The 67885-nt window shown below is 41.0% G+C and overlaps 1 protein-coding gene and 1 long non-coding RNA gene across 3 annotated transcripts; one reads left to right on the top strand and one right to left on the bottom strand.

Moving 5' to 3' along the window:
* The first annotated feature begins 7477 nt into the window (after positions 1–7477).
* Positions 7478–63914, top strand: LOC110493901 (N-terminal EF-hand calcium-binding protein 1-like). Of its 2 annotated transcripts, XM_090205022.1 has the most exons (14): positions 7478–7757; positions 13281–13305; positions 32669–32777; positions 40094–40119; positions 42538–42635; positions 49527–49663; positions 51923–52018; positions 53787–53908; positions 54233–54312; positions 54988–55041; positions 55824–55933; positions 56596–56673; positions 57066–57157; positions 60448–63914. In XM_090205022.1, exons 1-14 carry the CDS (start codon positions 7632–7634, stop codon positions 60471–60473), a joined length of 1179 nt encoding a protein of 392 aa, XP_090061148.1. In that variant the 5' UTR covers positions 7478–7631; the 3' UTR covers positions 60474–63914. The 2 variants fall into 2 exon arrangements, with proteins under 2 accessions (XP_090061148.1, XP_036805786.1); XM_036949891.2 differs by lacking the exon at positions 51923–52018 and having other exon boundaries at positions 7489–7757.
* Positions 20155–22520, bottom strand: LOC149975855 (uncharacterized). The gene is made up of 3 exons (XR_016488135.1): positions 21000–22520; positions 20782–20849; positions 20155–20409 (listed from the first exon to the last, which is right to left on the bottom strand). It is a non-coding gene; the product is annotated as an uncharacterized LOC149975855 (long non-coding RNA).
* Positions 63915–67885: the final 3971 nt, after the last annotated feature.

Genomic DNA, 67885 nt, shown 5'->3' with positions numbered 1-67885 from the left:
AGCTCTAAGGACAAGTTGATTTTGTCTCTCTGTGACCAAGAGAAGGTGATCTTGTTTCAATACTGCAAAATTATTTTGTATTTTTTCATATTGAAAGCTCTAAATCCACCAGAGAATATTACAGCGAGATGAGACTGCGTTTGCTGCCATTGCTAGTCTCCCGTCCCATATGTTGTATTTTAAGCAGAGCTGCCATGTTCACAAACAGGGGTATTTGATCCTTTGTCTGGATAGGCCAGAAAATGTGAGGTGTCGTTCCTTATGCAAATTGGGTGTCAGATTTTACATACAGCTACAGCCGGAAGTGACTTTTCGTAGCAGATTAGAAGAGAATTTTAGCAGACCCTAACCCTTTTCCTAACCTTAACCTCATTCACCTAACCTGCTGTGTAAATTCTCATAATCTGCTCCGAAAAAGTCACTTCCGGTAGTAGCTTTATTCTGCATCTCAGATGAGAGTAGAGAATGGCATGCGAAGCAGGACAACCAGAGCTGTCACGGAGTTCACATCAGTTGATGTTGTTCTGTTCACAGAGCACTTTGTTCACAAAAATGTGCTGTATGCATTATGGTGAAATGCTTACTTTCGAGCCCATTCCCAAAATGCAGAGTTAAAAAGTAAGACAAATATTTGCTAAATAAAAAAGGAAATAGTAACACAATAAAAAACAAAAATGAGGCTATATACAAGGAGTACCAGTACCGAATCAGGGGTCCAAGGTAGATGAGATCCTTGAGGAAGAACTGAGTGATTTCCACAAGATGGGCCGGTTGCAAAGTCAAAATTGGATATAGCCTGTTGTAAACAAATAAGAAAATAAATATATTTTTTCTCTTAATATAACATTAGGGTTAGGAAGTGTGGTTAAAGTTAAGGTTACATTTAAAGTCAGATTTTATCACTTTGTGGCTGTGCCAGCTACTAACCTGCGCCTTTTAATGGGAAAGTAATCTAAAAGTAATCAGATAACGTTACTGAGTTTGGGTAATCCAAAAGTTACGTTACAGATTGCAATTTTGGACAGGTACAGTGCCTTGCGAAAGTATTCGGTCCCCTTGAACTTTGCGACCTTTTGCCACATTTCAGGCTTCAAACATAAAGATATAAAACTGTATTTTTTTGTGAAGAATCAACAACAAGTGGGACACAATCATGAAGTGGAACGACATTTATTGGATATTTCAAACTTTTTTAACAAATCAAACACTGAAAAATTGGGCGTGCAAAATTATTCAGCCCCTTTACTTTCAGTGCAGCAAACTCTCTCCAGAAGTTCAGTGAGGATCTCTGAATGATCCAATGTTGACCTAAATGACTAATGATGATAAATACAATCCACCGGTGTGTAATCAAGTCTCCGTATAAATGCACCTGCACTGTGATAGTCTCAGAGGTCCGTTAAAAGCGCAGAGAGCATCATGAAGAACAAGGAACACACCAGGCAGGTCCGAGATACTGTTGTGAAGAAGTTTAAAGCCGGATTTGGATACAAAAAGATTTCCCAAGCTTTAAACATCCCAAGGAGCACTGTGCAAGCGATAATATTGAAATGGAAGGAGTATCAGACCACTGCAAATCTACCAAGACCTGGCCGTCCCTCTAAACTTTCAGCTCATACAAGGAGAAGACTGATCAGAGATGCAGCCAAGAGGCCCATGATCACTCTGGATGAACTGCAGAGATCTACAGCTGAGGTGGGAGACTCTGTCCATAGGACAACAATCAGTCGTATATTGCACAAATCTGGCCTTTATGGAAGAGTGGCAAGAAGAAAGCCATTTCTTAAAGATATCCATAAAAAGTGTCGTTTAAAGTTTGCCACAAGCCACCTGGGAGACACACCAAACATGTGGAAGAAGGTGCTCTGGTCAGATGAAACCAAAATTGAACTTTTTGGCAACAATGCAAAACGTTATGTTTGGCGTAAAAGCAACACAGCTCATCACCCTGAACACTGTCAAACATGGTGGTGGCAGCATCATGGTTTGGGCCTGCTTTTCTTCAGCAGGGACAGGGAAGATGGTTAAAATTGATGGGAAGATGGATGGAGCCAAATACAGGACCATTCTGGAAGAAAACCTGATGGAGTCTGCAAAAGACCTGAGACTGGGACAGAGATGTGTCTTCCAACAAGACAATGATCCAAAACATAAAGCAAAATCTACAATGGAATGGTTCAAAAATAAACATATCCAGGTGTTAGAATGGCCAAGTCAAAGTCCAGACCTGAATCCAATCGAGAATCTGTGGAAAGAACTGAAAATTGCTGTTCACAAATGCTCTCCATCCAACCTCACTGAGCTCGAGCTGTTTTGCAAGGAGGAATGGGAAAAAATGTCAGTCTCTCGATGTGCAAAACTGATAGAGACATACCCCAAGCGACTTACAGCTGTAATCGCAGCAAAAGGTGGCGCTACAAAGTATTAACTTAAGGGGGCTGAATAATTTTGCATGCCCAATTTCTCAGTTTTTGATTTGTTAAAAAAGTTTGAAATATCCAATAAATGTCGTTCCACTTCATGATTGTGTCCCACTTGTTGTTGATTCTTCACAAAAAAATACAGTTTTATATCTTTATGTTTGAAGCCTGAAATGTGGCAAAAGGTCGCAAAGTTCAAGGGGGCCGAATACTTTCGCAAGGCACTGTAACTATTAAATGAAAACGGGTTACATTTAGAAAGTAAACTACCCAACCCTGTGTGCTTCGAAGACCTGTTTGTAAGCGTAACTGGGGAGGAAGATTAGTTTGTCGCTTGGAGGCACACAGCATGTGGGTGTGTGCAAAACTGCTACAGCGAGTGAATATTTTTTATTTAAAATATTCATTATAGCCAATAGGAAAGACAAGGGCCATATGTTACGAAAATTGTTTTGCATGCGAGGATTACTGATGTTTCTAAACGTTAAAACACAGCATCGGGACTGTGTTCTTATTTTTTTTATTTCACCTTTATTTAATCAGGTAGGCCAGTTGAGAACAAGTTCTCATTTACAACTGCGGCCTGGCCAAGATAAAGCAATGGCAGTGCGACTGTAACAGTATAACTTTAGACCGTCCCCTCGCGAACCAGGGACCCTCTGCACACATCAAGAACAGTCACCCACAAAGCATCCTTACCCATCGCTCCACAAAAGCTGCGGCCCTTACAGAGCAAGGGGAACTACTACTTCAAGGTCTCAGAGCAAGTGACGTCACCGACTGAAACGCTATTCAGCCGCTAACACCACCGCTAACTAAACTAGCCGTTTCACATCCGTTACACGACAAAAACAACAACAGAGTTACACTTGGGATAAGCAAACATACAGTCAATAACATAATAGAAAAATATATGTACAGTGTGTGCAAACATAGTAAGATTAGGGAGGTAAGGCAATAAATAGGCCATAGTGGAGAAATAATTACAATTTAGCATTAACACCGAAGTAATAGATGTGCAGATGATGATGTGCAAGTAGAGATACTGGGGTGCAAAAGAGCAAAAAAATAAATAACAATATGGGGATGAGGTAGTTGGGTGTGCTATTTACAGATGGGCTGTGTACAGCTGCTCTGACAACTGATGCTTAAAGTTAGTGAGGGAAAAATAAGTCTCCAGCTTCAGTGATTTTTTCAATTCGCTCCAGTCATTGGCATCAGAGAACTGGAAGGAAAGGTGGCCAAGGGATGACCAGTGGCTTTGGGGATGACCAGTTAGATATACCTGCTGGAGTGCGTGCTACAGGTGGGTGTTGCTATGGTGACCAGTGAGCTGAGATAAGGCGGGGCATTACCTAGCATATACTTATGGATGATCTGGAGTCAGTGGGTTTGGCGGCAAATATGTAGTGAGGGTGGGTAGTATAGGGGGCTTTGGTGACAAAGCGGATGGCACTGGGATAGACTATATCCAATTTGCTGAGTATAGTGTTGGAGGCTATTTTATAAATGACATCGCCAAAGTCAAGGATCGGTAGGATAGTCAGTTTTACGAGGGTATGTTTGGCAGCATGAGTGAAGGACGCTTTGTTGTGAAATAGGAAGCCGATTCTAGATTTAATTTTGGATTGGAGATGCTTAATGTGAGTCTGGAAGGAGAGTTTACAGTCTAACCAGACACCTAGGTATTTGTAGTAGTCCACATATTCTAAGTCAGAACCGTCCAGAGTAGTGATGCTAGGCGGGCGGGCGGGTGCAGGCAGCAATCGGTTGAAGAGCATGCATTTAGTTTTACTAGCATTTAAGAGAAGTTGGAGACCATGGAATGAGTGTTGTATGGCATTGAAGCTCGTTTAGAGGTTAGTTAACACAGTCTCCAAAGAAGGGCCAGGTGTATACAGAATGGGGTCGTCTGCGTGGAGGTGGATCAGAGAATCACCAGCAGCAAGAGCGACATCATTGACATATACAGAGAAAAGAGTCGACCCGAGACTTGAACCCTGTGGCACCCCCATAGAGACTGCAAGAGGTCCGGACAACAGGCCCTCCGATTTGACACACTGAACTATCTGAGAAGTAGTTGGTAAGCCAAACGAGGCAGTCATTTGAGAAACAAGGCTATTGAGTCTGCTGATAAGAATGCGGTGATTGACAGAGTCGAAAGCCTTGGCCAGGTCAATGAAAAAGGCTGCACAGTACTGTCTTCTATCGATGCTGGTTATGATATCGTTTAGGACCTTGAGCGTGGCTGAGGTGCACCCATGACCAGCTCGGAAACCAGATTGCGTAGTGGAGAAGGTATGATGGGATTCGAAATGGTCGGTGATCTGTTTGTTACCTTGGCTTTCGAAGACTTTAGAAAGGCAGGGCAGGATGGATATAGGTCTATAACAGTTTGGGTCTAGAGTGTTTCCCCCTTTTGAAGATAATTTTTGGTCCTTAAATGGAACTGGTATACTTACTTATTTATCAGAATTTTCTTTAACCAATTTTGTTTTTAAATGCAGGGCCGACAGACAAGTTCCTTACTTTTCCCCCCTTTCTGAAGTAATGCTGCAATTAGTTGGTTGTAATTTTGGATAGAGCAGATATTTCCATATATTTTAGTTAGCTGCATGTGTGACAACTCCACCAGTCCTATTTATGATATAATTAACAAAGATTGTACTCGTTTGTTGTTGTTGAAAAAAAGGTTAGGGTTAGGGTTGGACATAAAGTTAGGGTTAGGTTTAATATCTGATTTTAAGAAGACACATTTGATAAATGGGCGGGAATTAGCCATAATCATGACTTTGTGGCTATGTTAACAAAGGAAGACCACTTGGGAACCATCTGTGTCATGTGACCAATGTAAGGCGATGTGAGCAACAACGTAGCTAGTAGGCCATATTTTTTTTTACATGATAAATGAGAATTTCTAGAAATTAGAGATTCACTTCCAAAATGAAAATAAAATATTTTTACACATGGAAACTAAATCTTATGGGAGCCAAAACAAGATACAATAAAAAATGTTAAACAAGCAACATTTATTTATTAACTAGAGTTTGGGTTTTGCTTGTTTGAAACAGGATTACAGTAATACATATTCATAAGAGTACACAAATCACAAACTCTGCACTGGACCTTTGGTGACAAAAGCTCTCCCCTGCACAGGTTGGGGTGCATATGTGAGAATTAAAAAAATATTATATATTAGAACACAAATAATATGTTCTGTTATTATCTACAATGTATTGTTATCCATAGCCTATACTTTGTGTGTGTGTGTGTGTGTGTGTGAGAAAAATATATATTTTATCTCTGGGATAGCCTTGTAATGACGTTCGTCTGTACGAGAGGCGGACCAAAGCGCAGCGTGGTTGTTTTGATTCATGTTTTTAATAAATAACTTCACATGAACAAACTAACAAAAACAAGAAATGTGAAAACGCAAAACAGTCCTATCCTGTGACAACAAACACAGTGACAGGAACAATCACCCACAAACACAGTGACACCCAGGCTACCTAAGTATGATTCTCAATCAGAGACAACTAATGACACCTGCCTCTGATTGAGAACCATACTAGGCCGAAACATAGAAATACCCAAATCATAGAAAAACAAACATAGACTGCCCACCCAACTCACGCCCTGACCATACTAACTACATACAAAACAAAAGAAATAGAGGTCAGAACGTGACAAGCCTATCATCAGCAGATGGCAATGTCTGGCCCAACAAACCTCTGAGACATCTATAGTGGGGTCAGAAATTATTAACACCCTTGATAAATGACTGTATAAAATATAAAATTAAAATAGTGAGTTATATTGTATGCTCCAAAAAAATTGGAACTTATGTTATTTTATACTAATACAATTACTCAGAGAAAGATTTTGTTAAACAAGTAATAAAAAATTACTAACACCCCTGTTTTCAATACCTTTCAATACCTCCCCTTGTGAGGATAACACCACTGAGCCTTTTAAAAAATGTTTGGGAGAAATCTTAGACCATTGCTCTGTACAGACACCTTCCAGATCCTTGATTACCTTCGTATGTACTCATGGACTGCCCTCTTCAATTCAAACCACAGGGTTTCAATGGGTTTTATGTCTGGAGACTGAGTTGCAAAATGTTGATTTTGTGGCCAATTAACCATTTCTGTGTGGATTTTGATGTGTGCTTGGGGTTACTGTCTATCTAGATGATTCACTTGCAGCCAAATGTCAGCCTCCTGGCAGAGGCAACCGGGTTTTTGGCTAAACGTTTATGATGAGGTTGACCTTAACAAGGGTCCCAGGACCAGTGGTAGCAAAATAGTCCCATAACATCAAAGACCCACCGCCATATTTTACAGTAGGTAAAATGTAGATGCTAAACCCACCACTGGGGTGTACGTGGCCAAAGAGCTCTATTTTCATGTCATCTGACCAAAGCATCGGTTCCAATCCAAGTGCCAATGCCATTTAGCAAACTCCAGGCACTTACCTTTGCTGTATAACATGAAAATAGAGCTCTTTGGCCACACACGCCAGTAGTGGGTTTGGCGTTGAAATGAGAATGCATGAGCAGAAAAAATATGGTGGTGGATCTCTGATGTTATGGGGCTATTTTGTTTCCACTGGTCCTGGGGCCCTTGTTATGGTCAACGGCATCATGAACTTTACCCAGTAAAAAAGCTTGCATCATAAATAACTACTCATTATTATTTGTAGATCAGTCACATCAACTTACCCATGATACATCACAGTTTTGATTCTCTCAAACAGGACCATTATCTGCTCATTTCGCTGAGTCTACCTTTAACCTACAGGTAGCTGGAGGCCAATTTTTATTTCCTTCATATCAACATCCTTATTGTAGCTCTATCAATTTATTCGCTTCTAATGTTTGAAATTCGCCTATTCTAGCCTTTTCTACCATTTATATTATAAAATAATGTTATTATTGCGCCACGTAGTATCTTTTCCTCCTCTTGCCTAGCAGGGATGCGCAACAAAGATGTTGACCAATCAGCGCTCCAGAAGGTGGGGTTACCTACCGCAGAAAGTTGAAGAGCAACATCACTGCTGGAGTACGGTTGCAGATCAACATCACTGTTGCAGCACTGTTGCCTCGGTTTAGCAGGGCAGGGCGACACTTTTGAACCCATTGTCAAAAGGCTACACTTTCCAACGAGCAGGTGTCTGTCTACAAGTCGGCTATACATCTTCCACATCAAGATGTTGGCGTGCACAAAGATGATCACTATGTGCCTTCAGTCGGCGAAAAATAAGCATCTTCGCTCTCAGCAGGATCAACCGCAGCCACTGCAAAGCCCTGTTAATGGACTTCCAATTTTCAAAGATGTAAGTAGTCACATATTCTCTCTGAAAGCTCTGCATACTGCTGTCAGAAACAATCACGCTTTTGAAATTCTTTATTTGCCTATGGTTGATGTATGTTCATTTAGGGGGTGGGTATAATTTGTGGAACGTTCCAACGGGAATCAGTTCCAATAACTTCGTAAATAACAAGGATGCCAACAAACAACGCATACAAAGTAGCATGATCAATTCACCTAGCTAACTAGTTGCCGAATAGGCGTCAACTCACCACGTAGCTTAATATTCATGTTTGTACATAGGCTACCAGAGTGAGGACAAACATTTTTCAGAATAAACGTGGTGAGTGAAAAACTCAACCAATTTGCCCCTCCCTACCTGGTATCTTATTCTCCCGCTATACAACTTTGAATGCGTTGTTTGTTTACAACCTTGTTATTTACGAAGTTTTTGGAACAGATTACTGTTGGAATGTAACACAAATTATACCCACCCTTGTAAGCATGCATAAAAACTATTATGCATAGTTGAACTATAGCCTAATGGTGTTAAAAACCAGTGAACCTCTATGTATTTATAATCAATCATCATGGAGATTAAGTTGCTTGTTTTGTAAGCATCTTGTTTTAAAAATTCATGATAAATACATCTTGCCATATTGTGGCTAAAGACACCATTATCGACCTACTGTAACCAACACAAACATTCAATTGAGGTTAAGTGCCCATATCTCCACCACACCTTGCTGCACTCATTGACTCCTGATATGATATTTGACGACCATGAATTGAACTCAACCGCTATGTGTGTGTATGTGTGTGTGTGTGTGTGTGTGTGTGTGTTTAACAAGAACAAACAAAAATTTGACAAACTGGGGACATTTTGTTAGGAGCTAGGGTTAAGGTTAGGTTTTTGGGTTAGGGTTAGTGATGCACCGATATTACATTTTTGGCTGATACCGATATCTGATATTTTCCTTGTAAAAAAAATAAAACAATACTGATAACCGATATTAAAAATTTTAGCGACCTTTTTACGCATTCCAGTACAGTTAAATAGTTAACACACACACATGGACACAGCGGTCTAAGGCACTGCATCTCTGTGCAAGAGGCATCACTACAGTCCCTAGTTCGAATCCAGGCTGTATCACATCCGGCCGTGATTGGGAGTCCCATAAGACGGCGCACAATTGGCCCAGCGTCGTCTGGGTTTGGTCGGGGTAGGTTGTCATTGTAGATAAGAATTCATTCTTAACTGACTTGCCTAGTTAAATAAAGGTTACACACACAAACACACCACACTGACCAAAAAGTTATTTTGTTGGCTTTACTTATGTCCCCACATCATCAAAACCTATTTCTTTCACTTGCTGTGCTGTTTCGTTGTTCAGTCGTTCAGTCGTTTCATTCTCAACCAGGATTTCTATGGAACGCCGTTTGGGTCTTTGCCTGTCAAAAAATACACTATTTAAAACTATTTGACGTGTCAAATAACACTGACGTTTCAAATAGCACTATTTGACGTGTCAAATAAGTTTGTTGACCAATCAGGACCTGAATATGACTGCACATCACACAAAAAATTTAACGCGATCATACATTTTTTAAAGTAGTTATTACACATTGATTACACTATCACTCGTATTTCATACGTCACAACGATTCATCGATACGTATGCTATGATGCTAGTGAAGTTGTCTTGTGCACCTACAGTGCTGGTCATTTAAAAAAAAGCTAGCTAGCTCATGAATGCAAACAATGTTCTTCCCCAAAAACATAGCAAAATGACAATCTGTTTGACTAGCTATATAGTTAGCTAGCTAACTATACAGCTAGGTGATATAGTTACGTGTCATCATCTAAAATAACCCTAATTTATAAGACAGTTCTTATTTGATTAATGATGGTCGGACCCTTCTATGTGAAGCTAGCCACAATAAGGCTTAGCCACAATAGTGGACTTTGCAGTTAGCCTTTGTTAGGTTCTAATTTTTCAGAGTAAATAACTCACGGACACTAGAGAAGCTTTAACCAAGTTTAATTCTTCCCAAAGGGTCGTTACAGCTGTAATTCAGACAAAAAAAAAACATTCAACACAAGCACTGATATTTAACCCTTTCACACACAGTGAGTTGGGATCATATGTTATTTATGTGACCCTCTCTCTCACCATGCACTAACCAGAGGAAGAATAATGAATGCGCTTAGATACAAATATATTGTCTTTGCCATCATCTCCTTGAAAATGTATTGTGCATTTCAGAATATTGATTTATTGAGATGCATGCACTCTTGCCTGACAATGCCAACTGATGAACTTTGATTTGATTTTCTATCGCTCTCGAGATAAACAACCCAAATATAGCGTTAGAGAATTTTGGGCTAATTCTTTCGGTTGATATGTGGATGAGCTCTATGTGATATGAATATATTACAAAGCTAAATAGTTCTGAGATACCGTTGTATAATTTGCCCTTGGAAATGTCATATTTTGCCCTATAGGTAACATAGAAAAGTCACAGTTTATGATATCATTTTGAATTCAATAGAGTGTGAAGCTGTGGGTAATATTTGTAATCGGGAACACAAATAATCATGGTCTTAAGCTGCAATTTGAACACAGAGGAATACAACCTCACATCTCAACTGCTTGAATTAGGCAGAAGGAGAAGGCAGACGCTCCAAAAGATTCTCCTCTAAAAGTTTGATGGCTTCTTTGTTGACCGTGTGTAAAATATTTGTGCTTGAATGTGCGTGTGCGTGCATGACTATGCGTGCGTGCAAAACTGTACATTTCCGTACACTGAATAACAGGAAGTTAGGACGAGGGAGATCATCCCCAGGCAGTCACTTGGGCACCAGTCTCCTTCCCCTCATAGAGAACAGTGTCAGTAGGACTCGAGGTTCCCACTAGTTTAACACCTTCCAACGTGCCACCCGAAACAGAGACGCTCTGGGATGCAAGGCTGACCTTTATCTGCACGTTGTAAATGATGCATTATCCTCTCAAAACACTTTAGCAAAATATGGGGCCATGCAACTGAGCCTTTCTCACTGCCATCTAGAAGCAAATGCCAAGTAAATAACGTTTAGACAGTTAAGAGAATGTGTTGGTCCAATTAGAGATACAATGGGTTTCTTTTAATACATTTTCTTTCATTTCCAAGGAAGACAGGAAAGCTAAGATGTTACATTCAATGTGAATGTTTTTGTTGTTCATTGAAGTGTAAAATAGATGTTTTCAAATCTGTCATTAAAACAAGCTAAATGAATCATGGGAATATACAGTTGAATTCGGAAGTTTACGTACACCTTACCAATTACATTTAAACTCCGTTTTTCACAATTCCTGACATTTAATCATAGTAAGAATTCCCTGTCTTAGGTCAGTTAGGATCCCCACTCTATTTTAAGAATGTGAAATGTCAGAACAATTGTAGAGAAGGATTTATTTCAGCTTGTATTTCTTTCATCACATTCCCAGTGGGTCAGAAGTTGACATACACTCAATTAGTAATTGGTAGCATTGCCTTTTAATTGTTGAACTTGGGTCAAAAGTTTTTGGTAGCCTTCCACAAGCTTCCCACAATAAGTTGGGTGAATTTTGGCCCATTCCTCCTGACAGAGCCTGTGTAACTGAGTCAGGTGTGTAGGCCTCCTTGCTCGCACATGCTTTTTCAGTTCTGCCCACACATTTTCTATACGATTGAGGTCAGGGCTTTGTGATGGCCACTCCAATACCTTGACTTTGTTGCCCTTAAAGCCATTTTGCCACAACGTTGGAAGTATGCTTGCGGTCATTGTCCATTTGGGAGACCCATTTGCGACCAAGCTTTAACTTCCTGATGTCTTGAGATGTTGCTTCAATATATCCACATAATTTTCCATCCTCATGATGATATTTTGTGAAGTGCACAAATCCCTCCTGCAACAAAGCACCCCCACAACATGATGCTGCCACCCCCGTGCTTCACGGTTGGGATGGTGTTCTTCAGCTTGCAAGCATCCCCCTTTTTTCTCCAAACATAACGATGGTCATGATGGCCAAACAGTTCTATTTTTGTTTCATCAGACCAGAGGACATTTCTCCAAAAAGTATAATCTTTGTCCCCATGTGCAGTTGCAAACCGTAGTCTGTCTTTTTTTATGGCGGTTTTTGGAGCAGTGGCGTCTTCCCTGCTGAGCAGCCTTTCAGGTTGTGTCGATATGGGACTCGTTTTACCGTGGATATAGATACTTTTTTTTACCTGTTTCCTCCAGCATCTTCACAGGGTCCTTTGCTGTTGTTCTGGGATTGATTTGCACTTTTCGCACCAAAGTACTTTCATCTCTAGGAGACAGATCGTGTCTCCTTCCTGAGCGCTATGACGGCTGCATGGTCCCATGGTGTTTATACTTGCGTACTATTGTTTGTACAGATGAACCTTCAGGCGTTTGGAAATTGCTCCCAAGGATGAACCAGACTTGTGGAGGTCTACAATTTTTTTTTTTAGGTCTTGGCTGATTTCTTTTGATTTTCCCATGATGTCAAGCAAAGAGGCACTGAGTTTGAAGGTAGGCCTTGAAATACATCCATAGGTACACCTCCAATTGACTCAAATGATGTCAATTAGCCTATCAGAAGCTTCTAAAGCCATGACATAATTTCCTGGAATTTTCCAAGCTGTTTGAAGGCGCGGTCAACTTAGTATATGTAAACTTCTGATCCACTGGAATTATGATGATGTGAAATAATCTGTCTGTGAACAATTGTTGGAAAAATTACTTGTGTCATGCACAAAGTAAATGTCCAGACCGACTTGCCAAAACTATAGTTTGTTAACAAGAAATTTGTGGAGTGGTTGAAAAACGAGTTTTAATGACTTCATCCTAAATTTGTAAACTTTCGACTTCAACTGTATTTCTATAATTTACAGTAAACACAATGGCATAACTTTGCACTTATCAGCTTGTCTAGCACAGACAAATGCATCCAAAATAGAAAAACAATTGTGTTAGATATGTGGTCACACTATTCGTCACAACTGACTGGTCTGGGGCTATGAGCAAATAGACATTGACAGTTGGGGTCATAGGCTAGTTGAAGACCCTGTGGTTGTTGACTTCTGCAAGATGATAGTTGGAGGCAGCTTATTAATACGCCGTAGGTTGAGCTAGGGATGGATCCTGATGTCAAAGGTCATTAATCTTCACTTATCCCAAGTGATGGAGAAATCAGATTGAGCAATTGCTTGTCACATGTAAGTGTTGTTTTATGCTCTTTGGATTGAGTTAGATTTGATTTGTTTTACAAGGGATCCTATGACTATGAATAAATGTGTGGATAAGTGGATGTACGCATTTCTCTGCATGCTTGTTTCCTTGTCACAATATATATTTCAATTAATAGCCTACCCTCAAATGCTCCATTAACACAAAATGATATCACAGTCTCTGGGAACTGTCTTTTATGATGAATTACCTCAATTTGAAACAGCCTTGCAAGAAACCCTATTTTGATGCTTTGTTAAAGTCAATACCTAAATGTTTTCCCTTTTCTTTCAGATTTTCTGCCGCGCTGACAAAAACGGTGAGTAAACAACAGTTTGTGTTGTGAATGTGCATGTGTGAATGTGTTGTTTTTTACAGTTATCCCGTTCCATTTCTAAAGGATCATCGTCACACGGTACCATTTAGGGGGGAAATATGCTGTTGTTATTATGGCCCATTCATTCGTGGCTTTCGTGGCTTTCCCACACAGAACTAATATGCATTAAAGTAAAACACAGGCCTGTTCCGAATGGACCCACGGACAGTCAGACCCATTTCTGAAAAAGCCTGTGGAAAACAGACCCGTGCCCGTTCGGATCCGAGAGACTCTTTCAGATCCGAGGGTAGAGAGAGAGAAAGAAACCTCCGACCTGGCGCAGCCAGTGCCATCAATAAACAAGGGATATTGGCCAAATGTTTTCAGCACACATTACGTGTCCTTAACAGCCTATAACAAAGTACAAAAAAACAATTCCTTGTGTTTCGATGTGTAGCATATGCAAAACTTTATAGCCTATTTTAATCGTTTTTACTTCCCTAAAACAATACTTGTCAACCTCACCGTTCAGATGTCAGATTTGAGCGCTAAATGCATCAAGGCATTGCATGCATAGGCCTAAAAGCGTAGTCATTCACTGTATGACATTAATATAAAAAAACAAAAGTTCAATAGCTTGATTTTTTTTGCTGTGGGTTCAGTTTTATCACTAGCACATAGACCTACAGTCAGGAAGGCCGCAACTTGGGTAGCACACGCGGCAAATATAAAACAGCTTGTTGCATTGTTGCCATATACATATAATCCATAGAAGGGTTTTTGGAAGCAATATGACTGTGAAACTCCTTCGTATGCTAGCAATGGCTGCCAGTCCTGACTTGGGAACTGCCATCTATGGATTACGTTTCTGTGATTGGTTGCGGCTGTCAGTTTGCCCTTCTCCCGCCTCCTCTCTCATCAGCAGCAGGTGCACATTAAATGAACAGAGGACAGGTCCAATCAGGTCCAGTCAGTAAATACATTTTAATTGCACATACCTGAGATCCGTGGCAATATATCAGACCCGACCCAGATCCGAGGTCAGAATTGGGTGCCGGGTCAGATCTTGGAATTTTGGGTTTGGTGGACCCGTGAAGACCTCTAGCGTAAGTAAATTTTTCTCCATCGAAAACTGAATGGTGAACAATTACTGCTTATCCAATCATAGCTAGGGCCAGGAGTGTTTCCTGGTCAGGTCACAGGATCAGGAAAAAAACTTCTGGGCTCTATCTCAATTAAAGACACAACAGCAATTTTTTTTATTGTTCCTGTTGAAAAACAATATCCCAAGTATAAATAAAACTGGACTAGACATTGAGAGAATGATTTTCAGAGGGCTGAGAAACAAGGCGATCTCCAAGAAAATCGAAAGCCATTTTTCATTGACGTCACAAATTAGGTGAAAGGTGATTGTAAACAAATTTGGAAAAAGATATAAAACTGAAAATTGATGTAAGATTGATCGAGGATAGCTACTCTATAGCCACTACTTTTAACTATTTCTTTATTCAGTCTGTATAAGATCTGGGGGTGTAAGTTTACAGTGAGCACGGTATGTATCACCCAATGCGAAGACTGACTCAACAAAATCTTAAGCAGCTTGAAAACCACTAAAGCCAAATGTGTCTGTGGTTTTGATCGTGTTCTTTAAAACAAAGATATTTTAACCTCCCCAATAACACATTTGATTAATTTATCCATAAACCAAGGTATATTCCCAAAGGAATCGAAGTCAGATGTTGTTACCCTGGTATAAATTGAGTTTTTTTATGCAATTTGGTTTCAGAGCTAATCATTCTAATGAGTTAGCAAACTGTTATTCTTTGGAGAATGTTCAATTGAAACTTGACAAAGAGGGAGTGGTAGGAGCTGTGTTCTTAGTAGGGATACACAATATATTGTTGAGTATATCGGAAACATACGATATTAGCTAAAAATGCTAACATTGGCATCGGCCCGATGTACAAAATCGATGTCAAAGCTGACGTGCATACCTATATAACGTAAGTAGATGACATAATGATGCCACGAAATACAGCGCTACACAGAACAGAAGCAGAAAAATACTCAGCAAACAGTTCAAGTTGAGCCGTCACTTGAAAGAGTAAGAACATTTCAGCGAGACAACTCAAAGGCGAAATCCATTAACGCCAAGATAATGCGATTCATTGCCCTTGACAATCAACTGTCCTCTGTCGTGGATGATGTTGGCTTTCGCCGACTGGTCGAGCCCTGGTACACACTATTTTTCAGATGTTGCCCTACCAGAGTTACACAGTATTGCTGAAACGTACATCATGAGCTACTTGTTTTGGGCGTCACTGCTATTAGCTTCATGACTGACATTTGGACCAGCGATGTCAGCCCCTTGAAAATGCTGAGTCGGGGTCGACGAGGATTTCGTACTGAGGAAAGCCATATTGCACGCTCAAGAATGCTCCAGTTCTCATACCGCTGCTGACATCTCAATGGCATTTGAAAACATGTTTGAAACTTGGAAACATGAACACACTCTAAGCGCCATTCGAACAACTGACTCGAGAAATAAGCTAATCAACTGCGTCTGCAGCAGACGTGATACCTTCTGTTGTGGTATTGAAATGCCTGCTTGACAAAACTGTCGACACACACCGTGGGGTTAAAACGTACAAAAGTACTCAGTGGCATTCTCTCTGAGCCTCTTTACTGTGTCGCAACCATGCTCGATGTTTGGTACTAGGACCTCTACTTTGATGCAGACAAGAAACAGGGTTTACGTGAAATGGTATATACTGTACACAGCTGGACAAGATGGAAACGGACACAGTGACAGTGCGCACAGAGGAAGAGAGGCCACGGACAGACAGAGCTGAAACTTCACTGCTTGACATGTGTGATGAAATCCTGGTTGAGAATGAAACGACTGAACAAATGAACGAAACACCACAGCAAGTAAACAAAATAAATAGGTTTTGATTATGTTTTACTGGTAATGGGGACATACATAAATGCCAACAAAATAACTTGTGTGTGTGTGTGTGTAACCTGAACTAGGCAAGTCAGTTAAGAACAAATTCTTATTTACAATGACGGCCAAACCCGGATGACACTGGGCCAATTTTGCTCCGCCCTCAGGGACTGAAGTGACGCCTCTTTCAGTGAGATGTAGTGCCTTAGACCGCTGCATCCATGTTTGTGTGTGTGTGTTTGTTAAGTATTTAACTGTACTAGAATGCTTAAAAGGCAGCAAAAAAAATATGAAATATTGGCATAGTTTTTTTGTCAAGACAAATATTGAATATCTATATTGGCCAAAAATGTCATATGGGTGCATCCCTAGTTCTTAGATATCCTTCAACCTGCACTTATGGACTGACCTCCTCAATTTAAACCACAGGTTTTCAATGTGTTTCAAGTCCGGAGACTAGTGCTGAGCGATAGGTGCTTTAAGAGGCTGGTTCAGTTTTGGTTCGATTTAAAAAGTACACTTTTTTTTTCTTTTTCGGTTTCATAATTTTTGGGGGACATTATGTGGGTTGAATGCTGTAACAACACTGAATAAAACAATGAATAAAGGTCCCATGATGGTAGTGACTCCCCATTACTGTCGCCTCTTCACTGTTGACATTGAGACTGGTGTTTTGCGGGTACTCTTTAATGAAGCTGCCAGTTGAGGACGTGTAAGGTGTTTGTTTCTCCAACTAGACACTAATGTAATTGTCCTCTTGCTCAGTTGTGCACCGGGGCCTCCCACTCTTTCTATTCTGGTTAGAGCCAGTCAAAATGGACATTTCGTTGTGACCCCAAACTTTTGAACAGTAGTGTATAATTGTTTTTGTTGCTGTTTTTTGCTATGGGTTTTCACGAGTTATAGGTACAATAGCAATGTTTCAAATGATTATTATGTACAATGTCTTGACTTCTGGGTGGAAACGTATCTGTATGTCCTGACTAAAGGTCGACCAATTAATCAGAATGGCCGATTAATTAGGGCCGGTATTTTTGGACACCAATTTGGCCGATTTCTTAAAAATTTATTTTTTATTTACATTTATTTTTTAAATGTATACACCTTTATTTAACTAGGCAAGTCAGTTATGAACACATTCTTATTTTCAATGACGGTCTAGGAACGGAGGGTTTACTGCCTTGTTCAGGGGCAGAACGACTGATTTTTACCTTGTCAGCTCGGGGATTCAATCTTGCAACCTTACTGTTAACTAGTCCAACGCTCTAACCACCTGCCTCTCATTGCACTCCATGAGGAGCCTGCCTGTTACGCGAATGCAGTAAGAAGCCAAGGTAAGTTGCTAACTAGCATTAAACTTATCTTATAAAAATCAATCAATCAATCATAATCACTAGTTAACTACACATGGTTGATGATATTACTAGTTTATCTAGCGTGTCCTGCGTTGCATATGATCGATGCGATGCGCATTCGTGAAAAAGGTACCTAAACATCAATGCCTTTCTTAAAATCAATACACAAGTATATCTTTTTAAACCTGCATATTTAGTTAATATTGCCTGCTAACATGAATTTCTTTGTGTCACTTCTCTTGCAACAGAGTCAGGGTATATGCAGCAGTTTGGGCCCGCTCGTTGCCAACTTCGCCAAACGGGGGAGGATTTAACAAAAGCGCATTTGCGAAAAAAAGCACAATCGTTGCACGACTGTACCTAACCATAAACATCAATGCCTTTCTTAAAATCAATACACAGAAGTATATATTTTTAAACCTGCATATTTGGATAATAGAAATCCAGGTTAGCAGGCAATATTAACCAGGTGAAATTGTGTCACTTCTTTTGCGTTCATTACACACAGAGTCAGGGTATATGCAACAGTTTGGGCCGGCTGGCTCGTTGCGAACTAATTTTCCAGAATTGTACGTAATTATGACATAACATTGAAGGTTGTGCAATGTAACAGGAATATTTAGACTTATGGATGCCACCCGTTAGATAAAATACGGAACGGTTCCGTATTTCACTGAAATAATAAATGCTTTGTTTTCGAGATGATAGTTTCCAGATTCGACCATATTAGTGACCTAAGGCTCGTATTTCTGTGTGTTATTATGTTATAATTAAGTCTATGATTTGATAGAGCAGTCTGACTGAGCGATGGTAGGCACCAGCAGGCTCGTAAGCATTCATTCAAACAGGTGTCCCTCAACTCCCGAGATTAGGCTGGTGTAACCGATGTGAAATGGCTCGCTAGTTAGCTAGGGGTGCGCGATAATAGCGTTTCAAACGTCACTCGCTCTGAGACTTGGAGTAGTTGTTCCCCTTGCTCTGCATGGGTAAAGCTGCTTCGAGGGTGGCTGTTGTCAATGTGTTCCTGGTTCGAGCCCAGGTAGGAGCGAGGAGAGGGACGGAAGCTAAACTGTTACACTGGCAATACTAAAGTGCCTATAAGAACATCCAATAGTCAAATGTATATGAAATACAAATGGTATAGAGAGAAATAGTCCTATAATTCCTATAATAACTACCACCTAAAACTTCTTACCTGGGAATATTGAAGACTCATGTTAAAAGGAACCACAGCTGCCCTGTGTAGGGTACAGTCTTTCGGATGGGATGTTAAACGGGTGTCCTGACTCTCTGAGGTCATTAAAGATCCCATGGCACTTATCGTAAGAGTAGGGGTGTTAACCCCGGTGTCCTGGCTAAATTCCCAATCTGGCCCTCAAACTATCACGGTCACCTAATAATCCCCAGTTTACAATTGGTTCATTCATCCCCATCCTCTCCCCTGTAACTATTCCCCAGGTTGTTGCTGTAAATGAGAAAGTGTTCTCAGTTAACTTACCTGGTAAAATAAATAAATATTATTACAAATAAAGAAAGAAAACGCGTCCGATTAATCGGTATCGACTTTTTCTGGTCCTCCAATTATCGGTATTGGCGTTGAAAAATCATAATCGGTCGACCTCTAGTCCTGACCTTTCTTTTATTCACCAAATTGGTTCCGCTTTAAATTAAGTGCAGCTTATAAAGGCTTCATAACGCGTTCATAAGCACTATATAAATGTGTCACAAATCATCTAACTATGTCATGCTTAATAAAGGGTTCATAAATGTTGCATAACTGTGACTTAATCACCAATGTGAAATGTGTCATAACCCACCAGGTTGAATATGACAAACATGTGCTTTATAAAGGGTGACATGTTTGGCTTCAGGATGACACATGCTCTAAAGAGAAGCCATGTTAGTCACACCAGGCAACACTTACCTTGATGAAAGCCCCCAACATAAAGAAATTGAAAGTGGCTTTCTTCTGGAATCAAGTTACATGTTCCTCAGTTCACAAACACGCACACAGCTATATAAGGAGCCATGCTGTGCGGTGCTAGGCCCAGTCAGGTCTCCCTCGCTGAAAAATCAGCCACAAAATGTTGTCACCATTGTACAGGTTGTAATCAAGCCCTGGTCCCCAGCATGGGACAGAACAGGAATACCTTGTGGCTAGGCAGTCTCAGGTAGGACTATTCCAAATCATCTTGGCTCTGACACACACACAGACACACACACACACGCACACACACACAAATGCAAGCTTTGCAGGTCCATCAACCCATTTAAATACCTCGCACACTCTACAGTTAACCTGTGGATCTTGGGAACCTTCATAAATCAGCAGAACATTTATAAACAATGTATTAACACTTCATGTAGTGAGTGTCCTGTAATACTTTGTTTGAAGTGCGACACCATCGGTCATTCATAACACATCCATAAAGACTATCGCGTGACAGTGTACTTACTGGACTTTAAAGTCGGACACCTTTTGGTCATTCATAACACACGCATCTTAATGAGGCTAACTTAAGAAATCATCACTATCAGCTAAAACAAATAAACAGTCAAGAGTAGTTTATTTTATTTTTTACATTTGAAACCCCTTCCATTAATACCCCACCCTCATTTATCACATCTCTAACAAATCGGATGGCAAGTTAAAACAATACAAATACATGGAGTTTCCAAAAGTCCAGCAGTGCAATTACATTGAACATTACACAGGGTTGTGAATAGTGTAGCTTGTCCCTGAGCTGGCGAAAAAAATGCTTATTGCCTCTCTGTCTGCTGGTGGTACTGCGTGTTGGTTCCAACCTTAAAAGTAACAACAAAGAAAGTTAGCAGGTCTGTTATGAAATGCCTTTGTCACATCACCTGGATAAGGGCATTTCTGTGCTGCACTGATAGGACAAGTTGATTGCATTATAGTAATGGTCTTATGTGTTATTATTTAGCGTGCACACACAGGTTTTATTGTTAAGGGCATATCATTCCCCTTCCATCTATTCTGTATAACAATGGAGACAGGGTGGCAGGCACCACCTTCAGGGCCACATCGCCAAATTATACAATGGAGGAAAACAACATTTCAAATTATCGATGTGATCAGGTGGAAAACATATTGGATCAGGACATATGTCAGCTTCCTTTAAAACGAGGCCTGGTATATTTCTCAGGCTGTCTTACCATTAGAACGTTTTACCATCTTCTGCCAGGTCACTTCTTCTCCACCTTTGGAAGACACCAACTCACGTCTGATGCCATTCCATCACAGGTCACACATGCATTTGAAGAAACACAAAATATGCATATTTTTAAACGATCTCCACGAGTTTAGAGATGGTTGCTAAAAAAATAAACCATTACATTAAACATCTTAATAGCATGTTTCTGTCTGAACTAACCTGTCAATTATGACGTTGTTGAGGAATAGTATGAGGTAGAGGAGGGCAGCTTGGGGCTCAGTGCCTTCCTTGGCTATCTACCTAGAGAGCTTATTAAACAGATAAGAGTCAAGGCAACATAACATAAGAACCAATGCAATAACAACGAATGCAAAGCAATACAAAACAAATAGACCTAGACGGCTAACTGGTTTCTAAGCTACACTACATGACCAAAAGTATGTGGACACCTGCTCGTCGAACATCTCATTCCAAAATAATTGCCATTTAATATGGAGTTGGTCCCCCCTTTACTGCTATACTGCTATAACAACCTCCACTCTTCTGGGAAGGCTTTCCACTAGATATTGGAACATTGCTGTGGGGACTTGCTTCCATTCAGTCACAAGAGCATTTGTGAGGTCTGGCACTGATGTTGGGCATTCCAATTCATCCCAAAGGTGTTCGATGGGGTTGAGGTCAGGGCTTTGTGCAGGACAGTCAAGTTCTTCCACACCGATCTCAACAAACCATTTCTGTATGGACTTTTCTTTGTGGACTGGGGCATTGTCATGCTGAAACAGGAAAGGGCCAAACTGTTGCCCAAACTGTTGCCACAAAGTTGGAAGCACAGAACCGTCTAGAATGCTAAAATTTCCCTTAGCTGGAACTTAGGGGCCTAAACCGAACCAAGTCAGCCCAAACCATTATTCCTCATCCACCAAACTTTACAGTTGGCACTATTGTCATGATAATTTTTATCCCAATGTTTTGGACTCAACTATCACTTAAGCTTTGAATACTTCCCAAGGGTTGTAAATGCCCCTCCTCCTCTCTAACACTGTCAATGCTGTTTACAAGAATTTTCCAACAATATTGCTTCAATATGGTTCATAATCTACTGCAAGCCTAACGGTTTCTCCCCTCCCTGAGTGGGGAGACCTCCTTCCCTGTTATCAGTTTCACAGTGGTCACAAGATGTCAGCCACAGTTCCTTGTCTGTTAACAGTTCCTCTTTTCCTATGCACATACATACATGAATTCTAGTCTTATGATTCAAACAAATTTCACTCCATTATACAGTGACAGGGTGGAATACTGTTAGTTATTGCCTTATCATTTCATTTGAATTTATAAATAATTTAGTCATTATCTTACCATTACCTTAAACATATAAATCATATGAATTTCTATAACAACTATGCATCCAGGCAGGTAGCATTCTCGGGGCAACTGCCAAACCCTGATTTGTCTGTCGGACTGCCAGTTGGTGAAGCGTGATTCACCACTCCAGAGAATGCATTTCCACTACACCAGAGTCCAATGGCGGTGAGCTTTACACCACTCCAGCCGATGCTTTGCGTCCCGGCTGCTCGGCCATGGAAACCCATTTCATAAAGCTCCCAACAAACAGTTCTTGTGCTGACGTTGCTTCCAGAGGCAATTTGGAAGGCTGTAGTGAGTGTTGCAACCGAGGACAGACGCATTTTACACACTTCAGCACTCGGCAGTCCGGTTCTCTGAGCTTGTGTTGCCTACCACTGTTTACATCCTTGTTTGTGAACATTTCTCCTTTTCCAAGATAGTCAATCCCCCGGACAGGTGTGGCATATCAAGAAGCTGAGTAAACATCAATACACAGTTGCACCTTGTGCTGGGAACAATAAAATACAATAAATGTCAATTTTTGTCACACAAGACAATGCCACAGATGTATCATACGTGTTTTAGACTTAATTTTGCTTACTGGGACTATCCTAGTTTTGCAGGGTTGGCATTTTGTGGTCTTGCCTAGGGCGTCAGAACGGCAAAGACCGGCCTTGCCGGGAGTCATATCCCTCTTTCTTTAGGGGCATGTATTTTCAGCATACCGATGCATGGTCTTTTTTCCCTCCCATATAAAGTATTTAAAGCACAACTGAAGGCAACAAACAACTTCTCTGATAGAAAACGGCCTATGTGGCATCGATAATAGTCAAACATTCTAGTGTCAAAATTGACTGCAGTGTAAATATAATAATTTTGGTGATAAAGTCAATCTCATCCAAAAGTTCATCTTACTTGAGCATTGGTTTTTGATTTTGACATTGCTCACTTGCCCAGTAACACGGGATACACAGCTGCGGTGATTGCACTCTATCCAATGCTGCCGCAGAACACACAGACTGTGAGACTGACCTGCCCAGCAGCACAGCGGATTGGACTTGGTTTACATAAGAGATCACGTTGCATATTTTTTACTTATTAAATACCGTAGCTAGATGTAAAATTGCGCGACTAAAACTTCCCCTGCAAAGACTTCTAATTTAATTAGAAAATTCTTGAGTTATCTTAGATGCACTTACTACTTTGAAGCACTGATACTGCCATTGTTCCTATGGTGACTCATGGGAGACACATCAGTAACTACCACATCAAACCACAACGCCAAGACTGAAATCTTGTTTTTCTTCAATAGCAACCAGAGAAACACATGCGGAATCTGTGCATTCAGTTGCTCTTTAATAATACAATTATACTGCTTAAAAATGTATGATGGAATGCATATCAGTAGCATCATTTAAATAGAATTAAACCTAGGAGTAACCATCATTTTAATTTAATAAAAGTTCCCCCCATAAACTAGGATTTAACAACTTCCACTTGTCAATGTTTTGTTTTCTTTGTTGGAGGACTGGAAGCATATTGATATCCACTATCTTATCTAACTCGAATGTCAACACAATCCCCAGATAATTCATACCCGATTGCATACGCTTGAAATCAAAAGGGGTTAACCATAGCTGACGGGAGTATTGTAGAGACTGGCATAGCCTCAGATCTATGCCAATTATTAGCCTTGTATCCGGAAATAACAGAACGTATCTCCACAGTTTTGAGCAGTGGTTGGTTTTAAATCAGCAACACAATGTCATCAGCTTTTAAGAACAATTTCTATTCCTCTCCCCTATATACTTGTTGAATCTCTGGGTTTCCTATTACAGATATCGCCAGAGGTTCTATCGCTATCAAAAACAGCAAAGGAGAGAGAGGGTCCTCCAGTTTTGTAGATAAATAAACAATTGCGAAATCATTCCATTAGTCTGTACAACTGTCATAGGACCTGAAAAACAGGACATAAATTCATAAACCCAGAACCAAACCTAATCTACTGAGGACAAACTTGAAAAACCAGGGCAGGATCCAGATTGATTCAGCCACAAACGTCTGAAGCTATCACTTAAGCTCCCAAAGCCAACCTGGTCAGAGTGGATGATATCTGGAATAGTTTTCTCCAGTCTAGAGGCAATAATCTTAAGATAATATCTTTCCATCCACATTACTAAGGTTTACAGGTCTATAACTTCCAGTGCGGTCAGGTCTTTATCCTTTTTGGTGATTAAAGTTATTAAAGCCAGACGTACACTACACAATTTTGGTACTGATTTTAGATGTTCCAGACAAGTTTTTGTGATCGGGCACAAAATCCCCATGTCGTTGCCTACTTAGGGCGCACAGCCATCACCAATGCTCTGTGAGCAAGTCAGAGATACAATCTGAGGGCTACTGATCCCATCTTTGAGCAGTTCCAGACATCCCAGTATTTTCAAACAAAGACAAAAGATTTAAATGTCTTTGAGCTAGGTATGGTAGTAGATGCCAGGCGCACCGGTTTGTGTCAAGAACTGCAACGCGGCTGGGTTTTTCCATGCTCAACAGATTCCCATGTGTATCAAGAATGGTCCACAACCCAAAGGACATCCAGCCAACTTGACACAACAGTGGGATGCATTAGAGTCAACATCGGTCAGCATCACTGTGGAACACTTTCGACACCTTGTAGAGTCCATGCCCCGACCAATTTGAGTCTGATCTGATGGCAAAAGGTGGGGGTGCAACTCAATATTATGAATGTATTCCTAATGTCTGGTATACTCAGTGTATTTCAGTATATTGCTTAATATATTGTTGTATATTTGTCAGTACAGCAATATACTGATAAAGTATATATGGATGACATTGTTTCCGTTAGGACAATGTGGCACTATACAACGTGACCGGGAAGATTTGACTTTACCTGGACCCATGTGCATTGGGTGCAAAGCACATTCATCCACGGTTCTCAGAATGTCAGAATAACATAAATCACATTTAGATTATGGTAATGCATCTTAACAGAACATGCCAATCGTAATGAAGCAGCCAATTAAACCTAATTTTCAGACATTTGCCAAAATGCAATTTGTGGGAGAACACCATTCTAAACAGCACACCTGATAGCGGTTCCATATGTGACAGAGATAACAAATCTCTGTTAGAAACTTAGAAAGAAGTGGAATTTAAGGGGCAACAACTAGGATGGGTTTCTAATATGAGTAGGATTGTGCTTTTGGCTTCTGGACAACGAAAAAAAGTTCATATGAAAACCAATAGAACAGCAGAGCGCATGTCAATAGGCCTAGCTAATTATTGAGTCACAGATCCAGTCACTGGGGATTTGAACTGGCTCATGCTGTTATTCTCTTCTAATCAAGGTAAATTCCCATAAGTACTTTAATCCCACAGCAGGCTACTCAATCGCTCTTCCTTCTGTCTGACCCCTCCGTACTAATAGATGAAATAAGCCGAAAACATGGAAATAATGTGCTCTTCTAAGTCGTCCTGGTTTCTACGAGGACAACATTTCCAAATAGAGCTGTCAAAAAAAGTGAGCTCCCAGTAGTCAACATTGTGCTGCCAAAGAGCAAGGCATCAAATATAGTGGCTGGACGGCAAGACATGAGAGGTCTTCAATGAAAGAAGGGCACAGTCAGATGTTGAAGGCACACATCTATATCGGGATCTGTACAACATGAACTAGATCTAGTATCTACCCTTTCCTTCATCCTGTTTTTGAAACCTGTGTTGACATTATTTTTGAAATAAGGACTATAGAAGAGTGCAGACGGCCTCCCATTGTTTCTAGATAAAGCATCAAAATATTGTACCAAGTTTACTGCATATCTTCTTCTATTTCCTAAAAACTCTTGTGGAAGAATATTCCTTGGAGATTTCAGCCGTATTATAGGCTTTGCCTGGTTTATCTTATCAATGAGCCACAATTCTGAACAAAGCCATTGACTGCATCATATAGGACCTAGTTAAACGAAGAACCCTTTCATTTTGTCAAAATTGGCCTTTTCCTATTACCAGAACAAAGTTGTAAACATTGACTTCAATTCTGTTTGTCACGGCTTTTAAAATAATAATAGCCATTTGGTTGGGTTGTCGTTAGCTACAGTATTTTAAGTCAGAGGTGGCGGCAACGGCCTTGCATCATCCTCCCACCCAGCACATTACAAATTCAGAACCGCCATGAGATGTGCCACGGAGCCCGGCGAACAGATGGTCCTCAAATTTGCCCTTGAATTGAGCAGAATCATTCGTCTGGAACTTCTGGCATATTGAATTATAATCATTGTTACCTTGTTGTGCGCAATTTGGCCAGATTGGTCTGACTTTTTGGGAAGTTCGCTGGGAAGTAGCTCTGAGTTCTTTTTGAGTGTTTTGATATGGTTTGCCCTTTCAAAGTGCCTTACTTTGTGTCCTAGGCTAGAGCTGAGAACTCGAGCCAAAGGCTGCATCCCAATAGAGCCCTGCTATCCAACCTGAACCCGACGGGCCCCGACATTATACATCGGGTTAGGGCCGGGTAGGGCCTGTTTGGTTAGAGTGTTGGGCCAGTAACGGAAAGGTTGCTAGATTGAATCCCCAAGCTGACTAGGTAAAAATCTGTTGTTCTGCCCGTGAACAATGCAGTTAACCCACTCTTCCTAGGCCATCATTGTAAATAAGAATTTGTTCATAACGGACTTGCCTAGTTAAATAAAGGTTCAATTAAAAATGAAACTCAACTAGAGTTTGGTTAGGGCTCGGGGATCACGAACATTTTGAATCTGAGCCATTTGCTTGTGCTCTGCTACACAGTACAGTCATATCTGATTAAGATCATAACATGGTGTCAGAAGCGCTTCGACCTCATCAAATATAAGACAAGACTATTTCACAGAAAATAATAATGTTCCTTGAGTTTCGTCAGAGTTTAGAGTGTCAAAGTAGCCCACAGCTTTCTCATGTCTCATTGAGGAGAGCAGCCCAAGCCATTGCTATGCCTGCGCGCAGGGAGCGAGTGGCAGACAGAGAAGAGCATCTAATGGTTTTTACTAACTAAGGAATTCATTTCTTATTTTGGGTTTCGGGCAGGTCTGGGTTTTAAATTTGGCAGAAGCAATCGGGCCTGAATGTTGCGGGTATGGTTAGGGCTCAGGCTTAAAATTCATGCCCGTGCAGGGCTCTCCGTCCCAAATGACACCCTGTTCCCTATATACACTGCACCAAGTACCCTAGTTTCAGACTCCTAATTATCCTGACACCTCTTAAGACTCTAGCCACTTCCATGCCAGTTTGAAGAACTTAGGTGTTTTATCTCCGAACACAGTTTTTTTTCACCGACTCCTGGATAAGGGGAACCATGGGGTGTTAACAACACTCAGTGGAGACTAGAGATCCTGACTGCCAATGTGTCCAGCCTGAGACATGACCGGTATTTAACATAATACAAAATTCCCCATCAAAATACGTCAGTTTGAGCTAGAGATATATGTTTTTTTGCATTTTTGAAAATGTCAGTAGCATCTGAACTCTATAGAAAGGGGAGATTCTAATTCTAGTAAAAATTCCAAGTGATTTTATTTATTTATCCGCTATTTTTACCAGGTAAGTTGACTGAGAACACATTCTCATTTGCAGCAACGACCTGGGGAATAGTTACAGGGGAGAGGAGGGGGATGAATGAGCCAAGTCAGTTAGGATCACCACTTTATTTTAAGAATATGAAATGTCAGAATAATAGCAGAGTGAATGATCTATTTCAGCTTTTATTTATTTCATCACATTCCTAGTGGGTCAGAAGTTGACATTGCCTTTAAATTGTTTAACATGGGTCAAACTTTCGGGTAACCTCCCACGAGCTTCCCACAATAAGTTGGGTGAATTTTGGCCCATTCCTGCTGACAGAGCTGCTGTAACTGAGTCAGGTTTGTAGGCCTTCTTGCTCGCACACGCTTTTTCAGTTCTGCCCACATATTTTCTATAGGTATAAGGTCAGGGCTTTGTGATGGCCACTCCAATACCTTGACTTTGTTGTCCTTAAACCATTTTGCCACAACTTTGGAAGTATGCTTTGGGCCATTGTTCATTTGGAAGACCAATTTGCCACCAAGCTTTAACTTCCTGACTGATGTCTTGAGATGTTTAAGCCAATTTGTGTATCGCTGAATCATCATTTAGACTAGGGTTCGTGCCGATTTGAAGTCAACGACGTTCAGATTGAGACTGATATGATGTAATAATATTTCATGGATGACTAATATGATGACGATATATTCTGATATATTTTTGAATTAATTCAGGAAACGGTAACTCATTAAACGAACCTTTTCCGTTGTGCTAAGATTGCTAATGAGTTAATTGTCACGTAATTAATCACGTAATAATTAAACATAGTTAATTGATTTGATAAAATAACCGTCATATGTGTTATTTCATAGATCAGAAGTCTTCACTATTATTCTACAATGTAGAAAATTGTAAAAATAAAGAAAAACCCTGGAGTGAGTATGTGTGTCCAAACTTTTGACTGGTACTGTTTATATTACGACATTGATTTTAGTGTTGGCAAATTGGCTTAATCTCGTAGTGAGGAGCCTATAAAACGTAGCTAGCTTCAATAACATTTGTGAATTCGGAAATGTATTGGAATAAATGACCAAACTATAGAACTATGGGTAAGTGTAGCTAGCTAGCCATGTTAGCTTGCTAAGCACATGAATAGCTTTAGGCTGGTTGTTTTTAAACTCAACTTCAAGATTTCCACCAAGGACGTTGCCTCTCCGATCATCACTCTCCCTCGCTTGGGCCAGGGACATTTAAGGTACATTCGGATGTGACGATTTAATACGTCATTCAAGGGCTGGGGGCTTAAGGCCGAGGGCTGTCTACTTTGAATTTGGACTGCTGCCTCTGTGATACAAGTTAGACGGAAGAGGAATCGAGACATCTCACTGGCAAAGAAATTCTGGTTCATATACACGTAGAACAGACCAAGCTGCTATCGCGGGGCGGCAGGTAGCCTAGCAGTTAAGAGTGTTGTGCCAGTAACGTCGCCAGTCTACTAACCACCGGTCCTAGCAACCCACATTACGCATACCTGGAAACCATCATCAAGCACACCTGCCTTCATCATTACCTTGATTACTTCCCCTTTATTTAGTCCTCAGTAGCCTTGGTCTTCATGCAGTATATGCTTTTTGTTCACTTTCAGTACGCGTCTCCTGTTTGTTTATCTGCTTATTCTCTTTATTAAACGTACCTTCTGCACCTGCTTCCTGACTCCTAGTGTATACGTTAATCTGCTAAATGACAAAAATATAAATGTAATATCTATAGGAGAGCCACCCCTTAATTAAGTAGACCGGAACTGTGACACATTTTTTCAATGGTAAACGGGCTGAGTAAGGCATCTTCATTTATCCACCATCTTTGGCTCTAGGTGCACAGATCCACAAGACTTCGCTCAAAGCTAGAGTACATCGATAACATATCATAACCGTTTATAAAGTTGGCCCCTGTTTATTTTCTATGTCATTCTATTAGAAACTTTTATTAGAAACATTTTTTGGTTGGTGCGATGTTTCTAACATTCATGTAGCCTACTTGGGATTTCTTCACAATCTTTTTATCTGTTCCAACAACACAGATTCAGGTCAAGCTCACACAAGTTGCAACAAATGCCTAGAACCATTTCCATGGAAATGGGATGAAAAGTAGATTATTCCATCATGCACTGGATGGACAACAACGTCAGAATGAAGTTCACAAAATGCAAGGGAGTATTTGGACACAGGCGAAGATCAAGGCAGAGAGCTATTTAAATTGCCATATTTCATGCCCATAGACATGGCTGTAGTGGACCCTATAGATGGGTTAGCTGACAATGTCATGGAAAAGATGCGCACACTACAATGGGGCAGAAGTCTGTGAGTTGTTGTGATTCAGGATGGCCAGATAGCTACCGATAATGACAAGAAACTGCCATGTGGGGAAACACTAAGTGACTCTTTTCAGATAGTTTCATCTTGTTCTTGATACCATGCCTTGTTCTGAGGTGTTTTGGCTGATTTCATGTCAATGCTAATGTGGCAAGAATTCACTAGCTAGATAACCAACAACTCTAACAATGTATTTGAGAGACAAGTGCTCATTGTGCAAATGTATTTATGTTTTTAATAAACATGGGAGACTAAATATAGTTTACATGTTGTTAACAGTCTAAGCCAACCATGTCTATTTTGCCCCATAGTTGCGCACATGTCGGTTTTGTTGCTTAACAACCAACCCGTCAATGCATATTATTTTACTGGGACAGCAAAACACATTTTTTACAGTCTGGAAGAATATTGGTGTGCTTGAAGATGGAATACAAAACACATACTCAGCTTAAAGATGATGAACTGAAAGCACCTGCAGGCATGTGCCAACCACCCGCTAAAATCTCGTCAGGGTTTTCTCATTTCAGTGCACAAGAATGAAAAATGTTGACAAGCGTTTACTCCTTATTCGCTCTTAAAGGACTTGTGGAGGATGCCCATTATGATTTCTGAACCCATTTTGGTCATTGAAAACTGACTTGCCTAGTAAAATAACATTAAAATGGAGCGAGTTAGAGAGGATCATCGCCACTTGCAAAAGTTCTGTGAGAGCTTTGCAAGGTTTTATGGAAAACAGTATTGCACACCAAATATGCCCCTACCTCACCTCTTGAATAAATACGTTTTGGACTATGGTCCAGTATATAGTTTCTGATGCTTTCCATTTCAGTGATTTCATTGGTAAACAGAAGACCAACAATCACAGCATCTCAGTTAATTTAATGAGAAATTATTTAACTGCCCAGGAGGTTAAGAGCAGGGTCTGGCCAACTGACTGATAATATTACGAACTTGTTAGCAGGCAGTCATGAGAGCGATGACGTGCAGTGCATGTAGGTTCTGATGGTACCAAGTACTTACATAATTTAGAATAACGATCTATGAGAATAAGGATCTGACCGGTGTTGAATTTGCAGTGAGCTCAGACATTATTTGCCTGCCCCCTAAACAGCTGTTTGTCATAAGGAAGTGAAGATCGGCATGATCTGTATAGTGTCTTCACATTCATGTATCTAAACAAGGATTTCACCATTGTACAGCTGACAGAACATGATAAGGTAGGGATGCTGTGAGAGGTTATAAGCACTGATCAAAGTATACGTTTTCGCTCATCATATGTACTTACCACGTGGTTCGCCACTGACAGACAGATTGGTCTACCACTCATTCAACCAGATGTAGAGCTAACATAAGGCATAGTAACACAGTTGTTCTGTTGTGAGGAGCTTGTTGGTCCAGCAAATGGAAACTCATGCATTTCTCATGTTTATTTCTTAAATTGTTTGTGTTTATTTTATAAAGTATCATCATTTTTTCTACAATTTATTATACATTTTTGTTATGTTAATCCCAATTGTCAACCAGTTTTTTTCGCTTGGCTTTTAATCAATGACGGCTTTATGTTTTATGTTCTTTGATAACATTTGATCTCTTTTATTGCCGTGCTTGTTTTTTTCATTTTATTGTTTTAAGTGTGTTGCTCTTTTAAATGCACTTCAAATAACATTTGAATTTAAGTTTGATTAGATGTTGGATCTTTAATTGATGATTGTATGAATATAGACTCCATTAACTTTATAGTCAATCATTCTTATTAAGATGTATTCCAAATGTGTGAACTAGGTTATATACCTACTAAATACATGTTTGGAGTAGATTGCCTGCTGAGATGAATTGGGGCGTTATATGAGTACAATAGACAAGGTGTTAGGGGCTAATAGCATGTGTAAAGATCCATGACCTTCCAGAGCCAACTAATCAAGAGTGGTCCAGCTCTGCTTTTATTCTGACTTCTCAATACTGAGCTTCTACTACTTATCATTAAAGATATTCTCCCTTGCATGTACACACTCGGAAACAGACCATTTTACGCATCTATAGTACACTACTTTTGACCAGAGCTTTATGGGCCCTGGTCAAAAGTAGTGCACTATATAGTAAATGGAGTGTCGTTTAGGATACACACAAAGTGTTATAAATCTGCTGATGACTTCCTTCTGTCCGTCAGTACGCCCAATCTGGCTAGCCAGCTGCGGACTCCAGCTCCAACGTTTGTCTGTCTAGTACTCCTGCCAAGCGGCAGCTTAACACCAGGAACATGTTCAACACAACTAAGACAACTAAGCTCTCAAAAGTAGTGCACTATATAGGGAACAGGGTGCCATTTGGGACGTAACCATTTAAGCTATTATATGTAGGCCAGCTCTATTTCGTCCAGACCCGGGTTCAAATAATATTTGTTTTCTATCAAATAATTTAAGCTGAGTTTGTCTGGCATAAATGGATGGACAAAAATGGAATTGTCCCAAAAGTTCAAACTCCAAACATCTGGCACAGGCATGCCGATTCAAACGCTCATAGCATTTGAAAGACCGCAAATAGTATTTGAACCCTAGTATGATTTCCTTTGGCCATGTGTCTCAGTCGTTGATGCATAAGCTGTGGTCTTGTGTTGTCTTTCAGATGATGGAAAACTGTCGTTTGATGAGTTCAATGCTTATTTCGCAGACGGGATTCTCACCACTGAGGAGTTGCAGGAGCTCTTCTACTCCTTAGATGGGCAGCAGAATAAGTATGTTCCCATTCTGTGATTCCTCATGAAACTAGAACAAAACAAGACAATGATTTTTGGGGGATTTTCACGACATTTAATCCATAGAAGGGTCCTTTAGTAGGAGGAAGGATTGTTGACATATATTTGACATTTGTATCTTAAAGCATAATTGAGCAATAATTGAGGCTGGAGTATTTGTGACATTTTGGCCTTACCGAGGCCTCCTTTAAGACACCATAATGTCTCATCTGTAGGAACTAAAAAGAAACATTTGGTTTCATATTACGCTTTACCGCTTGCTCTATAATATGAGTAGTATTTTCTTACAATAATTTCTTACAACAATTTTCTTACATTCATTTATGAATATTGAAAATATACCATTTTAGATTTGGCACATGTTTCATATTGTTGAACATAATATACTCGGAGGGAATATCAATGTTCCAGAGTGGGATCTCTGCTACTTTAAGAGTTATAATCCAATTTGTAAGCATTACCAACAGAGTGAATGTGAAAATGGATTCAAAATGGTCGCCCTCTGCTGGTGATTTGCAGGATGTGTAATACAAGTAAAAGGAGGGTTGTGATTGCTTACATTCTCTGTATAAAAAAACAACAACATGAAAACTTGCAGAGATCCCACTCTGGAACTTTGACATGCCTGTAGAGTATATTATGTTAAACAATATTGATCTTGCATGCTAGACACTAAGCAAACCAAATTCATAGCTGGGGCCCTGAACTGGAGAAAATGTATTAAGCACTCAGTTAAACTTACAAGTTATAAGATAGCTGGCAAACATCAGTAGTGAATATCAAGTGTAACTTGATCACCTCTCTTGCGATGCACAACAGTGGATCGTCAGGAAGCAAAAATGTATTTTTTTACGGTATTAAAATGATCCCGTGGGTATTTAAAATTGCCCTGGTATACGGTGTATATATAAGGTATACCGCCCTAGCCTAATGGTGTACAACATTGATTTGATTTATAGAGAAACATAGCAAAGGCATGTACAATTCATCAACATGCACATTTCTTGTATACTTGATGTAGCGATTTGCAGAACTAAGCAACAACAGAGTAGATGGTGGGGAATGAGAAACAAGAGGCTATTTAAATATGACCCCAAAAAGCGTAAGCCTATGCACCAATTAAAAAGTGTTCTGTAGCAATGAGGTTTGCTCAGTAGGCAATAGGCCCTGCCAATGTTCTTCTCAGACAATTTTGAAATTCTATATTTTTTAAATGTACAGCTACAGTATATGATCACACTGGTAATAGGTCACTTGTTGTATTACTTGCGAGGCACAGCTGAGTGAGCATAATCATTTGCTTTTTTTTACTGGAGTGATGGTCAGCCTCTCACCCGACTCACCATCCCGCCTCTCTCCCTCCCTCTGCTGAGAAAAGGGGAATCACTCTTCCAGCTGATGGCGAAACTAAAGTCGCACTGCATTATTTTGGCCTCATGCACCAATTCATGTTGTTACTCCTATGACCAGAGAAAGTTACATTTTCCTTGATAATAAAAAAGGCACAAGCTGCAAATAATAACAACGCAAGCTTATCAAAACCTATTCCCCCTCAGGAGACTAAAAATATTTGGCATGGGTCCTCAGATCCTCAAAAGATTTCACAGCTGCACCATCGAGAGCATCCTGACGGGTTGCATCACTGCCTGGTATGGCAACTGCTCGGCCTCCTACTGCAAGTCACTACAGAGGGTAGTGCGAACGGACCAGTACATCACTGGGGCCAAGCTTCCTGCCATCCAGGACCTCTATACCAGGCGGTGTCAGAAGAAGGTCCTAAAAATGGTCAAAGACTCCAGCCACCCGGCAAGTGGTACCGGAGCGCCATGTCTAGGTCCAAGAGGCTTCTAAACAGCTTCTACCCCCAAGCCATAAGACTCCTGAACAGCTAATCAAATGGCTACCCAGACTATTTGCATTTGCCCCCCCCCCCCCCCCCCCCCCCACGCTGCTACTACTCTCTGTTATTATCTATGCATAGCCACTTTAACAACCCTACCTGCATGTACATAATTATCTCAATTACCTTGACACCGGTGCCCCCGCACGTTGACACATTGACTCTGTACCGGTACCCCCTGTATATAGCCCCGCTATTGTTATTTACGGCTGCTCTATAATTATTGTTTTTTCTTATCTCTTACATTTTTTTACTTACATTTTTTAGGTATTTTCTTAATACTGCATTGTTGGTTAAGGGCTTGTAAGTAAGCATTTCACTGTAAGGTCTACCTACACCTGTTGTATTCGGCGCATGTGACAAATAAAATTAGATTTGATTTGGATTTGAAAACACTTTGCTATACTGGTTGTAGCGTGAGTGGGAGTAGGGAGAATGCACATTTTTTGGCTTATAAAACTTTTGAACAAAGTGTTGACAGTGCTGAATAACAACTTAAACATGAACTTACTCCTAAAACAGAAGCTCTTTGCTGTATTCGTTGAGTCTCTCTCTAGTCCTGGTTTTAAAACTTTCTAAATCTCACATGATCAACTTTGTGTCCTAGGCTTCTTTTTACAGCATATGGCGCGAGGAAACTGCAGACACAGTGATCTGAACTATCTGATTGGCCAGCGGTAGGGCTATTGATTTGCCCTCTGGGCCTGCCGGGTAGACAGAGTTCTACCTTCAGACACATGAAATGGTTCAAAATGGGAATTTTGCCTTCCCGGTGCTAGGGCTGCTGAATCAAGTGCACCTACCGCCAACAGCTCAAAACAAATAAAGAACATAGGAAAACGCAAGGCTTTATCATTGTGTTTTTTACAGAAATATTTGGTGATCGACTAAGATTAGCGATCGACCTGTTAGTGACCAGTGATCTATATCGTGGAAATTCTAATCAATAATGAGGAGAGGAGAGACAAGGTCAATCACCAATCAGGATATTACTTTATTCAAAACGTATTGATAAGGAAAGCATGTCACACCACACACACCAGTGAATGATGTGAGTGCTATGCAATAATGATGGCTGGTCAACAAACCACCCTTAGATGATTAGTTGAAAGCCCAACAAGCTGATTTCAGCCACAGAATTGTATAGCAAAGTACATCCTCCTGAATGTTCATGACAAACAACAGATGTGTGGAATGAGTCACAAGGTTAGGATTCGTATGAAAGAAATTAATCATTCACAGTGGACAGTATCTGCTGTAAAGACTGTTCTCATTGTGTGGAAACCAGGGTCTGTCCCCCAAAACAAGGTTCCCTTCATCATTATCCATACCCGAGCCATCTCCACCCTGGTACCTCCCAGTACACAAACACCAAGTCATGCTACGGAATGTGGTCTTTAGGTTTTATCACCAAAGGCATCGTAAATCCACTGTCAGCATTAAGCTCCAGAGGCCCAATTCAGAAGACCACGCACAGATGAGAGTGTTTTAAGATCCTTATTCTATTCCATAAAACAACCATTTGATGCAATAACAGTATTATAACATAATCTTGTAATTTTGCTCTCACATCTAATATGAAGTTTTAAAATCCCAAACTATCCTTTTAAAAGCCAGCTTTTTCCATAGCCGTTTTCTCTCCTGAAGTGGCAAAAGTTGAACTTTCCATTGTTTAAGCCTGTTGACTGGAAATGTATATTAATTGAGCATCCACCGACTTGCTCCCCCAACATTAAGCATTTCACAACATTATAGCATTTGAAGTCCAACAAAAACCCTTGTTAGTTAAATTAGCTTGTCCGTCAAAGTCCCTGCAGCTCAGATGAACAAATAGGGAAACCAAGATTGCCTGAAGAAGTCCTACACACAATTTTGAGATTATGTTAATGATTATGGTAATGAAAACAATTCCGGAATGGCAAGGGCATTTTCCCCCCACAGTGAAGATCACCCCCCCTTCCCCAATATGTGTGTAAATATGGGACTTTAAATTGTGCCTTCCTGTATTATACTTATGCTAAAATGTTTATTCTATTATTCTGAGCCATTTACTTTTTGTTCGTATTCTTGTCTTTTATTATTTCTTATTATTGCATGATCGAGAAGGAACCTGCAAGTAAGCATTTCGTTGGACGATGTATACAATGCGTATCCCGTACATACGACTAGGTACAACTTCAAACTAATGTTACTCTTCTAATGAAAACACGTTGGCAGCTAAAAGGTGACAAAGGGCATTGCGGCTTGTTGCTTTGAAAATGAATTTCTGCGTCAACGTTGATAAATGACAGTGGACGATAGTAGGAGCAATGCAGGTTGCACATGCCAACTACACAAGTCATTAACCAACTTAACTCTTGCTCTTAATTTGGCCGTCCAAGCAGAGCCAGTGAAGGTCTTTCAAATACCAGCAAAGAAGCACTCTCTGGATAAGTGAGATGTTTTTATACATGCGCATATTAGGCTAACACTGCATAACATGTAATTGTCTGCATCATTTCCAATCCCCCATAAAACATTATTTAAATACAGTATATGGTGTATATATTTTTTATATATTTTCTTTCTTTATTATTTTCCCCTAACTCTACCACCCTTCCCCTAATTGGAGTAAACTAATGGACAACAATACTTAGGCTTCTACTTCCAGTTTATACATTTTACGGACACAGTATATTTTACATTAGTTATTTTTGTTTGTCTATTTTTAGACCCAACCTTCAGAGATACCCTCAACCCCTACCACCCACAGTATCTCTGAAGACCATCCAGTTTTGATTTCTAATTGCCATATATTTTCCTACTGTGCTGTGATCTCCCAAACGTTCTGAACCTTTTATTCTCATAGTTTCTACAGATTGTAAATTAAAGATCACATTTTTTGCTAAGAGTATTATTATATTATTGTTCAATTGTCTTTGGCTTTTCAAATCACCCAGCAGTGCTATCTGCAGAGTTATCTCCAGGGAAATGTTGCAATTCTTCAACCGTTCCTGAACCTGCGACCAAAAACAAGATACATATTTTGCAGTACCAAAACAAGTGATCTAATGATTCTGTCCCTTCGCTGCAAAATCTGCACAGCTAGGATGGTTGTATCCCCCATCCACATTAAACTAAAATATAAAACGCAACATGTAAAGTGTTGGTCCCATGTTTCATGAGCTGAAATTAAAGATCCCAGAAATGTTCAATATGCACAAAAAGCTTATTGCGCTCAAATGTTGTACACAAATTTGTTTACATCCCTGTTAGTAAGCATTTCTCCTTTGCCAAGATAATCCATCCACCTGACAAGTGTGGCATATCAAGAAGCTCATTGAACAGCATGATCATTACACAGGCACACCTTTTTGCTGGGGACAATAAAAGCCACCCTAAAATGTGCAGTTTTGTCACACAACCCAATGCCGCATATGTCTCAAGTTTTTAGGGAGCATGCAATTGACATTCTGACTGCAGGAATGTCCACCAGAGCTTTTGCCAGAGTATTGAATGTTAATTTCTCTACCATAAGCCGCCTAAAACTTCGTTTTAGAAAATTTGGCAGTCCGCCCAACCGGCCTCACAACCGCAGACCATGTGTATGGCATCGTGTGGGAGAGCAGTTTGCTGATGTCAACTTTGTGAACAGAGTGCCCCATGGTGGTGGTGGGGTTATGGTATAGGCAGGCATAAACTATGGATAATGAACACAATTGCATTTTATTGACTGGCAATTTGAATGCACAAAAATACCATGACGAGATCCTGAGGCCCATTGTGAGGCCCATTTTTTAAAGGTATCTGTGACCAACAGATGCATATCTGTATTCGCAGTCCATAGAAATCCATAGATTAGAGCCTCATTAATTTATTTAAATTGTCTGATTTCCTCATATGAACTGTAATGCAGTAAAATATTTTAAATTGTTGCATGTTGCGTTTATATTTGTTAGCCCTGGTATACTGGTATACTTTTTTATTAAATACAATTTTCTTTAACCAATTCGGTCTTTAATGCAGGGCCGACAGACAAGTTCCTTACCTCCTCCCCCTTCCACTTCTATTTTTGTAGTAATGCTGAAATCAGTTGCTTGTAATTTTGGATAGAGCAGACATGTCCATATGTTTTTGTTAACTACATGTGTGATTTAACTCCACCAGTCATATTTATGATATAATTCAAAGATTATACCTTTTCTTTCATGCCAAAAATAATGTATTTTTTTTTATCAATTAGTATATATTTGAGTTTAACCATAATATTTGTTGTGATATTTGTGCTGTCTTTTCTGGTGGATTAAACTGAAATTGCAACCAGCTTTCTATGGCTTGTTTTAAAAATAGTGATATTCTGGAGATGATTTAATTTCCAAATCCTAAGTATAGCTTTTGTATGACTGAAGCCTTTAGTGAGATGTCCAATGCTTTAATATTTAATCATTTCTGCCCTCTGAAGTCATATTCATTTAATTTTGTCTGGCTTGCCTTTCCAAATAAAGTGGAATATTTTTTGCTGTATGTATTGTATTATAGTGAGATCATTTCTTTCTTTCGGGATATGAATACCGAGTATGTCCACTTCACCATCATACCATTTTATTTGTAAACTACAAGGTAATGTTAAAGTTTATTTTATTTTTTAAAAATGTGATCCAATATGTAATATGGTACATTTATCATATTTCGGTTGTAATCCAGAGAGGTTAGACAAATGACCTAGGTCCTCTGAGGCTATGCAGGGATCCTAATTGTGGATTTTAAAGGGAACATGAATTGTCAGCATATAATGAATGACACCTTTGTTTTTAAACCCTGGATTAACTAGAGCCTTGATATTATTGTTGGATCGGATTTTAATAAATAACATTTCGATGGCCACAATAAATAAATATGCCGATAGTGGAACACCTTGTTTTACTCCTCTTGACAGTTTCATATAACATTTTAGGTGGTCGTCTTTTATGTGGTCATTTCTGCCCAGCCATACATTTCAGCCTAGGAAAATCTGACTTGAATATTTCAAATATTGTTCCACAAAGTCCATTTCAAATACCATGGAAATGATATTACCAGAGAGGAGATCACATTTCTTTAATCAAAGCCTGTAGGCTTCACTCACTAAGTGGAAAAGTGTGAGGTGAATGATGTGTTATTTAGAGCTCATAGTAATCATCTTGCTGTCTTTTATTGAACCTATTAATTCCTGAACGTTTTACAGTACATTGGAGGGCACCCGGCTTCATGAAGTGGTGCAAAGCTTCCCTCTGTAGAATTCGAAATTCTGTCCATGCATTCCCGAGGCACACAACCTCTCCAGGACTTAAATGAAACACCAAACATCTTTGAAATGTCTGTAATTCAATGAACTCTTATTTCTTTTCCCATCTATTTATTTTCTGATACATTGCAGCAACCTAGATACCGACAAACTATCAGGTGAGTGTGTGTTTTAATGTGGCCTATCTTTTCATAAAATTAACCCTGCAATCTCTCCAACATGCCTCCAGTAATACATTATTCTCACATTTGAATATTTTGTGCTCAACAATTCATACAACAACAAACAGGTCAGTGACTTTCCAGTGAGCACGCCATGTCATTTCAATGTGGAAATGTGGGTTATTTTTGGTTGAGGTGTTGATCAATGACATTTCAACCTTTTATTCACCCACTCAAAAAGACAGCCAATGTGTTATCACTAGGCTTTCAACCATCTAAAAGCACAAAAAAATTATAATGAAAAAAACAATGTCTGATATTTTGTATTTATACAACAACTTATTGTGTTATCACTGTGTGTCATCTAATAGCACAACCAAATGACCTAGATTGTAGTTGAGATTACATCAAAAGTACTGTACATAGTGCAAGTGATCAATGCTGTTCCATATGTATATTGTGAGATATGCATGCTTTCTATGATTGCATAGTAAGATTTTTATAGTTGCAGACAACTCAACATGTGGCCATGGATGTGTTACTCATTTTAAGGTTGAATAAAAACTGTTACATTAGCCTTAATAACTTAGGCTATTTATAGTATTACAAGTCATATAGAATTGTGTTATTAAGTTGACAACGCAACCAAATACCAACATTTGAAGTAGATGTATATTTTGTGCCTACTGACTTAGTCTGACTTTAATTCCAGTTTGCCCTCAAATGTATATTTTAAATGTTGGATTCACGTCTCCATATCAACCAAAAATCAAATTTAAAGAATAGGACTAAATCAAGTCAAACTTTATTTATACTGTAGTTTGATTTGATTTAGTCCTATTCTTTAACTTAATTTTGGTTGAAATGTAGACGTGCATCCAACATATTCATTATTAACTTTAAGATTAAGATTGAAGCTTGAAACCCTAGGCCTATAGGTATTGTTTTATTTTTAGTTGAATTGAAACAATACCTCTTGATGACTTCGCAAATGCTGTATAGGCCTAAATAGTATAATTGAAAGACTTCGATAGCAACACTGAATCTATTTAGATAATAAGAGATCTCTCAATAATCATTCTCATGATAGTACTTTCGTTGTAGTCAATGACAAATATCAAAGCTAAGCAGGGCTTGGTTAAAGCCCTGGATGGGAGACCAAATGGATAGCTCCAGTAGGAGGGGCTGCCCAGCCTATTATTTGATAGCGGATATAACATTTAAGATCTGACGTGGTTTCAAAGGTACAAATTCTAGATATTTTCCACAAAGTTTGTCTATGTTGAAAATTGGTTACCATGATGACAATTCTGCGATTTGAAATTTCACCCTCAAAACAACGTTTTGCAAATTTTTATTACCCTTTTTTCTCCCCCAATGTCATGGTATCTAATTGGTAGTTACAGTCCTGTCCCATTGCTGCAACTCCCATACGAACTCAGGAGAGGTGAAGGTCGAGAGCCGCGCGTCCTGCGAAACACAACCCAGCCAAGCCGCACTAATGTGTCGGAGGAAACACCGTACACCTGGCGACCGTGTCAGCTTGCATTGTGTCAAGAAGCAGTGCAGCTTGGCTGGGTTGTGTTTCGGAGGACGCACGACTCTCGACCTTCACCATTCAGCCAGTTTGTGCCCAGTGGGTTATTGTTGTAATAAGTTGTTATCACCATCAGCATAACATTGTCATTCCGATCTTCATTATCCTCATAATCAACATTGTCATGCTGATCATCATCTATAACCTTCTATTATTATAAGTGTGGGTATAAACTGATTAACACATCTAGATATCCAGCTTATGAAAATTAGTGGCAGATGGAAAGCCAAAAGTAGGACAAGAACCTGTAAACACTCACTTCCAAGAATAAACCTGCTGCATAATTTATTGAATGGGAAAAGCATCCGTCAGTGGAGCAGCTTGACATGGGGGGATGTTGACTATCTCTTATCACTGTAAGTGCTTTCTCTGTGTTATCTTGGAGTTAGTGTGTTGAACATCAATCAATGACTGCTTCATAGGCAAAAGAAATCCGGGGCACTCTTAGATTGGTGAAAGTTATAATGTCCTGATTGATTTGACATTACCATAATGAAGTATAAGAACAGTGTTGGCACACTTAAGCGTTTCGGTTTACTTACTTTCCAACTTTATAAGAGATTATAACAGTTGATCTAATCAATGTCCGGTCTTGTGTCTCAGGATGTACTGTTCTGTTTTGTTGTTCAATCAGTCTAAGGTAGTTACGACGTTTCTCGTAGACATTTTTTAGATCAAAGTGTGCATTATGGGGAAGGATATTGCGATACCATGCACCTTAGATATTCAACTGAATTTGTTATTCGTACTGTATAGTATAAGAAACTGGTGTCAATGTTAAATATACAATTAGGGTTGCTTTCTTTCTTTCATTTCAGATGACTTTGCTCAACACTTGGGGGGATATGTGAATGTCCTCTCTGCTCTGGAGATCCTAAATGTTGCCATCTTGGAGGCTATGAACAAAACTAAAAAGGTACACCTTTGTGATTGCTATTCTGAGACATCATATCCATGCTCGAGGTTTACTGTCAAATCGATGCGTGAATCCAATCATTCAATAACACCTTGAAAATAGAACCTTCTTTACTCTGCACAATGAAGTAATCACTGATTTAACACGATTGCACAGGTGAAAGCAAGAGTTCCACTTAACAGCTTAGTGACTGTGGGTTAAAGAATTTACCATACCCATGTCTTTTATTATGAACAGTAAATGCTTCACAGTCAATTGACTGGGGGCTACAGAATATACTCTAGAGGTAAAGTTTGCAGAACATACCCTATGTAGAGTACACCCTCGGCTACAGAATATACCCTACCTATGTATTGTATTATGAAGAGTAAAATTGCTCCACAGTCCATTGACTGCGGGTACAGCATATACTCAGTCGCTAGTCATGTCACAAACAAGTACAAAGGCCAATGAAAAATACGAAAGGCTGATCCGGGAGGACCATGTAGAACTGGCACTAGTAGAGAGCTGTTCGGTGCCAATGGATAGGGTTCAGCCACCACAGCTCTCTCTGGCAAGAACCAAGATCTCTTCAGACAAGTTTATTGCAGGTATTGGGTTCAACACACTTCTCTGTAATGATGGCTCATAGTAAAAGTGAGAGAGTAAAAAAGTGGTTCTATGGAAAGATAGAAGAAAACAATAACCATGAGGATAGGCATAGATACAATATACAGGCCCAGTAGACTGTGGAGGTGTATCTAGATTACACATAATGACATATATGGTTGATTTTGCAAATACGGGCACTTTTGGATGTTAAATGTTTTGGGAAATGAAACTGCTTTTTATCTATCTGAATATTTCCATCACTCTGTCTGGAAACAATATCTAATAGTGGCTGAGACCATACTATTTAAGAATATCATTATTTTTATCGATTTCCCCAAATACCCGAGGGGAAATGTCATTACCACCACGTCATAAAATGTGCTATTTTAGTTGAAATGGAAATGACAGAAATTGTGCCTAAGGTATATAACATTTGCACATGAATTGTATTTTTTTTCATGTATTTCTTATTACTATTTTGAAGTTTGCTTAACTATATGTATGTATCAGTCATGTTTAAATGTCCATATATGCCTTGATGATTCTCAGAAACATGTATTTACCACATCAGAATCTTAATATTTGACATTATTTTACAAATTATTCTAACAACAAGCATTTAATATTCACATTTGCGAAGAATCATCCATATCAATTGTAATTTAATGTAATTTGCCTCAAAATATGTAACGTGATGGTAATGACTTAGCATTGTGGTAATGACTGTAATGTGATGGTAATGACTGTAACGTGATGGTAATGACTGTAACGTGATGGTAATGACTGTAACGTGATGGTAATGACTTAGCATTGTGGTAATGACTGTAACGTGATGGTAATGACTGTAACGTGATGGTAATGACTTAGCATTGTGGTAATGACTGTAACGTGATGGTAATGACTGTAACGTGATGGTAATGACTGTAACGTGATGGTAATGACTGTAACGTGATGGTAATGACTTAGCATTGTGGTAATGACAGTGTGGTGGAAATTAAATTTCATATAAATCTAATGAAAAATACCATTAAACATTTTAATGTCACAGTTGTACATGTTTAATTTTATTGAAGATATAGAACAGACCATTTGTTCCAATTCATCCCAAAGGTGTTCGATGGGGTTGAGGTCAGGGCTCTGTGCAGGCCAGTCAAGTTCTTCCACACCGATCTCAACAAATCATTTCTGGATGGACCTCGCTTTGTGCACAGGGCATTGTCATGCTGAAACAGGAAAGAGCATTCCCCAAAACTGTTGCCACAAAGTTGGAAGCACAGAATCATCTAGAATGTATGCTGTAGCATTAAGATTTCCCTTCACTGGAACTAAGGGGACTAGCCTAAACCATGAAAAACAGCCCCAGACCATTATTCCTCCTCCACCAAACTGTACAGTTGGCACTGCATTGGGACAGGTAACGTTCTCCTGGCATCCACCAAACCCAGATTCATTTGTTGGACTGCCAGATGGTGAAGCATGATTCATCACTCCAGAGACGGCTAGCTATACACCACTCCAACCTACGCTTGGTATTGTTCCCGACGAACAGTTATTTTGCTGATGTTGCTTCCAGAGGCAGTTTGGAACTCGGTAGTGAGTGTTACAACGCAGAACAGACGATTTTGACACACCACGCGCTTCAGCACTCAGCGGTTCTGTTTTGTGAGCTTGTGTTGACCGGGGCAGCTCTAGCAGGGCGGAAATTTGACGAACGGACTTGTTGGAAAGGTGACATCCTATGGACGGTGCCACGTTGAAAGTCACTGAGCTCTTTGGTATGGACCATTCTACTGCCAATGTTTGTCTATAGAGATTGCATGGCTGGGTGCTCAATTTCATACACCTTTCAGCAACGGGTGTGGCTGAAATAGCCAAATCAACTAATTTGATCCACTAATTTGAAGGGGTGTCCACATACTTTTGTATATATCGTGTATGTCCTTGTTCTCTTCTTGGTTGATTGCATCTTATAGAAACATTTAAAATAAATAATTAAAGTCAGTAATATCCATTGTAAGTCACATAAATAGACATTGAAATCACTCAATCTTCCTAACATAATAAAATAAAACATGTAATGGTCTTATTTTGCAAATAAGTGTTCAATTTCAACTTAACCATGATCATATAGGTAATTTGTTTGTCTTTTCAGGTCTTAAGATAAGTAATAATGTATTAACTAATACAGTTAGTCATCACCACCACATTCTGTCCTTACCATCACAGTTCATTATTAGGTGGTAATGACATGTGGCGGGAATGACATTTTTACAGTATTTGGTCATAAAAATAAGTGATTCCAGCATGGTCCAGTTGAACAGCTAGCATACAATGTATCCTAAATACACATAATTAAAACATAATTGAAAAAATCTAACATCATTTGATGAAACTATAGCCTATTGGGAAATATCTTCTCAAGTCATATTTGCCTTTCTTTTCCTATCATTTCCTGGCATCAAAATTGGAATTCCCCTCCATGACATCCATGTGCTCCACTGTCACTATTCATATCCAAGTACGTAAACTTTTGAAAAAAAGGTTATTATTATTTGCTTGTCATGGTGGTCATGACACAACACCTAGCTCCCGAGTAGCGCAGTGCTCTAAGGCACTGCATCTCAGTGCAAGAGACGTTACTGGTTCAAATCCAGGCTGTATCACTACTGGCTGTGATTGGGAGTCCCATAGGGCGGCGCACAATTGGAACAGTGTCGTCCAGGTTTGGCCCGGGGCAGGCCGTCATTGTAAATAACAGTTTAACTTTAATAACAGTTCTTAACTGACTTGCCTAGTTAAATAAAACGTGTTTTAAACAAATTTCAAAGTAGAGATTAAAATAACCTTAAACATTTTTTTCTCCATTCTCCAAAATGTAATATAATGTTATTATTTGCACTGTTTTCGTCCTGCCTCACACCTGGACTTTTGACAATCTTCTATGTATTACACTTACAAAAGTCTAATGACAAAATATTTAATGCACCTGTTTAAAAAAAAGAGTCAAATAAATGGAAACTACATTAGATGTGCATAAGCCATTACACACACACATATATATATATATATATATATATATATATATATTTTATTTTTATTATTATTATTATTTTTTTACACAAAATACAGAATAAATAGGTTTTATTTTTGCTGGTGGTCAGTGAGAACTCCCACGCTTTTTTTCCCGAAGGTGGGGGAATTGAGAATACCAACTCGAGGGATACTCTATAGGATAGATAAAGGCTTTAGAACATACCCTATGATATAGGCTACAGAATATACCCTACCTACAGTTGAAGTCTGAAGTTTACATACACCTTAGCCAAATACAGTTTTTCACAATTCCTGACATTTAATCCTAGTAAAAAATCCCCTGTTATAGGTCAGTTAGGATCACCACTTTATTTTAAGAATGTAAAATGTCAGAATAATAAGAGGGAGAATGATTTATTTCAGCTTTTATTTCTATCTCATTCCCAGTGGGTCAGACGTTTACATACACTCAATTAGTATTTGGTAGCATTGCCTTTAAATAGTTTAACTTGGGTTAAAAGTTTTGGGTATCCTTCCACAAGCTTCCCACAATAAGTTGGGTGAATTTTGGCCCATTCCTCCTGACAGAGCTGCTATAACTGAGTCAGGTGTGTAGGCTTCCTTACTCGCACACGCTTTTTCAGTTCTGCCCAAAAGTGTTCTATTGGATTGAGGTCAGGGCTTTGTGATGGCCACTCCAATACCTTGACTTTGTTGACCTTAAGCCATTTTGCCACAACTTTGGAAGTATGCTTGGGGTCATTGTCCATTTGGAAGACCCATTGGCGACCAAGATTTAACTTCCTGACTGATGTCTTGAGATGCTGCTTCAATATATCCACATAATTTTCCTACCTCATGATGCCATCTATTTTGTGAAGTGTACAAATCCTTCTGGCAGCAAAGCACCCAAACAACATGATGCTGCCACCACCATGCTTCACGGTTGGGATGGTGTTCTTCAGCTTGCAAGCCTCCCCCTCTTTCCTCCAAACATAACGATGGTCATTATGGACAAACAGTTCTATTTTTGTTTCATCAGACCAGAGGACATTTTTCCAAAAAGTACGATCTTTGTCCCCATGTGCATTTGCAAACTGTAGTCTGGCTTTTTTATGATGGTTTTGGAGCAGTGGCTTCTTCCTTGCTGAGCGGCCTTTCAGGTTATGTAGATATAGGACTCGTTTTACTATGGATATAGATACTTTTGTACCTGTTTCCTCCAGCATCTTCCCAAGGTCATTTGCTGTTGTTCTGGGATTGATTTGCACTTTTCGCACCAAAGTACGTTCATCTCTTGGAGACAGAACGCATCTCCTTCCTGAGCGGTATGACGTCTGTGTGGTCCCATGGTGTTTATACTTGCGTACTATTGTTTGTACAGATGAACATGGTACCTTCAGGTGTTTGGAAATTGCTCCCAAGGATAAACCAGACTTGTGAAGGTCTCCATTTTTTTTCTGAGGTCTTGGCTGATTTCTTTTAATTTTCCCATGATGTCAGGAAAGAGGCAGAGTTTGAAGGTAGGCCTTGAAATACATCCACAGGTACACCCCCAATTTACTCAAATGATGTCAATTAGCCTATCAGAAGCTTCTAAATCCATGACATAATTTTCTAGAATTTTCCAACCTGTTTAAAGACACAGTCAACTTAGTGTATCTAAACTTCTGACCCACTGGAACTGTGATGCAGTGAATTATAGGTGAAATAATCTGCCTGTAAACAATTGTTGGAAAAATTACTCGTGTCATGTGCAAAGTAGATGTCCTAACAGACTTGCCAAAACTATAGTTTGTTAACAAGAAATTTGTGGAGTGGTTGAAAAACGAGTTTTAATGACTCCAACCTAAGTGTATGTAAACTTCCGAATTGAACTGTATGTATTGTATTATGAACAGTAATTGCTCCAGTCCATTGACTAGGGGCTAGTTTTGACTTTGAGATAAAAAAATTAAAAAAATAGACTGCCTCCATCTGTGCAAAGGAATCTAGCTAGTGTGCCTCGTAAAAGTGATGAGTCCAGCAACAATACTGGTGTTGAAATTGGCAAGCCAAACATATCTGCATTCATTACCATCATATTACGGTCTAAATTAGGGATCATCGACTAGATTCAGCCCCGGGCCAAACATAAATACAAATAATTTCTAGACTGCAAAGTGACCGCAAGAAGAACAAAAACGTTATAATATTTTATAAGAATTTCAAATCTTGCTTCTATTTATATACGATCACATATGTCTCTGGGCAGATAAAATCACCTGTGGGCCAAATTGCATCTACACTGGCTATTTTTTGTAAACATACTGTTCAAAGTAGTCATTGTGCATAGAGTTGTATGGTTTGTTAAACTTTTGAAATCAATGTTTTTTCCTACTGAAACTTATAGATGATATTGGAGGGGAGCAGAGAGAAAATCTCTGAGCCATTTAAAAAAGTTTCAACATTGGCCAGCCCAGGAATCAGTGAAGGAATGAGAAAAACCAGCAATCCCTGTTAGAAAAGAGGGGGCTGTTACTGCATAATTATGCATCCTGTCACAATTAATGCCCCATTCTTCCATTCACTTCCTTATACGTTGTCAGAAGGAAAATCCATAGAGGTTTTTGCTTTGCTAGCGATTGTTAGCAGTTGTCACAAATATCACCACCAAGGCCCTAGACTAGAATTCCCCCTTGGTATTTATCAACAGTACACCTAGAAAGAAAGTTGCTATCTAGAACCTTAAAGGGTTCTTCGGCTGTGCCCGTAAGAGAACCCTTTGAAGAACCTTTTTTGGTTCAACGTAGAACCCTTTTGGTTTCAGGTGGAACCCATTATACAGAGGGTTCTACATGGAACCCAAAAGAGTTCTACCTGGAACCAAAAAGGATGTAGCAAGGGTTGCCTCCCAAATTGCACCCTATTCATCATATAGTGCACTACTTTTGACCAGGGTCCATATTACAATTACATTATTCTTAGCAGTCTCCCACTAGTTACAGTTAGAATAGCTGGTATTGTATGAAAACCATTCCATGGACTATATTCAAAAAGGCAAAGAATCATGTATGCAGTGAAAAGTAACAAATTAATTTGAGTAAAACGTGTAATGACCTTTGGTAGCTGTTACTATACGGCCTTAGCTGTCATGAGCTCAACAGCTCTTAGAATTGATATGGGCTCTCCGAGTAAAGGTTGCCAACCTGTTCTCTCTCTCTCTCTCGTTTTCTCTCTCTCTCCGCAACCACATCTACCTTCCCTCCATCTCCTCTCCTTTGTTAGGAGTACCAGGACTCCTCTGTGCTGGGACAGTTTGTGACCCGCTTCATGCTGAGGGAGACCTCCAGCCAGCTGCTCTCTCTCCAAATGTCCCTGCAGTGTGCCATGGAGGCCGTGGAAGAGCAGAGCAGGCCCGCACCGTAAGTCGCTAGTGCTCAACACACCTAAACACTATGGCAGTACCATCTTATTACGCAGTACTCAGTCTCTGATACACAACGGCACCACACGACTCAACACCACGCCAGCTGCACCTCAGTACTAAACACTATGGCACCACCTCAGTACTAAACACTATGGCACCATCTCACTACTAAACCCTATGGCACCACCTCACTAAACACTATGGCACCACCCCATTACTAAACACTATGGCACTACCCCACTACTAAACACTATGGCACTACCCCACTACTAAACACTATAGCACCACCTCACTACTAAACACTATAGCACCATCTCACTACTAAACACTATAGCACCATCTCACTACTAAACACTATGGCACCACCTCACTACTAAACACTATAGCACCACTTCACTACTAAACACTATAGCACCACCTCACTACTAAACACTATAGCACCATCTCACTACTAAGCACTATAGCACCACCTCACTACTAAACACTATGGCACCACCCCACAACTAAACACTAGTGCACCACCTCACTACTAAACACTATAGCACCATTTCACTACTAAACACTATGGCACCACCTCACTACTAAACACTATAGCACCACTTCACTACTAAACACTATAGCACCACCTCACTACTAACTATAGCACCATCTCACTACTAAACACTATAGCACCACCTCACTACTAAACACTATAGCACCACATCACTACTAAACACTAGTGCACCACTTCACTACTAAACACTATAGCACCACCTCACTACTAAACACTATAGCACCACTTCACTACTAAACACTATAGCACCACCTCACTACTAAACACTATAGCACCATCTCACTACTAAACACTATAGCACCACCTCACTACTAAACACTATAGCACCACCTCACTACTAAACACTATGGCACCACCCCACTACTAAACACTATAGCACCACCTCACTACTAAACACTAGTGCACCACCTCACTACTAAACACTATAGCACCACCGCACTACTAAACACTATGGCACCACCTCACTACTAAACACTATAGCACCACCTCACTACTAAACACTATGGCACCACCGCACTACTAAACACTATGGCACCACCCCACTACTAAACACTATAGCACCACCTCACTACTAAACACTAGTGCACCACCTCACTACTAAACACTATAGCACCACCTCACTACTAAACACTATAGCACCACCTCACTACTAAACACTATAGCACCACCTCACTACTAAACACTATGGCACCACCTCACTACTAAACACTATAGCACCACCTCACTACTAAACACTATTGCACCACCTCACTACTAAACACTATAGCACCACCTCACTACTAAACACTATGGCACCACCTCACTACTAAACACTATGGCACCACCCCACTACTAAACACTATGGCACCACCTCACTACTAAACACTATGGCACCACCTCACTACTAAACACTATGGCACCACCCCACTACTAAACACTATGGCACCACCTCACTACTAAACACTATGGCACCACCTCACTACTAAACACTATGGCACCACCTCACTACTAAACACTATGGCACCACCTCACTACTAAACACTATGGCACCACCTCACTACTAAACACTATGGCACCACCTCACTACTAAACACTATGGCACCACCTCACTACTAAACACTATAGCACCACCTCACTACTAAACACTATGGCACCACCCCACTACTAAACACTATGGCACCACCTCACTACTAAACACTATGGCACCACCTCACTACTAAACACTATGGCACCACCTCACTACTAAACACTATAGCACCACCTCACTACTAAACACTATGGCACCACCTCACTACTAAACACTATGGCACCACCTCACTACTAAACACTATGGCACCACCTCACTACTAAACACTATAGCACCACCTCACTACTAAACACTATGGCACCACCTCATGATGTTAACATTTGGGGGGATGCTACACAGAAAGAAAGCAAATGGGGATAGAGAGACTAGAGAGAGAGGGTGGGGGATATAGAGAAAGGATGAGAGAGAGACGGAGAGGAAGAGGGGAGAGAGATCGATTGAGAGAGACTCACATAGAGAGGGAGGGGGGGCAGAGCGAGAAGGAGTCACTGAGATGGACAAACACAGATAGAAGGGTTAATGATGTAGAGGAGATAGAGACACACACACACATACAGAGAGAGACACATACACATACTGTATACACACACACTCCTAATACAGCCTGATACTGTGTCCTCTTTTCTTTTCATCTGCGGTAGTGTTCTACATGCTGTAGTGCCCTTTGGGGCTTCTACCTTGCCAAGCAGGAGAACTGTCCCAGTCATACACTCCCTCGGCTTTGGGGATAGGTAAACCATTTTTAAAGAAATTATTTTGTATTTTCTAAAGTCTAGCAACTTTGCGTCAGGCATGCCAGCTAAGATTGTTAGACAAGCTACTCTAACTTTATTGATAGCTAGTTATGAGTTTGAGAGATTGGGAAGCTATCTAGCTTGTTAGCTGAATTATAAAATTGCTAGGTGGCTAGTATTACTGAGAAACAACAAAACATTTATTTTTTCATCTAGAAGGAATTAATAGGCTACATGAAATTCATTTACAAACATACTTCCTGCCCCTCACCGGCAGCTAAAATCAAATCAAACACTGTGTCACGCGACACTCTCTCTCCTCCTCCATTGGTGATACTGTCTGCATGCGCTACAGTATCTAGCGTCCTGCCTAGCATATCTTTTCTCCGTGGTGCATCTTGGAGTTAACCACTTACTAGGAAGAATGGGGGTTGGGGGGGCAGAAAAAAAGCTATCATACACAACATCCTGCGAACTGATGTGAGACGGTTTCATTTAAACGGTGTTCTCTAAAACATGTCATGAACATTTGCTGTGTAATGGGTACTTCTGGATGAATTATATGGGTGGATAGTGCAGTAATGAATAGCCTGCAACTTTCTTTTTGTGTCATGAATGCATCAGGACACTGGTCAAATACACATAATTGGGGTAATTAAATGGTTAATTGTATCATGGATGGTTAAACATTGACACAGATAGCCAGTGACAGATGGCAAAGTGCAGAGCCTTTGCACCTTATTCCCTACGTAGTGCGCTACTTTTGACCTTAGCCCAATGGGCCCCTGTCAAAAGTAGGGCACATTGTACAGTAGAGAATATGATGCCATTTGGGAAGCAGACTCTGGGCAGCGCAGTATTGTGGAGTCTACTGTGGTGCTCCTCTGGGTATCAGCATATTGTTTATTGGCCATAATGAAGTCGATTTGGGGGGGATGAGTTACAGAAAGAGAGTGAAAGGGGGGAGCGAGACAAGGAAGAGAGAGAGAAGAGGGGAGAGCTACAGAGGGAGGGGGGTCAGAGCGAGAAGGAGTCACTGAGATGGACAAAAACAGAGGTTATAAATGTAGGGGAGATACACACACACACACACACACACACACACACACACACACACACACACACACACACACACACACAGAGACACATACACATATACACACTCCTAATACAGCCTGATACTGTGTCCTCGTTTCTTTTCATCGGCGGTAGTGTCCTACGTGCTGCGTGCCCTTTAGGGCTTCTACCTTGCCCAGCAGGAGAACTGTCCCAGTCATACACTCCCTCAGCCCTGGGGATAGGTAAAAAGTCTTAACTTGGAGAAAACAGCAACTCTCCATCCATCTACTCTGTCACACACAAACACAGAGGCACAAAGACTCAGATGGGCACACACACACACTTCATCTTTGATTTTGAAGTGTTAGTGTCACCACTGAGCAGTCAATACCATGTCCTACACTACCCATGGGGGTAATTACAATGTTGGGCTTGTTATTTGGAACTATCCACAAAATGGCTTCCACTCTTCTTTGTTGTGTTTTGGTTCGGCCAATGTACTGCTGCTACCGCCTTCTGTCATCGTTCTCAAAATGTTCTCTTCTTTTCTGATATTGTTCTCTACCTCCTCTCCTCTCTATATGTTATTCCTCCTCTATCTTCGTCAATTGTGACTAGCGCCATCGCTCCTTTCCTCACCTCTCTGACAGTTACCTTTCTTTTTTACTTTTATTCCTCTTCCTTTTCTTGATCTGTCTGTTTTCAGGAGAGCGGTGGAGGTGGCGGAGCATCCCTCAGCGCAGAGGAACAGCAGACGATGTGGCCGCAAGTTTCAGAAGAACATGTGCCTCTCCCCTATCCACCCCTACTCAGGCATCCTCACTACAGGTAATATCAATGCTAGTGTAACTGCTGGGAAATGGCTAGCTAGTTAGCGGTGCGAGCTAGTGGCATTTCAATCGGTGACGTCACTCGCTCTGAGACCTTGTAGTTGTTTCCCTTGCTCTGCGAGGGCCGTGGCTTTTGTGGAGCGATTGGTAAAGATGCATCGTGGGAGGCAGTTGATGTGTTCCAAGGGGCCCTAGTTCGAGCCCAGATTGGGGCAAGGAGAGGGACGATAGCAAGACTGTTACATTAATGATGTTAACCATGATCACTCTTAGAACTAATTTAATAGGATCTATGTGGGCGTGCGTGTGTGTGTTTCTCTAGGAGTGACCATGGAGATTGATGACCACTGGTGCTCCCAGATCAACAGGCTCCAGCAGCTATTGGACAAGCTGGAGTGGCAGGTAGGGAAGTGTCCTGGGTATATCTCATCCTGACCGCGCCTTTATGTCTTGCTCTATTGCTCCGTGCTGCTCCTACCTTTCTCCTATCTCCCCTTTGTCGCTCTCTCTTACTTTAACTCCCTATGCTGTCTCTATCGCCTATCTGTCTGTCTGTCTGCCAGCCAGTCAGTCTCTCACTCTCTCTGTCTCTTTCTAGTTTGTCAATCTACACTGCAATATCAGAACAATTCATAACCTGCAGCATGTACTGTAGTGCAATATCAATCGTCACCTTACAGATTCTCATTCCCTTTGCAGTGAGCTAATAAAATTGAATATTATAGCTTATTGCTTTGTCTCATGGCTGGATAGAAATAGAGGGTTGCCAATGTACAGGCAGGGGTTGGATATGAACTCTAGTCAGAATGTGTGTCAATGATGCAATGTATTGGATAATTATAGTATATAGCTGCGTGAGATAATTATATTCTAGTCAGACTTGGGTTCAAGTAGTATTTGTTTTCTGGTTTACACATTTGGTTTACACTTTTGGGACTATTCCATTGTGTCTGGAAAGCTCATACAAGCAGAGCTAAAGTATTTGGAAGAAAAAATGCTTTTTGAAACTGGGAATTATTCAAGTCCTGGTCAATGTGAGTTTGACCATTATAACTAGGTTTCCAATGGTCTTTTCAGGGTCCAAAGTTGGAACCTCTGAAAGAAGATACGCTGGCCAGTACATACAAATCTGTGAGTGATGACTGTTGTTTCTCTAAATTCGATTCAGTTCGATACAACTTTATTAATACCCTCAGGGGCAACTTAGGCCAGTCATTGGACTTTAACGGCACAGTTATCCAATAAAAGTACGTCCGTGTAGCTCTTCTTTTTAAGTTTCCACATACACCCCATTTTTTACAGTGTCAATTTGTTTTTGTTTTACAAAGCGGGCCGCACATGACGCAATCCAAAATGAATTCACATCAGCATCCGCCCCTGGGTAACTGTAACACCTGCAGAACACCTCCAATTTTTCACAGGAGCCCTTCAGATTTATCATTCGCACATTGAGTTTCCCCTCACAGGCAAAAAAAAAAAACACTCCCCTATCTGCTTCTAAAACCTGTGTCTTGCCTAGAGCTCGGGTACAGGAGCTCAGAGGAGCATGTGATGTAATCTCACAAACACCTTACTGTTCCTGTCTTTCTTGCACTAATCTTTTCTTATTTGCCGATAGCTGCTTTTTTTAAATACCTTTTTTCTTGAGATAACTGATATCTGGTTGTCTTACCTACCTTAGTTGAATGCCCTGACTGTAAAGCCTAAGTTATACCTTATGTACATAAGCAAGGCATCAACTAAATTAGCCACCTAAAATGACAATCTTGCGTACTTGCTTTGAGGTCGGCATTTTTTGCAGCTAATTGTAGTTATTGCGTTGCTTAAGTTGCTCTGTAAAGGAGTCTAAGCTAAATGATCAAAATGGAAATGCATGTAAATGTTGCGTTTCCTTGTGGTCGCCGTGCCAACAGAACATCCTGCTGGTGCAGACGCAGATGACGGCAACGGAGGACCTCGAGGAGTTCCAGAAGCTGCTCAAGAGCTATGTGGACGCCACGTCCAACCACAGCGACAACTTGCAGTGAGTCAAATCAAATCAAACAAATCAAACGTATTTTATCAAGCCCTTTTTTTTTTTTTACATCAGTATAAAGTGCATTACAGTTACCCGGCTTAGACCCCAAAGCACAGTGGCTTGGCACAGGGCAATGCAGGGCACGCGACTCACCACCAATTGATTCACGTGACCTGGCCAGAAAAAAAAATGTAACTAAGGCCAAGAGTTTTTCCTGGTCAAATCATGTTGGCAGGAAAGCCTATTCCTAGATGATAGAAAATGTCTCACCATTGGGATTGTTCTATTTGATCCCAACGATGGCATGCATAATACTTTCCAAAAGTTCCTAAGAATTAGTGACAAACTTTTTCATAGGTAACATTGATTGATCCATTAAAAGACTTTCAAAAAAACAGCCACAGTTATGCATCATGATGAATTTGTGCCGTAAGAGCTCCTTTAATGCAAATGAGATCTTATTTACTGATTGGGCCAGATGCTAACTTCAACTCCCTTGCGCTCTTTTCTCTCTCTCTCTCTCTCTCTCTCTCTCTCTCTCTCTCTCTCTCTCTCTCTCTCTCTCTCTCTCTCTCTCTCTCTCTCTCTCTCTCTCTCTCTCTCTCTCTCTCTCTCTCTCTCTCTCTCTCTCTTCTCTCTCTCTCTCTCTCTCTTTCTCTCTTTCTTAGTGTGTCTATCCAGAAGCTCGCGGGAAAGTCGTGCTACATAATGTATGAGTTTTGGCAGGATCGTATCTCCTGGATGAGGTGTGTGTGTGTGACACTGGCAGGCTGCTCATCTCGCTGATGGAAGCTCTCTCCACTGATGATGAGCAGATGGCCCATCTCATGTCATGTCATGACACACACATACACACCATTTCTCAGGGTTGATTCATACACACCAATATATACAGTATGCCATCTGCAGTATAGCTCAAACTGATACTGTAATATTTGCGTTTTAATGTCTTTGCATTCAATAGTATGCGCATTTACATTTTCTCATAAATTGATGTGCATATCTTCAGTGCAAAGTCTTATTATGTAATGTTGTTTACTAACTAAGCCGTTCCACTATTCAATATTGTTAATAAGGATGGTTGTCTTACTGTAATGTCAAGTCTATTGCTTGTTGCTGTATTCCTGTCATTCCCAAGCTACCTGCAGTCCAATGCCAGTAAGAAATTCCAGCGCTGTGTCATTGATACATTGGAGGATTCCGAGCTTGTGTCTACCATGCTGCTCCCAGGTAAACTCAAGGGTGTGTGTCCATGTGTGTTTGTGTTCGATTCAATACCTACCTATATTTACAGTATCACTTGTGTTTTCCTGCAAATGTTTTCACATTATTGCTCAAAAGACCCAAAACATACACAATAAAATGTCCTGAGGCAAGTACATCATTTCACACTGGTCTGTGAGCAATTACAGTAGCTTAAGTATGTCTTGGGAACAAGACATACTCCCTATGGCAGGGTTCCCCAACTGGCAGGATTCCCCAAATTTGGCCCGGGGTGATTTTGTTTATCCGCCCACCCCCCACACTGACAAAAGACTGTAAAAACACCAGCCAATCAGCTACAAATCATTTTAATTTTAGAAAACTGTTCCAAAGTGTTCCCACACATACAGTGCCTTGCGAATGTATTCGGCCCCCTTGAACTTTGCGACCTTTTGCCACATTTCAGGCTTCAAACATAAAGATATAAAACTGTTTTTTTTTTTGTGAAGAATCAACAACAAGTGGGACACAATCATGAAGTGGAACGACATTTATTGGATATTTCAAACTTTTTTAACAAATCAAAAACTGAAAAATTGGGCGTGCAGAATTATTCAGCCCCCTTAAGTTAATACTTTGTAGCGCCACCTTTTGCTGCGATTACAGCTGTAAGTCGCTTGGGGTATGTCTCTATCAGTTTTGCACATCGAGAGACTGAAATTTTTTCCCATTCCTTGCAAAACAGCTCGAGCTCAGTGAGGTTGGATGGAGAGCATTTGTGAACAGCAGTTTTCAGTTCTTTCCACAGATTCTCGATTGGATTCAGGTCTGGACTTTGACTTGGCCATTCTAACACCTGGATATGTTTATTTTTGAACTATTCCATTGTAGATTTTGCTTTATGTTTTGGATCATTGTCTTGTTGGAAGACAAATCTCCGTCCCAGTCTCAGGTCTTTTGCAGACTCCATCAGGTTTTCTTCCAGAATGTTCCTGTATTTGGCTCCATCCATCTTCCCATCAATTTTAACCATCTTCCCTGTCCCTGCTGAAGAAAAGCAGGCCCAAACCATGATGCTGCCACCACCATGTTTGACAGTGGGGATGGTGTGTTCAGGGTGATGAGCTGTGTTGCTTTTACGCCAAACATAACGTCTTGCATTGTTGCCAAAAAGTTCAATTTTGGTTTCATCTGACCAGAGCACCTTCTTCCACATGTTTGGTGTGTCTCCCAGGTGGCTTGTGGCAAACTTTAAACAACACTTTTTATGGATATCTTTAAGAAATGGCTTTCTTCTTGCCACTCTTCCATAAAGGCCAGATTTGTGCAATATACGACTGATTGTTGTCCTATGGACAGAGTCTCCCACCTCAGCTGTAGATCTCTGCAGTTCATCCAGAGTGATCATGGGCCTCTTGGCTGCATCTCTGATCAGTCTTCTTGTATGAGCTGAAAGTTTAGAGGGACGGCCAGGTCTTGGTAGATTTGCAGTGGTCTGATACTCCTTCCATTTCAATATTATTGCTTGCACAGTGCTCCTTGGGATGTTTAAAGCTTGGGAAATCTTTTTGTATCCAAATCCGGCTTTAAACTTCTTCACAACAGTATCTCGGACCTGCCTGGTGTGTTCCTTGTTCTTCATGATGCTCTCTGCGCTTTTAACGGACCTCTGAGACTATCACAGTGCATGTGCATTTATACGGAGACTTGATTACACACAGGTGGATTGTATTTATCATCATTAGTCATTTAGGTCAACATTGGATCATTCAGAGATCCTCACTGAACTTCTGGAGAGAGTTTGCTGCACTGAAAGTAAAGGGGCTGAATAATTTTGCACGCCCAATTTTTCAGTTTTTGATTTGTTAAAAAAGTTTGAAATATCCAATAAATGTCGTTCCACTTCATGATTGTGTCCCACTTGTTGTTGATTCTTCACAAAAAAATACAGTTTTATATCTTTATGTTTGAAGCCTGAAATGTGGCAAAAGGTCGCAAAGTTCAAGGGTGCCGAATACTTTCGCAGAGAGATCTACAGTTGAAGTCGGAAGTTACATACACTGAGGTTGGAGTCATTAAAACTCTTTTTTCAACCACTCCACAAATTTGTTTTGGCAAGTCGGTTAGGACATCTACTTTGTGCATGACACAAGTCATTTTTCCAACAATTGTTCACAGACAGATTATTTCACTTATAATTCACTATCACAATTCCAGTGGGTCAGAAGATTACATACACTAAGTTAATGGTGCCTTTAAACAGCTTGGAAAATTCCAGAAGATGTTGTCATGGCTTTAGAAGCTTCTGATAGGCTAATTGACATAATTTGAGTCAATTGGAGGTGTACCTGTGGATGTATTTCAAGGCCTACCTTCAAACTCAGTGCCTCTTTCTTGACATCATGGGAAAATCAAAAGAAATCAAAAGAAAAGACCTCCAAATTTTTTTGGGGACCTCCATAAGTCTGGTTCATCTTTGGGAGCAATTTCCAAGTGCCTGAAGGTACCATGTTTATCTGTACAAACGATAGTAAGCAAGTATAAACACCATGGGACCACGCTAATTGCTAATTGAGTGTATGTAAACTTCTGACCCACTGGGAATGTGATGAAAGAAATAAAATCTGAAGTAAATAATTATCTCTACTATTATTCTGACATTTCACATTCTTACAATAAAGTGGTGATCCTAACTGACCTAAGACAGGGAATTTTTTGCCTCATCTTGCTCTAGCGACTCCTTGTGGCGGGCCAGGCACCTGCAGGCTGAGTCCGGTTATCAGTTGAACGGTGTTTTCTCCGACACATTGGTGCAGCTGGCTTCCGGGTTAAGCGGGCGGGTGTTAAGAAGCGCAGTTGGGCATCATGTTTCAGAGGACGCATGACTCAACCTTCTATACCGAGCCCGTTAGGGAGTTGCAACGATGAGACAAGATCGAAATTGGGGAGAAAAAGGGGGTAAAATACAATACAAATGGTTTCAGATGGTCTACAAATCATTTGTAATTGTTCCAACCCCCTGACCATCACCTCAAGAAATAACACCCCGCTGCTGAATCTAGTTGATAATCCCAGCCCTATGGGGGCAGACCCGGGTTCCACAATTTTCTATTTTTATTTAACCTTTATTTAACTATGCAAGTCAGTTCAGAACACATTCTTATTTACAATGACTTTTGCAATTATTAATTTGTTTCCAATGTGCCAGGAAAGCTCAATCAAGCCCAGCAAGTATTTGAACCCAGGTCTTTTAGAATTGAATTGTTATTTACCCATTTTTCCCCAACTCAAATTAAACCTCTCTTTTTTTCCTGTAGCATCCTGGTGGATTATGACTGACTAACTAGCAGCAGACCATGTATCCCGTCCCCACATACACACAACACAACCTCAAGACAAGAAATTCAACATTTCATCCAAGTGTTTCGGTTCAAAGCTACCGGACACGGAACACTGCATTAAAACAGCATCTTGCGGCATCTTTCTTATGTACCAGTCAAAAGTTTGCACACACCTACTCATTCAAGGGTTTTTCTTTGTTTTGACTATTATCTACACTGTAGAATTATAGTGAAGACATCAAAACTATGAATAACACATATGGAATCATGTAGTAACCAAAAAAGTGTTAAACAAATCAAAATATATTTTAGATTTTAGATTCTTCAAAGTAGCCACCCTTTGCCTTGATGACAGCTTTGCACACTCTTGGCTACCTAATGAAGCTGGTTGAGAGAATGCAAAGCTGTCATCAAGGCAAAGGGTGGCTACTTTCAAGAAACTAAAATGTAACATATATTTTGATTTGTTTAACACTTTTTTGGTTACTACATGATTCCATTTGTGTTATTTCATAGTTGTAATGTCCTCACTATTATTCTACAATGTAGAAAATAGTACAAATAAAGAAAAAGCCTTGAATGAGTAGGTGTGTCCAAACTTTTGACTGGTACTTTATATACATAATATTTTTCTCTTTAATACTACTAGTCACCTAGAAATGTTAAGAAGTTGGCTTCAGCTAGCCGAGGTAGGTTCCCAATCTCCCAAACTCATAACTACAGTAGCTACCAAGGAGCTGTTTCAGGCTATCAATCAAGTTAGTTAGACAAGCTAGCTACTCTATCTTAACTGGCATGCCTGCTGGCAAGGTTGGTAGACTTTTAAAAAAGCATGCAATTACTAAATGTGCTGAATAAGACTCCTTTAAATCTTTTACCCATATTTTAGAAGTGATACAGAGAAGCATATTTAGTTTATTTAAAAAAAAAATAGCCACCAGTTCAGGAGGTACAGACAGCATTAGGCATAATGATTATGGCTCTAGATTGCACAAAAAGCTGTTTCAGGTGTTTGAAAAATGCAAAATTCTCCAACCCCCAGCCATGCTCAAGGTGAATGGCGCCCCTGCCATCGACTAAGACTGGCCATTACTGTAATGTGCTGTTTGTTTGAAGAAAAGGGGCAAAGCAAAAGCAGCAGACATGAAAGTGATTCGCAAAAGCCAATGGCGATTTCTTTTTTAAAGCTAGAATTCATCACATGGCTTGAATCAAAATACACTCTAGTTTAGTCATAGTGCATTTCAACAGCACGAAGATATTATATAGTTACTGCAATATGATGCATGCTTTTTAATGACTTGCTAGATTTAACTTACTTACTCTTCAGTATAATTGAAGAGAACAACTGGGGCTAGCAGTTTAAAATGAGTCTCTGAAATGTGTCACTTTGCATTTTCGCTGCATAGCCTGAAGATAATGTCTTTCCTTAGATAGGAACCAAACTGTGATGTTGTGTTTTGAATGCTGAATGGTTCCTACTGTTGGGTGGTGGAGGTATTGATGTTGCACCCCGCGACGCAATCTTTTTATAGTTAGGTTTTCTCGTGGTTATGTTTGTTTGAGTTATGTTGCCCGTCTTTTTAAAGGAGTTTGTCCCAGATAATTTACCTGTTTAAAGAATGTATGTATCAACATAGATACAGTGGGGCAAAAAAGTATTTAGTCAGCCACCAATTGTGCAAGTTCTCCCACTTAAAAATATGAGAGGCCTGTAATTTTCATCATAGGTACACTTCAACTATGACAGACAAAATGAGAAAAATAAATCCAGAAAATCACATTGTAGGATTTTTAATGAATTTATTTGCAAATTATGGTGGAAAATAAGTATTTGGTCACCTACAAACAAGCAAGATTTCTGGCTCTCACAGACCTGTAACTTCTTCTTTAAGAGGCTCCTCTGTCCTCCACTCGTTACCTGTATTAATGGCACCTGTTTGAACTTGTTATCAGTATAAAAGACACCTGTCCACAACCTCAAACAGTCACACTCCAAACGCAACTATAGCCAAGACCAAAGAGCTGTCAAAGGACACCAGAAACAAAATTGTAGACCTGCACCAGGCTGGGAAGACTGAATCTGCAATAGGTAAGCAGCTTGGTTTGAAGAAATCAACTGTGGGAGCAATTATTAGGAAATGGAAGACATACAAGACCACTGATAATCTCCCTCGATCTGGGGCTCCACGCAAGATCTCACCCCGTGGGGTCAAAATGATCACAAGAACGGTGAGCAAAAATCCCAGAACCACACGGGGGACCTAGTGAATAACCTGCAGAGAGCTGGGACCAAAGTAACAAAGCCTACCATCAGTAACACACTACACCGCCAGGGACTCAAATCCTGCAGTGCCAGACGTGTCCCCCTGCTTAAGCCAGTACATGTCCAGGCCCGTCTGAAGTTTGCTAGAGAGCATTTGAATGATCCAGAAGAAGATTGGGAGAATGTCATATGGTCCGATGAAACCAAAATATAACTTTTTGGTAAAAACTCAACTCGTCGTGTTTGGAGGACAAAGAATGCTGAGTTGCATCCAAAGAACACCATACCTACTGTGAAGCATGGGGGTGGAAACATCATGCTTTGGGGCTGTTTTTCTGCAAAGGGACCAGGACGACTGATCCGTGTAAAGGAAAGAATAAATGGGGCCATGTATCGTGAGATTTTGAGTGAAAACCTCCTTCCATCAGCAAGGGCATTGAAGATGAAACGTGGCTGGGTCTTTCAGCATGACAACGATCCCAAACACATCGGCCCAGACAACGAAGGAGTGGCTTCGTAAGAAGCATTTCAAGGTCCTGGAGTGGCCTAGCCAGTCTCCAGATCTCAACCCCATAGAAAATCTTTGGAGGGAGTTGAAAGTCCGTGTTGCCCAGCAACAGCCCCAAAACATCACTGCTCTAGAGGAGATCTGCATGGAGGAATGGGCCAAAATACCAGCAACAGTGTGTGAAAACCTTGTGAAGACTTACAGAAAACATTTGACCTCTGTCATTGCCAACAAAGGGTATATAACAAAGTATTGAGATAAACTTTTGTTATTGACCAAATACTTATTTTCCACCATAATTTGCAAATAAATTCATTAAAAATCCTACAATGTGATTTTCTGGATGTTTTTCCTCCTTTTGTCTGTCATAGTTGAAGTGTACCTATGATGAAAATTACAGGCCTCTCTCATCTTTATAAGTGGGAAAACTTGCACAATTGGTGGCTGACTAAATACTTTTTTGCCCCACTGTATATCGTAGTAATACATTTTCCCCAAATTTTTCCATAGTTGAATTTATTTCATTTGGAAGATAATAATAATAAGAGAATCAGGCATATTCATGTGTATATGGATGTGTTGTCATTGTGCTTTTGATGTTAATTAAGTATATTTTTCATGTAGAAATTCAACATATTAATTTTAATAAAAGTCAATGGCCAGTCAGTCTACTCAACTGTTTTGAATTTCTACTTTAGGTTTACAGGTACACTTATTAACAAATGTTATATCTAGAACCTACAAGTGTTCTTCAAAGTGTTCTCCCATGGGGACAGCAGAAGAACCCTTTTGGAACCCTTTTTTCTAAGAGTGTACTGTCAATAACAGGTTATTACTTCAAACCTTTTCTCGACTAAGTCTTTTAAAGTCCACTGTAGTTGAAAGCGATAACACATTTAGAAACTTCATTTCAAGAGCATTTGGCAGGCTCGCATCGAGCACAGCACTTTCTTTCCATATTGTCAAGACTTCTTGCCAAGAAAAACAATTAATTTTAACCTCATGAATAACGGTTTGTAAGACACGGTGATATGACATAAAAAGAAGCAACTCCCTTTGCATAGAAATGAAGATGGCAGGAACAAGCCCTCGTCTCTCCTTGACAGTGAAATTAGTTTGAGTGTGTCGCTGTTGAAATCATTGTCAAGCACTTCACGCTCAGATGTGGTGTGGTCATTGTGTCGTTTGTATGGTATATGGAGAGAGGCTATTGGAGATGTATTGAGGTCAAACCTGTAGGGCCGGTTTTACTGCATGTTCAATGGAGATTCTCCATTCAAAGTGCTTTTTAGTCCATGACTAGTCTTAATCTGTATCAGGGAAACCGGCCCAAAGAAATACAATACAAATAGGGACACGTTTCCGGGACACAGATTAAGCCTGGTCTTCAACTAAAAAGCAAACTCAATGGAGAATATTGAAAACGCTTTTTAGTCAAGGATAAGGTTTAATATGTGTCCAGGAAACCGCCCCATAGTTCTGTTAATTCTGGTGGCATCATACACTTTGTATCTGTCACGTTCTGACCTTTATTTCCTTTGTTTTGTCATTATTTAGTATGGTCAGGGCGTGAGTTGGGTGGGCAGTCTATGTTTGTTTTTCTATGATTTGGGTATTTCTGTGTTTCGGCCTAGTATGGTTCTCAATCAGAGGCAGGTGTCATTAGTTGTCTCTGATTGAGAATCATACTTAGGTAGCCTGGGTGTCACTGTGTGTTTGTGGGTGATTGTTCCTGTCTCTGTGTTTGCACCAGATAGGACTGTTTTGCGTTTTCACATTTCTTGTTTTTGTTAGTTTGTTCATGTGAAGTGATTTATTAAAACATGAATAACCACCACGCTGCGCTTTGGTCCGCCTCTCGTTCAGATGAAGAAAACCATTACAGAATCACCCACCACAACAGGACCAAGCGGCGTGGTAACAGGCAACGGCAAAAGCAGCAGCAGGAGAAGCAACGGCGGCGCAAAGAGGAATGGACTTGGGACGATGTGTTGGACGGCAAGGGTTGCTACACATGGGAGGAGATCCTGGCGGGAAAGGATCGCCTTCCATGGGAACAGGTGGAGGCAGCGAGGAGAGCAGAGGCAGCCAGAGAGAGGAGCCGGCGATATGAGGGAACACGGTTGGCAAGGAAGCCCGGGAGTCAGCCCCAAAAATTTATTGGGGGGGGGCTAACAGGGAGTATTGCTACGCCAGGTAGGAGACCTGCGCAAACTCCCTGTGCTTACCGGGGGGCTAGAGAGACCGGGCAGGCACCGTGTTATGCTGTGGTGTGCACGGTGTCTCCAGTGCGGGTGCATAGCCCGGTGCGGTACATTCCAGCTCCGCGTATCGGCCGGGCTAGAGTGGGCATCGAGCCAAGTGCCATGAAGCCGGCTCTACGCATCTGGTCCCCAGTGCGTCTCCTTGGGCCGGCTTACATGGCACCAGCCTTGCGCACGGTGTCCCCGGTTCGCCTGCATAGCCTAGTGTGGGCTATTCCACCTCGCCGCACTGGCAGGGCGACCGGGACCATTCAACCGGTAAGGTTGGGCAGGCTCGGTGCTCAAGAGCTCCAGTGCGCCTGCACGGTCCGGTCTTTCCAGTACCACCTCCACACCCCAGCCCTCCGGTAGCAGCTCCCCGCACCAGGCTTCCTGTGCGTGACCTCGGCCCACTACCACCAGTGCCAGCACCACGCATCAGGCCTACAGTGCGCCTCGCTTGTCCAGCGCTGCCGGAGTCTCCCTCCTCTCCAGCGCTGCCGGAGTCTCCCGCCTGTTCGGCGCTACGAGAGCTACTCAGTCCAGCGTTGCCGGAGCTTCCCGTCTGCCCAGCGCCATCTGAGCCGCCCGTCTGCCCAGCGCCGCCAGTGCCGCCCGTCTGCCCAGCGCCGCCAGTGCCGCCCGTCTGCCCAGCGCCGCCAGTGCCGCCCGTCTGCCCAGCGCCGCCCAGCGCCGCCAGTGCCGCCCGTCTGCCCAGCGCCGCCAGTGCCGCCCGTCTGCCAGGAGCCGCCAGTGCCACCCGTCTGCCAGGAGCCGCCAGTGCCACCCGTCTGCCAGGAGCCGCCAGTGCCGCCCGTCTGCCAGGAGCCGCCAGTGCCGCCCGTCTGCCAGGAGCCGCCAGTGCCGCCAGTCAGCCAGGGGCCGCCAGTGCCGCCAGTCAGCCAGGGGCCGCCAGTGCCGCCAGTCAGCCAGGGGCCGCCAGTGCCGTCAGTCAGCCAGGGGAAGCCAGTGCCGTCAGTCAGCCAGGGGCCGCCAGTCAGCCAGGGGCCGCCAGTGCCGCCAGTCAGCCAGGGGCCGCCAGTGCCGCCAGTCAGCCAGGGGCCGCCAGTCAGCCAGGGGCCGCCAGTGCCGCCAGTCAGCCAGGGGCCGCCAGTGCCGCCAGTCAGCCAGGGGCCGCCAGTCAGCCAGGGGCCGCCAGTGCCGCCAGTCAGCCAGGGGCCGCCAGAGCCCCTCAGCCCAGAGGCGCCAGAGCCCCTCTGCCCAGAGCTGCCGCCCCTCTATCCCGAGCTGCCGCCCCTCTGTCCCGAGCTGCCGCCCCTCTGTCCCGAGCTGCCGCCCCTCTGTCCCGAGCTGCCGCCCCTCTGTCCCGAGCTGCCGCCCCTCTGTCCCGAGCTGCCGCCCATCTGTCCCGAGCTGCCGCCCATCTGTCCCGAGCTGCCGCCCCTCTGTCCCGAGCTGCCGCCCCTCTGTCCCGAGCTGCCGCCCCTCTGTCCCGAGCTGCCGCCCCTCTGTCCCGAGCTGCCGCCCCTCTGTCCATTGAGAAGAGTGGCCATGGTTAGAAAGCCACGGAGGCGGACAATAAGGCGGACTAAGACAATGGTGAAGTGGGGTCCGCGTCCCGCGCCAGAGCCGCCACCGCGGACAGACGCCCACCAAGACCCTCCCCTATAGGTTAAGGTTTTGCGGCCGGAGTCCGACACCTTTGGGGGTGGGGGGGGGGGGGGGGGGGGGGGGGTACTGTCACGTTCTGACCTTTATTTCCTTTGTTTTGTCATTATTTAGTATGGTCAGGGCGTGAGTTGGGTGGGCAGTCTGTTTGTTTTTCTATGATTTGGGTATTTCTATGTTTCGGCCTAGTATGGTTCTCAATCAGAGGCAGGTGTCATTAGTTGTCTCTGATTGAGAATCATACTTAGGTAGCCTGGGTGTCACTGTGTGTTTGGGTGATTGCTCCTGTCTCTGTGTTTACACCAGATAGGACTGTTTTGCGTTTTCACATTTCTTGTTTTTGTTAGTTTGTTCATGTGAAGTGATTTATTAAAACATGAATAACCGCTGCGCTTTGGTCCGCCTCTCGTTCAGATGAAGAAAACCATTACAGTATCATATCTTTTGTAGTGTGTGTATGTGTGTACCAGAAGTCCTCACAATGATAGTGAAAAGGACAAATCTGACAAGTGGAGAAATGTTCCGGTCCCCACAAGAAAAAAAAGACTATTTTAGGCTTAATGGTTAGGGTTAGGGTTTGGGTTACAATTAGGGTTAGAATTAGCTTCTGGGTTAAGGGTTAGAATTAGGAGTTAGGGTTAGTTTTAGGGTTAGGGGTTTAGTGTTAAGGTTAGGGTAGCCTCATTGCAAACCAAAAAAGGGAAGCCTGGGGAAGTTCCATGGCAGAAATCAGTTAAAGAGGGGCCGGAACCCAGTGTAAATCAGTGA

Source organism: Oncorhynchus mykiss, chromosome 17 (assembly GCF_057628025.1).
Source record: "Oncorhynchus mykiss isolate SJ-2025 chromosome 17, ASM5762802v1, whole genome shotgun sequence".
NCBI classification, from domain to species: Eukaryota; Metazoa; Chordata; class Actinopteri; order Salmoniformes; family Salmonidae; genus Oncorhynchus; species Oncorhynchus mykiss.
This window is presented reverse-complemented; position numbering and strand designations above follow the sequence as displayed.

What these genes read in the sequence shown, in the direction of transcription:
- LOC110493901 (XM_090205022.1), top strand. Translation starts at nt 7,632, where the DNA reads ATGTTGGCGTGCACAAAGATGATCACTATGTGCCTTCAGTCGGCGAAA. An exon ending in CTATGAACAAAACTAAAAAG is followed by an intron (nt 42,636 to 49,526) that starts GTACACCTTTGT and finishes CTCCTTTGTTAG; the next exon opens with GAGTACCAGGACTCCTCTGT. An exon ending in GTCTACCATGCTGCTCCCAG is followed by an intron (nt 57,158 to 60,447) that starts GTAAACTCAAGG and finishes TTTTTCCTGTAG; the next exon opens with CATCCTGGTGGATTATGACT.